The sequence below is a fragment of the Rutidosis leptorrhynchoides genome, chromosome 2, assembly GCF_046630445.1.
Source record: "Rutidosis leptorrhynchoides isolate AG116_Rl617_1_P2 chromosome 2, CSIRO_AGI_Rlap_v1, whole genome shotgun sequence".
NCBI classification, from domain to species: domain Eukaryota; kingdom Viridiplantae; phylum Streptophyta; class Magnoliopsida; order Asterales; family Asteraceae; genus Rutidosis; species Rutidosis leptorrhynchoides.
This window is the reverse complement of record NC_092334.1, coordinates 44,888,214-44,960,302: the sequence shown is the minus strand read 5'-3', so window position 1 is coordinate 44,960,302 and position 72,089 is coordinate 44,888,214. Positions and strand designations below refer to the sequence as shown.

At 34.6% G+C, this 72,089-nt stretch overlaps 3 protein-coding genes across 3 annotated transcripts; all 3 read right to left on the bottom strand.

Moving 5' to 3' along the window:
• Positions 1-9,456: 9,456 nt before the first annotated feature.
• Positions 9,457-10,721, bottom strand: LOC139890803 (nicotianamine synthase-like). Its single transcript, XM_071873718.1, has one exon. It carries the CDS (start codon positions 10,639-10,641, stop codon positions 9,649-9,651), a length of 993 nt encoding a protein of 330 aa, XP_071729819.1. The 5' UTR covers positions 10,642-10,721; the 3' UTR covers positions 9,457-9,648.
• Positions 10,722-36,755: 26,034 nt separating this feature from the next.
• LOC139887836 (uncharacterized) lies at positions 36,756-38,075 on the bottom strand. The gene is made up of 2 exons (XM_071870887.1): positions 37,560-38,075; positions 36,756-36,827 (listed from the first exon to the last, which is right to left on the bottom strand). Exons 1-2 carry the CDS (start codon positions 38,073-38,075, stop codon positions 36,756-36,758), a joined length of 588 nt encoding a protein of 195 aa, XP_071726988.1.
• Positions 38,076-38,138: 63 nt separating this feature from the next.
• LOC139887835 (uncharacterized) lies at positions 38,139-51,782 on the bottom strand. The gene is made up of 8 exons (XM_071870886.1): positions 51,773-51,782; positions 51,546-51,683; positions 51,304-51,453; positions 51,068-51,217; positions 49,564-50,612; positions 49,237-49,462; positions 47,201-48,820; positions 38,139-38,680 (listed from the first exon to the last, which is right to left on the bottom strand). Exons 1-8 carry the CDS (start codon positions 51,780-51,782, stop codon positions 38,139-38,141), a joined length of 3,885 nt encoding a protein of 1,294 aa, XP_071726987.1.
• Between the last annotated feature and the right edge of the window lie 20,307 nt (positions 51,783-72,089).

Sequence of the window (72,089 nt, the reverse complement as noted above, 5' to 3'; positions counted from 1 at the left end):
TTTAACTTATGTTCTGCAATATTGCGCGGAACCCCAGTCATGTCTGACTCACGCCACGCGAAAACATCTGCATTTGCGGACAAAATTCCATGCAATTTGGCCTTTGTTTCGGCTGACAAGCCTGCGCCGATTTTAATTCGCTTATCCGGATGCAAGCGATTTGCTATGACTGCACAATTTGCAAGTTGCTCTCCCACGCTAGGAGTGCTTATAGGCGCAACTGAGCCACACAACTCGGTTGTTTGATGTGACGCAACCATGGCAACGCCTGCTACTGTGAGAAACTTGATCAAACCATGCACTACCGATGGTATAATGTTGAAACGCCGTATGAAGTTTCTTCCTAGCAGTGCGTTATAACGCGAAGTTGAACGAACCACATAAAAATCGACCAATTCATGCCTGATCATCTGCGGGTTCCTATCATCCGCAAGCTCTATCATTAATTCTATCCGGCCTAGCGGCCACGAGCTTTCTCCGGAGAAACCTGATAGCGTAATATCGGGCTGGTGTAACTGCGCTTTGACTTCTGCCAGAAGGAAACGATAACAATGCTCGTACATAATATCGACACCGCTGCCAGTGTCAACATGCATGCGCTTAATCTGGATTCCGCAATTAGGGATGCGACACTTGATGATAATGGGCTCATTAATTGTATCAATTGACATTACAGGAGGGAAAGTGATTGGGAGAAGCTCCCAATCCTGGTGATCATTGTACTTTCTCCGCTGGCTGATTTTCTCTGGGTCAACCATGTTAATGGTTAAGTCGGCATCTTTCGCTTTGTCAACTTTCTGCCATGCGAAAGTTTTAGACTTCGAACCCCCTTCTGCGGCCTTTCCCTTATCCTTTTTAGGTGGTTTTAGATGATCCAATTTGCCCGCGCGAAGCGCCTCCAGAACCCGTTTCATCAAGTTTTTACACCGATTGGTGTCGTGACCATAATCGTCATGAAATTCACAATACTTTGTTTTGTTCTGCTTACCAAATTCCGTAAGTGGAGTTGGGACCGCAAAGGTCGCGCACACCGGTTCGGTTGCCAAAATTTCTTTTGGCGTTTTGGACAAACTTTTAAGCAGCGCATAGTTCTGATTATTGATGCCGCGCTGATTATTGTTTCGATAATTACCACTTGATTTCCCTTTATCATTCCTGATAGGACCACCGCTAGGATACCGCGAGAGTTATTGCCACGATTTTGATCACGCGAACGATCATCATCGTCTTTCCTCTCGTTGCGTGAACTTGCTGTTGGAATATCATTATCTTCGCCACTCCGCATATAGTCATGGCAATCATTAAGCGCTTCAGCATAAGTTGTTGGGACCGTATGGCGCAGACGCCTTACCAGCGTTGGATGACGTTCTGAGTTTATACCATGTATGAGTCCGGAAATCTGTTGCTCTGGCTTGAGATCTGGTATGCGCAGACACTCATTAGTATATCTTGTGAGAAATTCACCCAAAGATTCCTTGGATTTCTGCGTAATATCATGACATTCGATATGAGCGTTTGCGTGGCCTCTGATTCTGATATTGCAGCAAGAATTTTGTCCGCAGATCCATAAACCCGGCTATACTACCTGCCGGTAGTTTATTAAACCATTCACGAGCAATACCCTGCAGTGTCATTGGAAATATCTGACACGCAACCGGATCCACCCAACCTTGAGTGCGCATTGCGCCTTCAAAACGCTGCAAGAAGTCATCTGGATCGGTTAAGCCATTGTAAGTACCCAACGTATGAGGTATCTTTGGCGCAGATGGAAACGGATATGCAGTTATATGCGGAGGAAACTTATCAAAAGTGGTTGGTAGCTCAAAAGGTGGTTTAACAGGGTTACCTTTGAGCCCTGCGAAGAAACACCTCATCATATCCTGAACAAAATCAGGTTGTGAAAATAGGTGGACCATGTCAGGAGGTGCCGCCTGCATAAATTGGCTCGCGAGATTCGCCTGCCCTTGAATATTTTGCCATGGCTGACCCTGCGTCTGCGGATATAACCAAGGCTGCTGTGTTGGAAAAGAGGGATGACTTGAAGACGCAGAGTACACAGGTGGCTGTAAAGGAAGCGAAACCTGTGGCGCAGATATCTGCGAAACCTGAGGATACGCACTTAAAAGCCGAACAGTATGCGCTGTGCTTTGCTGCTGCGCTGTTATTGGCGCCCAATGAGAGTTTGCATATGGGATGACACCAAACCCCCAACTATTAAGTAACGCCTCGCATCCGCAGGAGTTAAAAATTGTGAAACTGGGCGCGGTGGTTGCCAAGGTTGCAACGGTGTAAATGAAGAATTCTGCTGAATGCTCTGCGTATGCAGAGGTATTGAGACAGTGGTACTGTAAATAGGTACCTGGCCGCAGCAAACCACATGCGGCCCCGTTGTTTTACCGCTAGTGCCTGCCAAGATGACCCTTGGATCCCTTGACGAAAAGTCCAGCCGCGTGGTTGTGACTTGTGAGTTTGCTCTTGGCGGTGTAACCCCGTCTGAATATATCGGCTTGTACCTCTGAAAAGGTTCGCCGGATATAGGTGGAGGGTACATCGTGTACCCCGCCTGAATAGCCGCTCCCGTAGTCATAACCGGTGTCTGTTGACTACCAGACGGTGCGTTCTGAATATGTGTTTGGGTATGTTCCGATGATTCCTCGGAAGTCATGATACTGTTAAAGAAAAAATTCAAAAATTTTGTAAATAACGAGTCATACAATTCAAAACTTTAAAAGAAAAAGCAATTAAACAGTCTTGAATTAATTCGACTCTCAATGAAAGCACCACTTGATCATGCATATTTCAACCAAAGGGTTTAACATGCTTGTTCAGTATACGAGGGGGGGTTTAAGGATCTTAGAACGTGGCTCTCCGGTCCGGCTACCGTGAATAACCCTGGCCGACATGATGATGTCAGCGGGGTGGCCAAGTGATTAAGTCCACCTCAGATGACGGTCGTCGATCATGAGGCCCCGAATAAGGTTGTAGGTGCTAGTTGTAGAGAAACTAACCTGTTAACCTTGAGAAAACAGGAGATGATGCAGGTTACGTAAGGTGTGTAGTTGATGATTGTTACGTAACGTGATTGTCTGTTGAACGATGGTTAGGGTTTGTATTTATAGGCAAACCCTAATTCTAGAACCATCCAAGATAATGATAATCTCGTCCACAACTAACTTCCCCGAATCACGGATATAATTATGGAAAAGATATTTACTTGGCAGCTAACCAACCGCCGTATCGGGAACAAGGGCATTCGCATACCGCATACCGCACACAAGCACTCTGTACGCACGATAGCCATTGGCCGCATACATGTGGGGTGCGCATGCGGGTTGCGGTATCATTAATTGTATAACAATTTAGAGCACGTTAACGGTGTAAAATTTACAGGGCAACAATGTAAACAGTTACCAACGGCGATTAACCACCGGATTATAGTAGAAAGAAGTTTCATTAGATTTAAGAAGGTACATAACGTAGCAAAATCCATCCATTAAATTAATTATAGTATAAAGAAGTTTCATTAGGTTTAAGAAGGTAATATAACGTAGCAAAATTTACAGCGTAACAGTGGAAGCAGTTACCACCGGCGATCAACCACCGGATAGCATGGCGGTGACGGATTCAAACGCGGCAGAACTCCCAATACCGGATTTTCAACCACATGAAAGGTATTTTCTTATTAAAGAGATGCATAAATCAACATTATTACTATTTATACAAACCATACAATAGTTATACTGCTGTATTGCTGTATAGAGATTTGAAACATAAAATTATTTAAACATCTCGAATACGAAAACAGGGGAAGAAACACCGAATCAGATGAACACCAACATTAAACACACATCCAACTGCACCACCAGATCTCTCTGTTTTTACAGATGACAAAACCGGAACTCCATATACTGGATTTTCAACCAAATACTGCGGATAAGAACACCTTGTTTCACGTATTTCACCACCACCACCTCCAGATCCAGCTGATTCTATTATATCGACATTCGCCAAATTAAGATCAGATGTAATATTGCTGTTATCATTTTGTTCTTGATTGAATTGAGCTTCATATGAAACAGGTAATCCTGGAGACACGTCATGTACTTCATCAGATGCCAAAAGATGTTGATTGTAAGTATGATGTTCGTAATCTAGCCACGAGGGTAACGGTGGAGCTGACGGCTGAGTCGCAACAGTGTGGATGTTGTCGTATAGGTGGTGGTGATGGTGATAATAGCAGCCTTGTGGCGGATAATTGTTATTGATATTGTAGTTGTTGTTGATCTTTCTTTTCTTCTTCTTTTTGGACCAGAACTTGAGGTTTCTTAAGGTCTTTATTACTTTCATGGCATTGAGTGATTTTGAAGAGATTAATTGGTGTAGATACAAAAGCTGGTTTAATTGTTAGGAATTTTGGGTATACATTATAATGGATCCTTAACTTTTTTTATTGGATTTTTCTTGCCTAAATAGCCGTTGCCAAAGTGGATGTAAATGGGAGCCTTAACTTTTTCAAAATTATTTTGTTGAAAAATGACAAAAAAAAGTCATCTTTCTAACTTTTTCCAACTCTATAGCTAGTATTTTTCACTATGAATTTTTAATCAATTTAAGTATATAATACTTTCACTCATATTGGTCAAAGTTTCTCATTTTAATATTTAATTTATAATTTATACATATATTGATATTAAATACCGTATTAATTTGCATTTAATACTAATTAATTTAATTTAATAGTTATTAAATTTATACGTATATTAAATGAAAATTCTTATATTTAAATGAATTTTTTTTATTAATTGCGACCTAACAATATCACATGAGCATACGTTAACAAAACTCTTTTAAATAATATGATTTGGTTTTTTATTAGTTTGACTCCATTTGTTATTTCTTAATTTTATGGATCACTTTAATATCTTGCAATAATACATTCAAAGTTTATTAGGTTTGTAGTATTTTGACTCAAAATATCTTTACCTTAAATACAATTAAATCAAGAGTAAATTACACTGATGCTTGTGGAGTTATGGTTTATCAAAAATTATACTATTAGTTCTTTTCTTTCAAAAATTATAGCGGTAGTCCTGTGATTTTTAAATTGCAAGGTGGTGTTCCTTATAAGTAATGCCAGTTAATTTGATCTGTCAGGTTAAGTGATAACGTGTGCATATCACATAGGCCAATATGGTATTTTCCTATTTAGCCCATGTTATTTATTTAGCAACTGATTCAGTTTCTTTAACTTCTCCAAAGCATGCTATTTGATCAATAACTCTTTTTCTATTCAATCAAATAAATTGTAGTCATAAACTCTATAACAGAAAAGCTACAAAGATGTTGACAATAAAGAATTCCAAAATACATGAAGCTAAACAGATTCACCTGCTACTTCTAGTTAAACTATATTCGATAATAACCATTTTCATGTAAATAGCTTAAATGTTTTGCTTGTACGCTATAGTTTTCAAACCACTTTCAATGTTGTGCTATAAAAGCCAAGTTATAACGAACGCTTATTATCTTACAATTACCATATTAACTATTAGACAAAAACCATGAATAGTATCAAGGGTATTTTCGTCCTTTCATCATTTTTTTCTACCTTTTTTTTATTATTAGACAAAATCCATGAATAGTACCAAGGGTATTCTCGTCCTTTCATCATTTTTTTCTACCTTTCTTTTATTTTCCAAAAAACTCCCACAAATTTTTCAAAACTTAAAATTGACCCCCCAAATAGGGGGTAAAGTGTCAAATACCTATTTTCATAAAAAAAATGTTAAATAAACTTCACCCAAATATTCAACGGGTCATATATTCTCGCTCGCAACGAGTTAAATTTTTCCGGCACCATCATTAAACTCGAAATAATTTTAGGAACACAACGTCACTAACTATGCGCAAAACGGAAGCTTTTAAAAAAAAGGCTAAATATTTGAGGTACTTTTCATATACGTTGATTTTGCGTTAAATTTTTAAAAGTCGACAATTCCATAGCGAAACGCGGAGATGCACATATATTGTTAATTCAAAATAACATTTAAAACTTTCACGGATTATACCTTTTGGTTCGACTCGAGTTGCACTTCAACGACATCATCGTTAGCCACGAAATAATTTTACAAACTAAATGCAATAAAATACATTGAAAAACGAACCCCCGGCGCGAAGCGAGGGTTCGTAAACTAGTTTATATCAAACAACAAAATACCAATTTATATAACAAACACCAAAATATCAATGGTGCAAATCTTACAATAAAGAACTTTAGTATAGATGTAAATGTAAATATAAATGGTTCATGAAAGCAGATAATTCGAATTATTAAATAGTCAAGGGATCATATTTGTAGATTTGCAAGTCCCATCTGTTTTGGCATAAGACCCGCCCACAAAACCAACGGTCTTCCTTAATCTATGCCTATTTTACAAATTTAACTACTTTCTTTCTGCATCAGATCATCGGTGCTCGGTTGAAGGATTCTTAATTAATTGGTAATTATTTTCTATCTTCAATTACATTTTCAGTATCACTTTCATAATTCATATCTACGATCATAATCATATATGTCTTTGTTTTTGGATTTGCTTTAATTACTCAGGTTACCTAATCTACCATTTGAGTTGATCTGATTGAAATCATCCCAGCTCGTTTTATTTGGTAAGATTTCATAATAGTCATGGCTTTTCTAACTTCTTTCATATTTAATCATTTACCGTAAAGTGTTAATTTTCCATATTATAACGTATTTTTATATTTAAATTCAGGATCAGCTTATTAATGGAAATATGTTGTTTTGTATTGAAAAAATTAACTTTGTAATTAATTTAGGGTTATGGTTATCATTTTCCTAAATTTAATTATTATCCGAATCTATGTTGTCCATCTTATTAGTCAGTAAACAGGTCCCTGGTCCCATAGGATTTTTTTAACCGACGGCAAGAGGATTTTATTTTTAGGATATCACGAATTCCTATAGATAAGTTTATCCGATAATATGAAATCTTTTGTGGGGAAGCTATTTTCCAGCCCAAACCATTTCAAAGTAGCCTACTTGTTCGGGATCCTGATATCTCGGTCTCAAATTCAAGCCTCACTGGTAGCATATTGAGGTGACTAGGAAAAGGATTCGAAAAATAACCCAATTAGACTGTGTACATTTGAGTAAATACATTTACCCTCTCCGGTAACGTGATAGGGGAAAACATTATATGTCTACCAGTTTACTATCTCCCACCCCACTCGCAAATCAATGCATTAAGTACAAAAAACTTGAAAGTAGAAGAACTAGTTATCATACAAAATGAGATCAATGCATTAACCATGTTCATTATAAAATTCTGATATAGTTTAATGCTTGCAAATGTGTACCTGTAGATATTTTGGATTGATATTAAGCAAAGGAAAAATGGCTGGAGCTCCACCAGGGACTGCAAAAATGATAATCAAGGAGATAGGTATTGCAACCGTGTTAGGTTTCATTTGTGCTGGTGCCTGGAAATACACTTACCATAGCGACCTCACTAAAAGGACCAAGTCCTTCTACAACATGCTCGATAAAGATGAGATCACTGTGGTTGTTTCAGACGAATAAATCTTATCTGCTAGTCCCATAACACTCTATTGACTAGTTCTAATAAGTTGTAGTATTATTTAAGTTACTTTGGAATTGGAATTATAAATAAAGCGTGACTAAGTTTTTCTTGTCTTCTGTTATTAAAAGCTACTAGACCCGCTCCTATAGTTTTCAATGGTATGTTCGAATTTTCAACTCATTGTTTCATACTAATTGGGGATATATATATATATATATATATATATATATATATATATATATATATATATATATATATATATGTGCAGTCCTTTCGAATTTTTGTTATGCTAAAGGATATTAATTAATTATTACTCCGTATAATCTTGATTCCCAGATAACCAATGTGGGTACCTGATTTGAATGCGACCGACTAAGTTTTTGTCAATATTATAGCAAGTGTACGTAGTGGAAGTAAGAGTTGATTTCATGCTATAATATTCTTAAAGCTTTTCTAAAATATTATAAGAGAAGATAATGTCCTTTTTGCAAAAGCTAGAATCTCTGTTGGTCTAAAGGACACTACTGATGGACTTGTTTAATTGCCCTTTCGTACCAACGTCGCATAGCTCAGTTGGTAACGTGTGGGTGCATCTTACCACAAAAAAAGCAGAAGGTCAGATGTTCAACCCCCTGACACCCCATAGTTACAGCCGCCGAGTGAGTCATGTATGCCGATTGTGGGCCGGTCTGGTTTGCCCGTTATCAACCTTTTTTGCCACCAAAAAATACAATTTCTCTGATAGCTAGAGTTTATTATGTATGTTCTTCATACGACATAACTTTTAACAAAGATATCGTTGAGTTGCCTTCATCTTACAACGAGTAGATATATGTTATTGGATCATTCAACCCATTTTCAGGCTTCCACATATAAGAATTGTGTAATATTGATAACATTAATATATAGTAATAAGCCTAAATAAAGACTTGAAAAGTCAAACATGAATTATTATATTGAGACAGATGGAGTATAGAAGAACAAAACAGAAATTGCATGTATAAACTTGACACTAAAAAACATACAGTAGCGGAGCCAGGGAGGGGACACAACCTCCCCCAGTGGGCCAAATTGCAATGAAAAATTAATAGGTTATAATTAATTATTTTTCTTAAGCCACCCTCAATTGAAGCCCAAATAATATTTAATCAAAATACATGAACAACTTAATTATCTATTATTTGTATCATTGTATGGGCCAAGTCAGTTTACCCATAATTTTCTAGAATTGTTAAATAGTGTACTAAATGCTATGTGATATACGGAGTATCTAATGCAATTACGATTTACGCAAATTAGCGGTTCAGTAAAATAAGCTATCAACTCTTCCAGTTTCAACTGCAACAAGTGAAAGAGCTTTCTCGGCAATGAAAATTGTGAAAACTAGACTTCATTGTAGCATGGGTGATGACTGTCTGAAAAGTTGTTTGCTACTATATATTGAAAGAGACATTGCTGATATCTTTACTACGGATGAGATAATTGATGCTTTTGCTTCTCAAAAACGTCGGCGTGTCCAACTTATACCACACAAGGTACAATTCCTTTAATATACTATATTTTACCATATGTTTATTAATATTTAACTAATTCTGACTTTTTAACTATTATTATGACAGGTTACTTCTTGAAAAATATGGCTTGGCGTAAGCAAAAAATGTTTAGTTTTTGTATATTGTTTTGACATCACTTATGTATTTGGTTTAACTGCTTGTACGTTTTTTTTACATATAAAATTGTTATCGTTGTTTACTTATCTTAATATAACAATATGACACTTTATTATTGTGGTTATCATCTAATTCTCGAGTAAGCCACCCTTATTGTCAAATCCTGGCTCCGCCCCCTGAAAACATAATACGAGTTCTTTATTCCTCAAACTTTTGAGTTCACAGAAAGCTGACCCAAGTGAGAGAGTTACACTTGCATACATATAAGCTAGTACATATTTTGCTAATTTAGAAAATATGGCAGTACCATTCTGATCAGTAAATATAAATGGATACTTTAAGCTTATCACAAACTAAAAGAGAAAAAGATAGTTGATCTACTCATCCATTGCCAATTCATCAACAATGTTCATCTGGTTGAGTGGATTGTTAAAAGTTTGAAAATCACAGTATTTGCATCTCGAAGATAACATCTGCAACGATCCAATTCCAAGCTGATGATGATGATGAATATGATCAACCTCCACTGTTTCTGGATTCTTACGTGCGATCACAACTGAGTTAATCACCTCATCTTGAGGATGAAAAATGGATAAAACTTTAAACCCTTGAAGATCTTCCGGTTCAACCACCGGGTAAAGAAACGCACGGGCCCCGTGCGCGCTCCTAAGCATCAAAATCGATCCAGGCGCCATGTACTTAGCCAAATGTTGGATCACCTTAACCTTATCACTAATATCCATCCCTACAAGTGCCGCTAAAAAGATGACATCATACTCCTTCAACTCATCCGTCACTTCCATAATATCGATCGAATGAAACAACATTCTTTTGGACAAATCAGGATCAGGCGAAACTAAACGAGAAGCCATGAGATTTGCCGAATGATCAATGTCATAATTGTGAAAAAATGTGTCCTTTAGATGATAAGAAGCCAAAACAATAGAAGTGAGTGGTAACGGGCCGGACCCCACGAAGGCTACACGTTTTGGGACGACATCTGGTTCAGACGAGTAGTGTTGTTTAAGGATGTCGAATTCGAGTTGGCTAAGTTTGAGGTAATTGGAGTAATAAGGGAAGACATCAAGGTGGTTAAGTGGATTAGGAAAAGAAGCTAAAATAGTGGAGTAATGAGCCTCTAAATGACCCTCAGCCTCACCACAAAGTTTAATGAGTTTAGACCTTGTTTCTTGAATGTTTTCAGGGAGATTGGCTATGTTGATGGTACAAGGTGGGATGCATGTGAGTACAAGTTGGGTGAAGAGAGTGTTGACATCTTTTGATGGTTTAAGTGTTTCAAGTTTGGAAATTTTTTCATAAATTTGGCATACTTTTTCTACCAAATTGGTTTCTTCATTGAAAGAACCCATGTCAACACTATGAGGTTATGAACAAAAGATATTAAGATTCTAGTCAAGTTGACACTTGGGCTAAAGAAGTCAGAAGAAGAAAGAATTTTGTTTCTGTGGCATTGTCAAGAGGAGTATGGCCTATTTATGGGCACAAAATGGGGCCCACATAGATTTGGAGAAAGGGGTGAACCTTGCTTTATTTGATTATAAAAAATTAATCCTCATCTATTCCAGATTAATCCATTTTAATTATGGATCTTGAAAATTTTGGTTTCAAGTTTGTCTTCATCAACAAATGGCTGATTTTTTTTCCAGCGAAAAGCATATTTAAAATTAATTTCAATTTAAAGATTTGATTGAGAGTTTGAGATACATATTAATTATTATCACACCCAAACATTAGATGTTACAAACCACTTCCGGCTCACCGCGACTCCGACTGTAGGTTTTGGATTCAATTTTTTGACAATGTTCTCTTGAGCCTAATTAAGGATTTACAGTGAAATGTTTTACCTGATATCAGAATGACGCATGGGTTCTCGATGTCCGAAGTTTACGTATTTATGAGGAGCCAATGTAATCGTTTATAGGAGGGTTTCTCGTTAAAAAAAAGAAAAAAAAAAATAGATGTTAGGATCTAATTGAACTATCATTTTCAAATTAACCCCAAACAATGTTGAATAGAACCAAACACCAAATACAACTGAAATAACAATAACCTTGTCTATGCTTGCCACAAATCAAGGAATTCATCCCTAAAATCTCACGTACGTCATGGCTGATTGTTGTGCTGAGTGCTATATAATTGTCATTTGTCAAAATAGATCAATAAAATTTTTTTAAAGCAAATAAATCTTATATTTATTATTAACTGAAGAATACATACAGTGAATATACAAAAGAAATCAATAAATTTTTATACATTAATTTATTCCTTAACGTTTTAAACTTGAGAAGTCGAAGTTGTGAAGCATAATTTGTCGTGTGTAGAACGCGTGTTCGATTTGTAAATGTCAAATACATATTCAAAAAGTGTGTGTATTCGGAATATGAAAAGGATCGGGGTGGCAAATCTAACATTCGTTTTTGATATAGGTACGAATAATTATTCGACAAATGTATTATTCATTTTTAAAGTCTAAAAATACTTTTTAAAAAAATAATAACCAAATAAAAACAATAGGTATATCTTATTGATACGTGTACGTAGGCAACAAAACACAAATAAATATTTTCAACGTATAGTGGCTCCCCTCATTTTTCTTTATTTACTAACTATATATTTAACATGTTTTTTTAAAATTTTAGTTACAAAATATTTAACATATTTTTTAACTATGTATTTAACATGCTATATGGGCAGAATCAATGGAGAAATAACCAATCGGGGGAAATAGGGGAAGCAAAGAATTTTTTTTTTTCATTTTTTTGGATTTTTTTTTCCAGGCATCAATATCACACGAAAATATGAACATTTAAAAAAGACACTTCGTGATGAATGTTATTATATAGGCGATAAAACGATCGACAAAAATAACATTCAAGATAATATTGATCGTGAAGAATGTTAACGTTTTTTTTCTTCATTTTTGTAAAATACTTTTTGTCAAAATTTAGCCCGATTTAGAGTTTAGGGTTTAGTGTTTTGGGTTTAGTCCCTAAACCCAACGCCCTAAATCCTAAACTCTAAACCGTTCGTGTTAAAAACTCAATCTAAATCCTAAATCTAAACCCTACATCTAAACCCTAAACCCTACATTTCTAAACCCTAAATTTTCTAAACCCTAATATCTAAACCCTAATATCTAAAATCTTAAAATACACTCGAAAAGCACTATAATTGTTATATATGAATTCTTCGAGCGTTTTCCAGCCAAAATAAAAACATTTATCACAAAGTGTCTTTATTAAATGTTCATATTTTCATCCAATCTATAATGTTCGTGAACAAAGTTTTTTCAAAAAAAAAAAAAAAAAAATTGCTTCTCCCCGATTGGTTACTTCCCCCTTGATCCTACCATATATATATATATATATATATATATATATATATATATATATATATATATATATATATATATATATATATATATATATATACGTGTGGGAAGGATCCATCGGTAAGTAACTTTTTTGGGATAAGGGGATAAGTGATATTGTGATTTTTATATCTTTAGTTCTACAGCTCAAAAAAAAAAAAAATGTTGGTATCTATTTTCATTGTGTAGATTCAGATTTTTTTTTTTAAACTGGATCATTAAGATACATCCGATGCATGTTAGTTGTTGTTTGATGCATGTTAACTGCTTTTCATGCATCAGATGTATGTTAACAAAAAAGAAAAAAAAAGTTAGGGCTTATGGTTTAGATTTAGGGTTTAGAAAAACAGTGTTTATGGTTTAGTAATTAGGGTTTAGAAATTATGGTTTAGGGTTTAGATTTAGGGTTTAGAACGAGTTTTTAATACGAACGATTTAGAGTTCCGTAAACCCAAAACCCAAAACTCTAACCCCTAAACTCTAAATCGGGCTAAATTCTAAAAAAACCCTCAAAAAACGTTAACATACATCACATGCATTTTGCTTATCCCCTTATCCCAAAAATGTCACTTATCCCTTGATCTATCTCCTATATATATATATATATATATATATATATATATATATATATATATATATATATATATATATATATATATATATATATATATATATTAGCCGATATAATATTCTTGCATATATTATCCTTATTTAGTTTATCATATGTATAGCAACTAACTTAGTCAAACATATTATGTATAGCATATATTCGTGATCCCTGATTTGCAGGGCTATTAGCTGTTAATGATAGGGTTTATCATGTATATATACGGGACTCTCAGATTTACAAAACTAACATGGTATCAGTCTTTTTGATCCTCTAAACCCTATTAGCCGTACCTTGCTTTCTTTTTTTCCTCCTCTGTTCGAATTATCATCTATCATCTTCAACATGGCTGATAAGTTTCATCCTGCATTATCCATCTCCAACATAAAAAATCTCATTCCCATCACTCTTGATATCAAAGATGCTCAGTATAATTCTTGGGCTCAGTTATTCAAAATTCACTGTAAAGCATATGATGTTCTTGATCACATCATACCTGTTGTTCCACCGATTCATCGTCCACCATCACCACAGATTCCACCAAGGATGCTCTTTGGCATCGGCTAGATGCCATAGTCCTTCAATGGATCTATGGCACCATCTCTACTGCTTTATTGAGTAACATCCTTGAAGATGAATCCACTGCAGCCAGTGCGTGGACTCGATTGGAGAACACTTTTTAAGACAACAAGAATTCTCGAGCACTTTATCTTCAAAGACAGTTCAATACTCTTCGTCTTGATGACTTTCCAAACTGCTCAGCTTACTGCCAGGAGATCAAAGTCATTGCAGATCAATTGAGTAATGTTGGAGATAAAGTATCTGATAGTCGTATGGTATTGCAATTGATTGCAGGCTTAAACGAAAACTTCGATACGGTTGGAACCTATTTCACCCAATTAAGCGATCTCCCAACTTTTTATGAAGCAAGATCCAAGTTATTGTTGGAAGAAACCTTAAAAAGGAATAGGCAAGCTTCAATTCAAACAACAACGAGGCGACACTAATCTCCACTCCTGCTCCAAATCTCTCTGTTACCAACCCGTCACCACCACCTGCTAATCGGTATGATAATAATAATAATAATCGTAATCTGAATAACAATCACGCTTACTGGTATAATAATAATCGAGGACGTGGTCGTGGTAACTCCTATCGAGGAAGAAACAATCGTGGAAGGGGTAGGCACTCTTTCCCCAATTCGCCTGCTCAAAACTGGAACAATTATCCTCACTGGTTCTATTCGTCACCACATTGGGCCTCATCTCCTTAGTGGGCCGCCCCACCTTGCCCTTATCCCACTTCAAATTGGGCTCTCACACACAACATAAACAATTCCAATCAGGCTGGTATTTTGGGCCCAAGGCCCACGCAGGCACATTTTTCAAATAGCTCAGTTTCTTCAGGTTATTGTCCAACAGACATTGACAGCGCCATGCACACAATGACACTTAATCCACCGAACGATACATGGTACATGGACACCGGTGCTACATCTCATATGACCGCCAACTCAGGTAATATTGAGTCTTATTATCCATTAAGGCGACGTAAAAATATTATTGTTGGTACTGGTCATGGCATTCCTATTCAGGGTTTTGGACATTCTAAACTTTTAAATCCCTCTCGTCCCCTTTACTTACAAAACATTCTTCACTCACCTAATCTCATTAAAAATTTGATTTCTGTTCTTCGCTTATCAACTGATAATAATATTTCCTTAGAATTTGATCCTTTTGGTTTTACTGTGAAGGATTTTCCGCAGGGCACACCGGTCCTGAGATGTAACAGTACGGGCGACCTATATCCAATTACCAACTCAATGCTGCAACACCTATCCAAACCATCAACTTTTGCTGCTTTATCTCCAAACATATGGCATCACCGTCTTGGAAATCCAGGCGATGAAGTCATTCGTTCTCTTAGTAATAAAAACTTTATTTCTTGTAATAAACAATCATTGAATTCTATTTGTCAATCTTGTGTGTTTGGTAAGCAAATTAAATTGCCATTTATTTCTTCACTTTCTACTACCTTATCGCCTTTTGATATAATACATAGTGATTTATGGACATCTCCAGTTACAAGTACTGCCGGACATCGTTACTACATACTTTTCTTAGATAATCACACAAATTTTCTTTGGACATATCCCATGGTTAATAAGTCAGATGTTTTCCCTACTTTTCTCAAATTCAGTAAATACATTCAAACACAATTTGAAAAACCTATAAAAACCTTTCAATGCGACAATGGAACTGAATACAATAACAAAAACTTCCACCAATTTTGTGCTACAAATGGGATGCAATTTCGTTTCTCATGTCCTTATTCATCACCACAAAATGGCAAATCCGAACGAAAAAAACGTGCTATAGACAACATTATGCGTACTATTTTATCCCATGCATCTCTACCATTAACCTTTTTGAAATGTCCCGTTCTTATTGATTAAAACCGTTCCATATTAATTGATTTCGTTGCGAGGTTTTGACCTCTATATGAGACGTTTTTCAAAGACTGCATTCATTTTAAAACAAACCATAACCTTTATTTCATCAATAAAGGTTTAAAAAGCTTTACGTAGATTATCAAATAATGATAATCTAAAATATCCTGTTTACACACGACCATTACATAATGGTTTACAATACAAATATGTTACAATAAAATAAGTTTCTTGAATGCAGTTTTTACACAATATCATACAAGCATGGACTCCAAATCTCGTCCTTATTTAAGTATGCGACAGCGGAAGCTCTTAATAATCACCTGAGAATAAACATGCTTAAAAGGTCAACAAAAATGTTGGTGAGTTATAGGTTTAACCTATATATATCAAATCATAATAATAGACCACAAGATTTCATATTTCAATACACATCCCATACATAGAGATAAAAATCATTCATATGGTGAACACCTGGTAACCGACATTAACAAGATGCATATATATAAGAATATCCCCATCATTCCGGGACACCCTTCGGATATGATATAAATTTTGAAGTACTAAAGCATCTGGTACTTTGGATGGGGTTTGTTAGGCCCAATAGATCTATCTTTAGGATTCGCGTCAATTAGGGTGTCTGTTCCCTAATTCTTAGATTACCAGACTTAATAAAAAGGGGCATATTCGATTTCGATAATTCAACCATAGAATGTAGTTTCACGTACTTGTGTCTATTTTGTAAATCATTTATAAAACCTGCATGTATTCTCATCCCAAAAATATTAGATTTTAAAAGTGGGACTATAACTCACTTTCACAGATTTTTACTTCGTCGGAAAGTAAGACTTGGCCACTGGTCGATTCACGAACCTATAACAAATATGTACATATATATCAAAGTATGTTCAAAATATATTTACAACACTTTTAATACATTTTGATGTTTTAAGTTTATTAAGTCAGCTGTCCTCGTTAGTAACCTACAACTAGTTGTCCACAGTTAGATGTACAGAAATAAATCGATAAATATTATCTTGAATCAATCCACGACCCAGTGTATACGTATCTCAGTATTGATCACAACTCAAACTATATATATTTTGGAATCAACCTCAACCCTGTATAGCTAACTCCAACATTCACATATAGAGTGTCTATGGTTGTTCCGAAATATATATAGATGTGTCGACATGATAGGTCGAAACATTGTATACGTGTCTATGGTATCTCAAGATTACATAATATACAATACAAGTTGATTAAGTTATGGTTGGAATAGATTTGTTACCAATTTTCACGTAGCTAAAATGAGAAAAATTATCCAATCTTGTTTTACCCATAACTTCTTCATTTTAAATCCGTTTTGAGTGAATCAAATTGCTATGGTTTCATATTGAACTCTATTTTATGAATCTAAATAGAAAAAGTATAGGTTTATAGTCGGAAAAATAAGTTACAAGTCGTTTTTGTAAAGGTAGTCATTTCAGTCGAAAGAACGACGTCTAGATGACCATTTTAGAAAACATACTTCCACTTTGAGTTTAACCATAATTTTTGGATATAGTTTCATGTTCATAATAAAAATCATTTTCTCAGAATAACAACTTTTAAATCAAAGTTTATCATAGTTTTAAATTAACTAACCCAAAACAGCCCGCGGTGTTACTACGACGGCGTAAATCCGGTTTTACGGTGTTTTTCGTGTTTCCAGGTTTTAAATCATTAAGTTAGCATATCATATAGATATAGAACATGTGTTTAGTTGATTTTAAAATTCAAGTTAGAAGGATTAACTTTTGTTTGCGAACAAGTTTAGAATTAACTAAACTATGTTCTGGTGATTACAAGTTTAAACCTTCGAATAAGATAGCTTTATATGTATGAATCGAATGATGTTATGAACATCATTACTACCTTAAGTTCCTTGAATAAACCTACTGGAAAAGATAAAAATGAATCTAGCTTCAACGGATCCTTGGATGGCTCGAAGTTCTTGAAGCAGAATCATGACACGAAAACAAGTCCAAGTAAGATCATCACTTGAAATATGATTGTTATAGTTATAGAAATTGAACCAAAGTTTGAATATGATTATTACCTTGTATTAGAATGATAACCTACTCTAAGAAACAAAGATTTCTTGAGGTTGGATGATCACCTTACAAGATTGGAAGTGAGCTAGCAAACTTGAAAGTATTCTTGATTTTATGTAACTAGAACTTGTAAAATATATGAAGAACACTTAGAACTTGAAGATAGAACTTGAGAGAGATCAATTAGATGAAGAAAGTTGAAGAATGAAAGTGTTTGTAGGTGTTTTTGGTCGTTGGTGTATGGATTAGATATAAAGGATATGTAATTTTGTTTTCATGTAAATAAGTCATGAATGATTACTCATATTTTTGTAATTTTATGAGATATTTCATGCTAGTTGCCAAATGATGGTTCCCACATGTGTTAGGTGACTCACATGGGCTGCTAAGAGCTGATCATTGGAGTGTATATACCAATAGTACATACATCTAAAAGCTGTGTATTGTACGAGTACGAATACAGGTGCATACGAGTAGAATTGTTGATGAAACTGAACGAGGATGTAATTGTAAGCATTTTTGTTAAGTAGAAGTATTTTGATAAGTGTCTTGAAGTCTTTCAAAAGTGTATGAATACATATTAAAACACTACATGTATATACATTTTAACTGAGTCGTTAAGTCATCGTTAGTCGTTACATGTAAATGTTGTTTTGAAACCTTTAGGTTAACGATCTTGTTGAATGTTGTTAACCCATTGTTTATTATAACGAATGAGATGTTAAATTGTTATATTATCATGATATTATGATATATAATATATCTCAGTATGATGTATATACAGTTAAATGTCGTTACAACGATAATCGTTACATATATGTCTCGTTTCGAAATCATTAAGTTAGTAGTCTTATTTTTACATATGTATTTCATTGTTAATACACTTAATAATATATTTACTTATCATTTAACATAATTAACCAAGTGTATCAATATCTTAATATGATTCATATGTACCTAGTAAGACGTTGTTATAACGATAATCGTTATATATATCGTTTTCGAGTTTCTTAAATTAATAGTCTCATTATTATGTATATAACTCATTGTTAAAATACCTAATGAGATACATACTTATAATAAAAACATGTTAACTATATATATAACCATATATATGTCATCGTATAGTTTTTACAAGTTTTAACGTTCGTGAATCACCGGTCAACTTGGGTGGTCAATTGTCTATATGAAACATATTTCAATTAATCAAGTCTTAACAAGTTTGATTGCTTAACATGTTGGAAACATTTAATCATGTAAATATCAATCTCAATTAATATATATAAACATGGAAAAGTTCGGGTCACTACAGTACCTACCCGTTAAATAAATTTCGTCCCGAAATTTTAAGCTGTTGAAGGTGTTGACGAATCTTCTGGAAATAGATGCGGGTATTTCTTCTTCATCTGATCTTCACGCTCCCAGGTGAACTCGGGTCCTCTACGAGCATTCCATCGAACCTTAACAATTGGTATCTTGTTTTGCTTAAGTCTTTTAACCTCACGATCCATTATTTCGACGGGTTCTTCGATGAATTGAAGTTTTTCGTTGATTTGGATTTCATCTAACGGAATAGTGAGATCTTCTTTAGCAAAACATTTCTTCAAATTCGAGACGTGGAAAGTGTTATGTACAGCCGCGAGTTGTTGAGGTAACTCAAGTCGGTAAGCTACTGGTCCGACACGATCAATAATCTTGAATGGTCCAATATACCTTGGATTTAATTTCCCTCGTTTACCAAATCGAACAACGCCTTTCCAAGGTGCAACTTTAAGCATGACCATCTCTCCAATTTCAAATTCTATATCTTTTCTTTTAATGTCAGCGTAGCTCTTTTGTCGACTTTGGGCGGTTTTCAACCGTTGTTGAATTTGGATGATCTTCTCGGTAGTTTCTTGTATAATCTCCGGACCCGTAATCTGTCTATACCCCACTTCACTCCAACAAATCGGAGACCTGCACTTTCTACCATAAAGTGCTTCAAACGGCGCCATCTCAATGCTTGAATGGTAGCTGTTGTTGTAGGAAAATTCTGCTAACGGTAGATGTCGATCCCAAATGTTTCCGAAATCAATAACACATGCTCGTAGCATGTCTTCAAGCGTTTGTATCGTCCTTTCGCTCTGCCCATCAGTTTGTGGTTGATAGGCAGTACTCATGTCTAGACGAGTTCCTAATGCTTGCTGTAATGTCTGCCAGAATCTTGAAATAAATCTGCCATCCCTATCAGAGATAATAGAGATTGGTATTCCATGTCTGGAGACGACTTCCTTCAAATACAGTCGTGCTAACTTCTCCATCTTGTCATCTTCTCTTATTGGCAGGAAGTGTGCTGATTTGGTGAGACGATCAACTATTACCCAAATAGTATCAAAACCACTTGCAGTCCTTGGCAATTTAGTGATGAAATCCATGGTAATGTTTTCCCATTTCCATTCCGGGATTTCGGGTTGTTGAAGTAGACCTGATGGTTTCTGATGCTCAGCTTTGACCTTAGAACACGTCAAACATTCTCCTACATATTTAGCAACATCGGCTTTCATACCCGGCCACCAAAAATGTTTCTTGAGATCCTTGTACATCTTCCCCGTTCCAGGATGTATTGAGTATCTGGTTTTATGAGCTTCTCTAAGTACCATTTCTCTCATATCTCCAAATTTTGGTACCCAAATCCTTTCAGCCCTATACCGGGTTCCGTCTTCCCGAATATTAAGATGCTTCTCCGATCCTTTGGGTATTTCATCCTTTAAATTTCCCTCTTTTAAAACTCCTTGTTGCGCCTCCTTTATTTGAGTAGTAAGGTTATTATGAATCATTGTATTCATAGATTTTACTCGAATAAGTTCTCTATCCTTCCTGCTCAAGGCATTTGCTACCACATTTGCCTTCCCCGGGTGGTAACGAATCTCAAAGTCGTAATCATTCAATAATTCAATCCACATACGCTGCCTCATATTCAATTGTTTCTGATTAAATATGTGTTGAAGACTTTTGTGGTCGGTATATATAATACTTTTGACCCCATATAAGTAGTGCCTCCAAGTCTTTAATGCAAAAACAACCGCGCCTAATTCCAAATCATGCGTCGTATAATTTTGTTCATGAATCTTCAATTGTCTAGAGGCATAAGCAATCACCTTCGTTCGTTGCATTAATACACAACCGAGACCTTGCTTTGATGTGTCACAATAAATCACAAAATCATCATTCCCTTCAGGCAATGACAATATAGGTGCCGTAGTTAGCTTTTTCTTCAATAACTGAAACGCTTTCTCTTGTTCATCCTTCCATTCAAATTTCTTCCCTTTATGCGTTAATGCAGTCAAGGGTTTTGCTATTCTGGAAAAGTCTTGGATGAACCTTCTGTAGTAACCTGCTAGTCCTAAAAACTGGCGTATGTGTTTCGGAGTTTTCGGGGTTTCCCACTTTTCAACAGTTTCTATCTTTGCCGGATCCACCTTAATACCTTCTTTGTTCACTATGTGACCGAGAAATTGAACTTCTTCCAACCAAAATGCACACTTTGAAAACTTAGCGTACAATTCTTCCTTCCTCAATACTTCTAACACCTTTCTCAAATGTTCACCGTGTTCTTGGTCATTCTTTGAGTAAATAAGTATGTCATCAATGAAAACAATGACAAACTTGTCAAGGTATGGTCCACACACTCGGTTCATAAGGTCCATGAACACAGCTGGTGCATTATTTAAACCAAACGGCATGACCATAAACTCGTAATGACCGTAACGTGTTCTGAAAGCAGTCTTTGGAATATCATCTTCTTTCACCCGCATTTGATGATACCCGGAACGTAAGTCAATCTTTGAATAAACAGACGAGCCTTGTAGTTGATCAAATAAGTCGTCGATTCTCGGTAGTGGGTAGCGGTTCTTGATGGTAAGTTTGTTCAACTCTCGATAGTCGATACACAACCTGAATGTACCATCTTTCTTCTTGACAAACAAAACAGGAGCTCCCCACGGTGATGCGCTTGGTCGAATGAAACCACGCTCTAAAATTTTTTGTAATTGGCTTTGCAGTTCTTTCATCTCGCTGGGTGCGAGTCTGTAAGGAGCACGAGCTATTGGTGCAGCTCCTGGTACAAGATCTATTTGAAATTCAACGGATCGATGTGGGGGTAATCCCGGTAATTCTTTCGGAAATACATCGGGAAATTCTTTTGCAATGGAAACATCATTGATGCTCTTTTCTTCAGTTTGTACTTTCTCGACGTGTGCTAGAATAGCATAGCAACCTTTTCTTATTAGTTTTTGTGCCTTCAAATTACTAATAAGATGTAGCTTCGTGTTGCCCTTTTCTCCGTACACCATTAAGGGTTTTCCTTTTTCTCGTATAATGCGAATTGCATTTTTGTAACAGACGATCTCTGCTTTCACTTCTTTCAACCAGTCCATACCGATTATCACATCAAAACTCCCTAACTCTACTGGTATCAAATCAATCTTAAATGTTTCGCTAACCAGTTTAATTTCTCGATTCCGACATATATTATCTGCTGAAATTAATTTACCATTTGCTAATTCGAGTAAAAATTTACTATTCAAAGGCGTCAATGGACAACTTAATTTAGCACAAAAATCTCTACTCATATAGCTTCTATCCGCACCCGAATCAAATAAAACGTAAGCAGATTTATTGTCAATAAGAAACGTACCCGTAACAAGCTCCGGGTCTTCCTGTGCCTCTGCCGCATTAATATTGAAAATTCTTTCGCGGCCTTGTCCATTCGTGTTCTCCTGGTTCGGGCAATTTCTAATAATGTGGCCCGGTTTTCCACATTTATAATAAACTACATTGGCATAACTTGCTCCGACACTACTTGCTCCGCCATTACTCATTCCGACACCATTTATTCCTTTCGTTCTATTAACCCCTGGTCCGTAGACCTCACACTTCACCGCGCTATGACCATTTCTTTTACACTTGTTGCAAAATTTGGTGCAGAACCCCGAGTGATACTTTTCACACCTTTGGCATAGCTGTTTCTGATTGTTGTTGTTGTTGTTGCGGTTATTATTGTTGTTGGGATGATTGTTATAGTTGCTGTTGTTGTTGTTGTTGTTGTTGTTGTTTTTGTTGTTGTTGTTGTTGTTGTTGTTGTTGTTGTTGTTGGGCCGTTTGTTGTAGTTGCGATTGATGTTGCGATTGTTGGGATAATTGTTGCGATTATTGTTGTAATTGCTATTGTTGTTGTTTTGGTGATTCTTATCACCGTTTTCCTCCCACTTTCTTTTGACTTGCTTCACATTGGCCTCTTCAGCAGTCTGTTCTTTAATTCTTTCTTCAATCTGGTTCACTAGTTTGTGAGCCATTCTACATGCCTGTTGTATGGAGGCGGGCTCGTGTGAACTTATATCTTCTTGGATTCTTTCCGGTAATCCTTTCACAAACGCGTCGATCTTCTCTTCCTCATCTTCGAATGCTCCCGGACACAATAGGGACAATTCTGTGAATCGTCTTTCGTACGTGGTAATATCAAATCCTTGGGTTCGTAACCCTCTAAGTTCTGTCTTGACCTTATTGACCTCGGTTCTGGGACGGTACTTCTCGTTCATCAAGTGCTTGAATGCTGACCACGGTAGTGCGTATGCATCGTCTTGTCCCACTTGCTCTAGATAGGTATTCCACCATGTTAACGCAGAACCTGTGAAGGTATGCGTAGCGTACTTCACTTTGTACTCTTCAGTACACTTACTTATGGCAAACACCGATTCGACCTTCTCGGTCCACCGTTTCAATCCGATCGGTCCTTCGGTTCCATCAAATTCCAAAGGTTTGCAGGCAGTGAATTCTTTGTAGGTGCATCCTACACGATTTCCTGTACTGCTAGATCCAAGGTTATTGTTGGTATGTAGTGCAGCCTGTACTGCGGCTATGTTTGAAGCTAGAAAAGTACGGAATTCCTCTTCATTCATATTCACGTTGTGTCGAGTAGTCGGTGCCATTTCCTTCAAAATAGTCAAATGGAACAAGTTAATCATACAGAATATTAAGAGTAGTTAATAGTATTTCGTAGCATAATATGAACTCATTTATAAAAGCATTTTCTTCATATTAGCGTTTTATAAGTTTAAATTCGGGTAGTACCTACCCGTTAAGTTCATACTTAGTAGCTAATATACAATTCAACTACTACAATTCTATATGAAAAACTGATTATAATAATATTTCGCGTTCAAACTTTTACACAATATTTTACAAACTTACAATACCGCTTATTTTACATATAGCATGAAATATAGCACACAATAAATTTGATACAAGATGGTTGTGAAGATAATTCTAGCTAGTACACAAGTCGTTCAGCAAAGGCAATAAAGACACGTAATTCATACGTCCAGAAACAAGTCATGCATTCTGGTTTTACTAGGATTACTTCCCATCCTTGGTCTTGTGGAACATAACCGTTATGGCCGTTGATAAGACAACGTGTTGTAACATCATCAAAGGGACGAGGGTTACGTAATGACCAACAGTCTCGTAATAACCTAAAAACCTCATTTCTTACCCCAATTACCGACTCCGTCACTTGTGGGAACGTTTTGTTTAATAGTTGTAGCCCGATGTTCTTGTTCTCACTTTGGTGAGAAGCGAACATTACTAACCCGTAAGCATAACATGCTTCTTTATGTTGCATGTTAGCCGCTTTTTCTAAATCACGAAGTCCTATATTCGGATATACTGAGTCAAAATAATTTCTTAACCCGTTGCGTAAAATAGCATTTGGGTTCCCCGCAATATATGCGTCAAAGTAAACACATCGTAACTTAAGGATTTCCCAATGTGATATTCCCCATCTTCCGAACGAAAGTCTTTTATAAACCAAGGCATTCTTGGAACGTTCTTCGAATGTCTTACAAACTGATCTCGCCTTAAATAGTTGTGCCGAGGAATTCTGACCGACTCTAGACAAGATTTCATCAATCATGTCTCCGGGTAGGTCTCTTAAAATATTGGGTTGTCTATCCATTTTGTGTTTTTATACTGTAAAATAGACAAGAGTTAGATTCATAAAAAAAATACTTATTAATACAAGCAATTTTTACATATATCATAAAGCATAAGCACAATATATTACATATATTACACCACACGAATATAACTATATTATTCCGACTCGCTCGTTTCTTCTTGTTCGGTTTTGGTTCGTTTTGCCAAGTTTCTAGGGATATATGATGTTCCCCTAATACGAGCCGTCGTTATCCACATTGATTTAGAAAAACCTGGTGGTTTAGAGGTTCCCGGGTCATTGTTACAACTTAAGGACTTCGGGGGTTGATGATACATATAAAGTTCATCGGGGTTGGAATTAGATTTCTCTATTTTTATGCCCTTTCCCTTATTATTTTCTTTTGCCTTTTTAAATTCAGTTGGGGTAATTTCTATAACATCATCGGAATTCTCGTCGGAATCCGATTCATCGGAGAATTGGTAATCCTCCCAATATTTAGCTTCCTTGGCGGAAACACCATTGACCATAATTAACCTTGGTCGGTTGGTTGAGGATTTTCTTTTACTTAACCGTTTTATTATTTCCCCCACCGGTTCTATTTCTTCATCCGGTTCCGATTCTTCTTTCGGTTCCGATTCTTCTTCCGGTTCCGACTCTTCTTCCGGTTCCTCTTCGGGAACTTGTGAATCAGTCCACGAATCATTCCAATTTACATTTGACTCTTCATTATTATTAGGTGAGTCAATGGGACTTGTTCTAGAGGTAGACATCTATCACATAATATCAAACGCGTTAAGAGATTAATATATCACATAATATTCACATGTTAAAAATATATAGTTTCCAACAAAATTTGTTAAGCAATCATTTTTCAAGTAAACACGGTCGAAGTCCAGACTCACTAATGCATCCTAACAAACTCGATAAGACACACTAATGCAAAATTCTGGTTCTCTAAGACCAACGCTCGGATACCAACTGAAATGTCCCGTTCTTATTGATTAAAAACGTTCCATATTAATTGATTTCGTTGCGAGGTTTTGACCTCTATATGAGACGTTTTTCAAAGACTGCATTCATTTTAAAACAAACCATAACCTTTATTTCATTAATAAAGGTTTAAAAAGCTTTATGTAGATTATCAAATAATGATAATCTAAAATATCCTGTTTACACACGACCATTACATAATGGTTTACAATACAAATATGTTACAATAAAATAAGTTTCTTGAATGCAGTTTTTACACAATATCATACAATCATGGACTCCAAATCTCGTCCTTATTTAAGTATGCGACAGCGGAAGCTCTTAATAATCACCTGAGAATAAACATGCTTAAAACGTCAACAAAAATGTTGGTGAGTTATAGGTTTAACCTATATATATCAAATCATAATAATAGACCACAAGATTTCATATTTCAATACACATCCCATACATAGAGATAAAAATCATTCATATGGTGAACACCTGGTAACCGACATTAACAAGATGCATATATATAAGAATATCCCCATCATTCCGGGACACCCTTCGGATATGATATAAATTTCGAAGTACTAAAGCATCCGGTACTTTGGATGGGGTTTGTTAGGCCCAATAGATCTATCTTTAGGATTCGCGTCAATTAGGGTGTCTGTTCCCTAATTCTTAGATTAACAGACTTAATAAAAAGGGGCATATTCGATTTCGATAGTTCAACCATAGAATGTAGTTTCACGTACTTGTGTCTATTTTGTAAATCATTTATAAAACCTGCATGTATTCTCATCCCAAAAATATTAGATTTTAAAAGTGGGACTATAACTCACTTTCACAGATTTTTACTTCGTCGGGAAGTAAGACTTGGCCACTGGTCGATTCACGAACCTATAACAAATATGTACATATATATCAAAGTATGTTCAAAATATATTTACAACACTTTTAATACATTTTGATATTTTAAGTTTATTAAGTCAGCTGTCCTCGTTAGTAACCTACAACTAGTTGTCCACAGTTAGATGTACAGAAATAAATCGATAAATATTATCTTGAATCAATCCACGACCCAGTGTATACGTATCTCAGTATTGATCACAGCTTAAACTATATATATTTTGGAATCAACCTCAACCCTGTATAGCTAACTCCAACATTCACATATAGAGTGTCTATGGTTGTTCCGAAATATATATAGATGTGTCGACATGATAGGTCGAAACATTGTATACGTGTCTATGGTATCTCAAGATTACATAATATACAATACAAGTTGATTAAGTTATGGTTGGAATAGATTTGTTACCAATTTTCACGTAGCTAAAATGAGAAAAATTATCCAATCTTGTTTTACCCATAACTTCTTCATTTTAAATCCGTTTTGAGTGAATCAAATTGCTATGGTTTCATATTGAACTCTATTTTATGAATCTAAACAGAAAAAGTATAGGTTTATAGTCGGAAAAATAAGTTACAAGTCGTTTTTGTAAAGGTAGTCATTTCAGTCGAAAGAACGACGTCTAGATGACCATTTTAGAAAACATACTTCCACTTTGAGTTTAACCATAATTTTTGGATATAGTTTCATGTTCATAATAAAAATCATTTTCTCAGAATAACAACTTTTAAATCAAAGTTTATCATAGTTTTTAATTAACTAACCCAAAACAGCCCGCGGTGTTTCTACGACGGCGTAAATCCGGTTTTACGGTGTTTTTCGTGTTTCCAGGTTTTAAATCATTAAGTTAGCATATCATATAGATATAGAACGTGTGTTTAGTTGATTTTAAAATTCAAGTTAGAAGGATTAACTTTTGTTTGCGAACAAGTTTAGAATTAACTAAACTATGTTCTAGTGATTACAAGTTTAAACCTTCGAATAAGATAGCTTTATATGTATGAATCGAATGATGTTATGAACATCATTACTACCTTAAGTTCCTTGGATAAACCTACTAGAAAAGATAAAAATGGATCTAGCTTCAACGGATCCTTGGATGGCTCGAAGTTCTTGAAGCAGAATCATGACACGAAAACAAGTCCAAGTAAGATCATCACTTGAAATAAGATTGTTATAGTTATAGAAATTGAACCAAAGTTTGAATATGATTATTACCTTGTATTAGAATGATAACCTACTGTAAGAAACAAAGATTTCTTGAGGTTGGATGATCACCTTACAAGATTGGAAGTGAGCTAGCAAACTTGAAAGTATTCTTGATTTTATGTAACTAGAACTTGTAAAATATATGAAGAACACTTAGAACTTGAAGATAGAACTTGAGAGAGATCAATTAGATGAAGAAAATTGAAGAATGAAAGTGTTTGTAGGTGTTTTTGGTCGTTGGTGTATGGATTAGATATAAAGGATATGTAATTTTGTTTTCATGTAAATAAGTCATGAATGATTACTCATATTTTTATAATTTTATGAGATATTTCATGCTAGTTGCCAAATGATGGTTCCCACATGTGTTAGGTGACTCACATGGGCTGCTAAGAGCTGATCATTGGAGTGTATATACCAATAGTACATACATCTAAAAGCTGTGTATTGTACGAGTACGAATACGGGTGCATACGAGTAGAATTGTTGATGAAACTGAACGAGGATGTAATTGTAAGCATTTTTGTTAAGTAGAAGTATTTTGATAAGTGTCTTGAAGTCTTTCAAAAGTGTATGAATACATATTAAAACACTACATGTATATACATTTTAACTGAGTCGTTAAGTCATCGTTAGTCGTTACATGTAAATGTTGTTTTGAAACCTTTAGGTTAACGATCTTGTTGAATGTTGTTAACCCATTGTTTATTATAACAAATGAGATGTTAAATTATTATATTATCATGATATTATGATATATAATATATCTCAGTATGATGTATATACAGTTAAATGTCGTTACAACGATAATCGTTACATATATGTCTCGTTTCGAAATCATTAAGTTAGTAGTCTTATTTTTACATATGTATTTCATTGTTAATACACTTAATAATATATTTAATTATCATTTAACATAATTAACCAAGTGTATCAATATCTTAATATGATTCATATGTACCTAGTAAGACGTTGTTATAACGATAATCGTTATATATATCGTTTTCGAGTTTCTTAAATTAATAGTCTCATTTTTATGTATATAACTCATTGTTAAAATACCTAATGAGATACATACTTATAATAAAAACATGTTAACTATATATATAACCATATATATGTCATCGTATAGTTTTTACAAGTTTTAACGTTCGTGAATCACCGGTCAACTTGGGTGGTCAATTGTCTATATGAAACATATTTCAATTAATCAAGTCTTAACAAGTTTGATTGCTTAACATGTTGGAAACATTTAATCATGTAAATATCAATCTCAATTAATATATATAAACATGGAAAAGTTCGGGTCACTACACTTTTGGCCACATGCTCTTCAAATGGCCACATACCTCTTAAACATATTGCCAACCAAAACACTAAATCTTCGATCCCCAACCCAATGTCTATACAACCGTATCCCATCTTACTCTCATTTAAAAACGTTTGGGTGCTTATGTTATCCATTACTACCATCACACACCATTAATAAACTACAATCACGCTCCACTCCATGTGTCTTCTTAGGTTACCCGCCTAATCACCGTGGATACAAATGCTATGATTTATCCACCACAAGTTCATTGTCTCTCGCAATGTTATATTCGATGAGACAATTTTCCCCCTCTCTACTATTTCGACTTCTACTCCTTCTAACTATCAGATACTTACTGACACCATTCATCCATGTTTTTACACTCCTCACTATATATCTACTCCATCAACTACACATACCAATACAAACACTCCAAGCCCAACACCATCTCCTATGGCCCACTCGCCTCCTCAGCCTACATCACCTAGTGTTTCTGATCAACCTTTACAGTCCACTGGGCTGCCTTCATCTCCTAGCAGCCCATCACAGTCTTCGGCCCAATCCTCCCCTCCAGATTCGCCACTTTCTGATTAAACAAACACAAATAACTCTTCTACTCATCCCTCACACTCGTTACATCCCACAAATTCATCACCTTCTGATCACATAAACATGCCACCTACTACTCGTACTGTTACTACTCGCAGAGTCGCAGCATGACAGGTATTTATAAACCAAAGATACCATTTAATCTTTCTTCTTTCACCATTTTATCTCCTATTCCTCGTTCACCTAAAGAAGCTCTTTCAGACCCTAATTGGAACATGGCCATGACCGATGAATACAAAGCCTTAATGGATAATAATACTTGGGTACTTGTCCCGCGGACCCCTAACATGCATGTTATTCGTAGTATGTGGATTTTCAGGCACAAAATGAAATCGGATGGCTCTCTTGAATGGTACAAAGCTTGTTTGGTCGGTGATGGACGATCTCAAACGGTTGGCATTGATTGTAATGAGACGTTTAGTGCGGTTGTAAAACCGACTACTATACAACTTGTATTATCCATTGCTTTATCGAAATCTTGGAACATTAATCAATTAGATGTAAAAAAAGCTTTTCTTCATGGTTCTTTGAACGAAACAGTATACATGTATCAACCTTATGGGTTTCGTCACTCTACCAAACCAGATCACGTCTGTTTGTTACAGTGTTCTCTATATGGCTTAAAACAAGCGCCTCGTGCATGGTATTAACGTTTTGCCACCTTTGCCTCGTCTATTGGCTTCACTCATAGTCAGTCGGATCATTCACTTTTTGTATACAATCGTGGCCAAGAAACTGCTTACTTGCTACTATATGTCGATGATATTATTCTAGTCACCTCTTCGGTAGCGCTACGTACTACCTTAATGTCTCTATTTGCACAGGAATTTGCTATGAAAGACCTTGGAACTCTTAGTTATTTTTTGGGTATTTCTGTTACTCGCAATGATCATGGGCTCTTCTTAAGTCAAGAGAAATATGCCGAAGATATTATTAGTAGAGCTGGTATGATAAACTGCAAACCCGTTAAAACTTCAGTTGATACAAATGGAAAAATGAGTTCCACCAGTGGTCCATCCTATTCAGACCCGACCGAGTTTCGTAGTTTAGCCGGGGCACTACAATACTTGACTTTCACCCGACCCGACATCTCATACGACGTTCAGTAAATTTGTTTACACATGCACGATCCGAAAGAGTGCCATATACAAGCATTGCGTCGCATTATCAAGTACATTCGTGGTACTATTTTGCATGGACTCCAACTGACAAAGAGCTCTCTCTCTCGTCTTTATTTTGTTACATGGACGCCGATTGGGGTGGGTGTCCCGATATGCGACGATCAACATCCGGATATTGTGTATTTTTTGGGGATAATCTCGTCTCATGGTCCGCTAAACGCCAACCCACTGTCTCCCATTCTAGTGCAGAAGCCGAATATAGGGGTGTAGCAAATGTTGTATCCGAATCATGTTGGCTTCGCAATATTCTGTTAGAACTTCGTTGTCCTCTCTCCAAAGCCACTATTGTGTTTTGTGAGAATGTTAGTGCAATCTTTCTTACAAGAAATCCCGTGCAACATCAACGAACGAAACACATTGAAATGGACATCCACTTTGTTCGTGAAAAAGTCGCACGTGGACAGATTCGTGTTCTTCATGTTCCAACACGGTTTCAGATAGCAGATATTTTCACCAAGGGTTTACCTCGTGTACTATCCAAAGAATTCAGGACCAGCTTGAACGTCCGCTCGCTCTCCCGCTCAAACTGAGGGGCTGCATTAGCCGATATAATATTCTTGCATATATTATCCTTATTTAGTTTATCATATGTATAGCAACTAACTTAGTCAAACATATTATGTATAGCATATATTCGTGATCCCTGATTTGCAGGGTTATTAGCTGTTAATGATAGGGTTTATCATGTATATATACGGGACTCTGGTGATAATGAAATTCATTCAGATTTACAAAACTAACAATATATAAATATATATATATATATATATATATATATATATAATATATATATATATATATATATATATATATATATATATATATATATATATATATATATATATATATATATATATATATATATATATATATATATATATATATATATATATATATATATATATATATATATATATCTTTTTATTAGCTTTTTTGACTAAAGATTATGCTAACTATTCATTACAATTAATTTAATATATCTTGAAAGAGTATATTAATAATAAAAATATGACAATATTTTTATAAAGTATTAAAATTGTATTTAAAGTATAAAGTAAATCATTTTCCACAATAACACTACTTATGTTAATCAAATGAAACGTACCTGCAACAATGTGCGGATCGTTCCGTAGCTAATTATTATTACATTATAGTACAAACTAATATAATACCACTCCGTAAGGTGGTATTTACGCAATAAAAAGTAATTAATCTTAAGTTGAATTGATATTTATTCATATTTAGACATATTAAGTTGAATTATTATTTATTCATATTTAGACATAGTGAGTACTTAATGATAATATTGATATAGTTGATTTACTTATTTTTAATTTTTAATTTTTTTAATTGTTCAATTTTGAAATGATAACTAGAGATTAAGGTATCGTTTGTTTTTCGGTCTACAGACCTTATTATTGTAAGACCCTAAACCCAAGTGTACGTGTGTACATAAACGTTGTATAATCAAACTGAATCAAACAGAAACTGAAAGCCTGAGTTGGAGCTGGTGCGCGCCGCGCACATGCAGGGGTGCGCTCCGCGCACTGTCCCTGCAACAGAATTATGCTTTTTCTAATTAAGTTAAATGAAGGGAAAATTGGTCTTTTCACTTGGGGGGACGGTTTTAGGCCACAAAAGACAGATTGGTGGACTCAATCAAGTCCACAATCTTATCCCCATTCTTTCATCTTCAACCTCAAACCCTAGAGTGAGAAAAAGAGTTTAGAGAGAGAGAGAGAGAGAGCTTCATTTGGAGAAGAAGAAGCTTGAACCGATTGAAGTCGCAAGTGTTAAAGTTGTTCTTCTCGTTCACGGCTACATTGTGGTAGTATTGGTAAGTTCTAACTCCAAGTTTTCGTAGTATGATTAGTGTTCATAATTGGGGTTTTGATTTGGGTGTTCTTGAGTAAACCCACTAGTTGATAGTTGGGTGATTGAGATAGTAAATGGTGTAAATGACCATTGTTGGTTGGTTTGGGTTGGTTAGTGAAATTGATTGGTTGATAATCATGTTTGATTGTTGAAATCACTAGTTAATTAAGGTTATAAGTGATTAAAGGTATGAGCTTGCAAATGGATGTTTTGACTTGAGATTGGTCAAAATGGGTTTTGTGTTAAATGATGCAAGTAATGTGTTTTGATGATGAAACCTTGAATAAAATGAGTTGTTGGAACATAATCATTAGTTAATTGGGATTATGGTTGTTTTGGGCGAGATTTGACTTAGTCAAAGTGGAAGTAAGTGCAAAAGGGTCGAAATTTGCACTTATGGTGTTTTGGGCATAAGCTAGAGTGTTTAGCTTACTTGTCTGCGAATTATCTAGGTGATTCACATTTGGACGATTAGAAGCTCAAGCGGGAGTTGCATTTCTCGTGATCGAGGTGAGTGAAATATTTATACATGTATGTATGTAGTTTATTTACTCGTACGCGATGTGGGCCTTAGGTGCCACATCGTGAGTGTTGGGCGTTATGTCACAAGATGGTGACTTATTGAGGTTATGGGTGAAGAGAACTACGGGTCGGTAGTGTCTCGTTAGGTGCCTCACATGTCGGTGACACCTCATGGTGGTTCACGAGGCGGTGACCCCTTAGTAGTTGGTTGGTGAGTCACAAGTCGGTGATACCATAAGTCGGGGAAGTGATTCATGAGTCGGTGACACTTCATAGTATTCACAAGTCGGTGACGCTAGATGGTAATTCACAAGTCGGTGATACCATAAGTCGGGAAAGTGATTCACAAGTCGGTGACACTTCATTGTGTTCACAAGTCGGTGACACTAGGCGGTGCTTCACGAGTCGGTGATGCCACTGGCATTCACAAGTCGGTGATCCATAAGTATTAGTGGGTGGTTCGTAAGTCGGTGACACCCTTTGGTGATTCACAAGTCGGTGACACCTTATGATGAGTCACAAGTCGGTGACATCATAAGAGTGAGACTCGACGTTATTGGTCGACTACAAGCCGGTAGTACCAAAGCGAGGGAAGGGTTAGCATGTTTATGCCTTGTTATGATTTAGTATATTATTGTGGCGATTTATATACTAATGTTGTTGTTAGTTGTATTTTGGTGATGCTAGCTCGTTTATACGTATGTTGCTTGGTATTTGTAAGTGGATGCGCGTAGGTAAACTATATATGTATATGTATAAGTATTGCATTCACTAAGCGTTAGCTTATCCTCTCGTTGTTTACATTTTTAGGTGCGGAAGCGGATTTGGCAAGGGCATGCTCGGGATTTAGATGATTTCCCCTTTTGATGCTTGCATGGATTACTTTTGGTTTCGACTTAGGATTGGGTAGTTTATCCCCAAACATCATGCTCGTAGTTGTGTTTGGAACTTAAACTCATGTAGTCGAAAACTTGTATTTTGTACGAAAGTCGTAAAACGGCCGATGTGGGGCCGGTTTCACAAAACTTGTTTTATTATTGAAACGTGTTAGTTTTACATATTATAAAATGTTGTGAAAAGCGTTTAGCCTAAAAATGTCGAGAAGTGTGAGATCTTTTAACGAAAATTGGATATTTTGGACAGCGGGCTGCCAGACCCTGTGCGCGCCGCGCACAGAAGGGGCTGCTCGCCGCGCACCCTACCTGTAAAAATTTTTTTATTTCGCGTATATAGGTTGAATAACGGGTTGGGTTGTTACAATTATGTTTTATGTCTGCGCTCGCATACGTTTTTACTGCAGACTGTTTGTTTTTCAGAAGATATAAGATAAAATAATGTTTTATTCTGTCTGCAATCTCGCAGACTTAAAAATGTACTTCTAAGTGTTGCAGACGTGATTAAGTTATTTTGCAGATATAAAAACAAACAGTCTTTAGTATTCAACATACAGACCTTTAGACCACATCTTCTTTACAGACATGGTCTGCAGAGTTTCAGACAAAAATATCCTAAAAAAACAAACAGCCCCTGCGATTGCCTCAAAAAGCGGGAATATGTTATTTTTGTGGCTAGTTTGTGGGTGCTTTGGAAATATACTGAAACGAGATTGTGTTTTCAAGTGCAAAGTTTAAATAGGAGATTTGTTTGATATCATTCATTCTACATCTTTTTATTGTTTAAATAATAGGGATAAAGATAAATTAAAAAAGGTGTGTTTATCAAGGATATTTGACCTTGTTGTTCTCGGCTTCGTGTCTCTTTGTGTCTTTGTTGTTTTTTAAGTTCGATGTCCTTTCTAGTTTGTTAGTTGGTTTTTAGCGTTGGTTTATTTCCGTTTTATAATTATCTCAATTTGTTTCGGATTTTGGTTAGGAATAGCCAAGAGGCTAGATATATATAGTTCGTAAGCAGGGGCGGAGCTTTATTAGGGCAGGAGGGGGCCCTCGCCCATCCATGTAAAGACCCGTCCTAATCCATAAGAACGAATACAATAACATATGATTACATTGCGAGGTATTTGACCTCTATATGATACATTTTACAAACATTGCATTCGTTTTAAAAGACAAACTTTCATTACATCGAAAGTTGACAGGCATGCATACCATTTCATAATATCCAACTATAAATGATCTAATCTGTCATTTGATTAATCATAATCTTTACTGAACTCAACGACTTGTATGCAACGTCTTTTGAAATATGCCATGAATGACTCCAAGTAATATCTTTAAATTGAGCAAATTCACAACGGAAGATTTCTTTCAATCCTAAGAATAAACATGCTTTAAAGTGTCAACCAAAAGGTTGGTGAGTTCATTAGTTTATCATAATCGATCATTTCCATAATTTTAATAGACCACAAGAATTTCATATTTATAAACAGAACCTATCGTCTGCATAAAGATAAAATCATTCATATGAATTGAACACCTGGTAACCGACATTAACTTTAATGCATAGAATATCCCCAAACAGAACCTCTCGTCTGTATAATATAATCTCGAAGTACTAAAGCCATCCAAAACCTGAATGGGGGTTGTTAGGCCCAATAGATCTATCTTTAGGATTCGCGTCAATTAGGAACAGAACCTCTCGTCTGCGTAATTCTTAGGTTACCAAGCTAAAAGGGGTGATATTCGGTTTAATAATCCAACCATAGAATGTAGTTTCGAATACTTGTGTCTATTTCGCAAAACACTTATAAAAGCAGCGCATGTATTCTCAGTCCAAAAATATATATATAAAGGGAGTAATGAAACTCACAATACGATATTTTGTTGTAAAAATATGCATACGACGGAACTGAACAATGCAGGGTTGGCCTCGAATTCACGAACCTATATCAGTTGTATATATATCAACACACGTAATTGTAATCGAACAAATATATATATTATTATTAGTGATGTAATAAATTAATTAGTTTCATTATATATATTTTCATATTATATATAGAATTATTAATACAGTTAAGTTATGTGTATTAAATATATATTTATATATATAATCTTTATTTTTATACTTACTAGTGATCAATGCCCGTGCGTTGCACGTATACGTTGGCTTCTCTTGTATGGCAATTGGGGTTTGCGGTTGAACATGATACAATGTGTGGTTGTTTGTGATTAATCAATGTAGTAGGCTGCATAAATCGTTTGCACAAAACTGTTGGTATTTGACGAAGGGATCTGTCTAGTTGAATGTATTGTAGACTTTTACTGAATAATTTCAGGGAGGTCAGTGCCAACAATACAGTTGAAAACATCAATGCAAAATAACAAAAATTTAAAAATGTATCTCATCTTTTATCAAATTACACCAAGGTTTAATAGAATTACAAACAGGTTAAACACATCATAAAACAACCGAAAATGTTTACGCCTTTAGTGTCAAGTATGCTAAGCATTTTTCCTTCTCGCCAGACAGCAAAAAGACCTGGTAACCAACCTGAAATAGAATCAAAACAAACTAAGTTGGTTGCATAATTGTGGTTTTCTATATAAATGTTGTTCCACCAGACCTCAAATAGAGTCGAAGCCCCGCTGAAGCAATACCCAGGTTTCACCAGTATAATACGTTTTGAGAGACGTTTATTGACGTTTGCAATAACTTGAGTTTTAGCAGAATAAAAGTCCCCACAGGAGGTTAATTCTATAAATTGGCAAAGTATCATGCAATGAGGCCTAATAACACAAATACGTTGTGGGGCTCAACTTAACAAAATGCAGGTGGGCATAGTAACAAAAAAAAAAGCGGATGGCTCATCCTTAGCAAATCAGTTTACAATGGTAGTGCTACGAAGTAGCTAATTGTCGTGCAAGCAGGCCTAATATCACAAATACAGTCGAGGGGCGAATTTGGTAAAATCACTCTACAATTGGGCCAATACAGGTACAAATAATGAACCATATATTATAATGACGCTAATTTGGTGTAACCAAAAAATAAACAGAAACAATAAATAAATATGGGAGCAGGGTAAGGGATGATAAACCTTTATATAACTTGATGTAGGCTTGAAAAAATTTCCTTGTAAACCACATTTCTTGTGTGGTCCTGCAACCCATCTTTTACATAGTTCACCATGACTATTTTCAGGCCGCTGGGGTTTGTTACCCGCGACAGTGCGACGTACAGCTGTCTATGGCTGAAGACTGGTTTTGGAAAGTATACACTAACCAGATCGAGTGATTGTCCCTGGCTTTTGTTTATTGTCATTGCGTAACATGGCCTCACGGGAAACTGTATGCGTTGCATCACAAAAGGCCACTTTGATTGGGTAGAAGTTAGTACTATTCTGTGAATAATCACCATATTTCCTATATGGGACCCGGTAATGATGCGAGCTTGAATAACGAATTTTTGAAAGTCTGTTATGATAAGTCGAGTGCCATTACACAAGCCTGAGCTGGGAGACAAATTGCGTAATAACATGATCGGTTGGCCTATTTTTAGCTTCAGCTTGTGAGGAGGGACGCCGGGGAAATTCAGCTTATTTAAAAATTCAACCGGATACGATTGTTGCTGCTCGAGTGCGTCTGTTGATCCCTTGCAAATTTCATCCGAGCTTTGAAATATCATACTTTGAGACTGTAGCTTTTTGAACATGTGTTTATTAATGTGGTCTGCGTCATCATTTCTTGGCGTCAAAATTTCCCTCTCTCGCAAATATTCTTCATCGTTATGTTTCTCCATGAAATTCGGGAAGATGGTGTCTGCAATAGCTTCAATTGGGGGTTTTTCAGATTTAACAAGAAACTATGCTGGAATTTTTATCCATGATGGTTCATCTTCCCCGTCTCTACAAACCACAGGAACGTGCCCATCGCCAATATCAAGGACCCATTTATTGAATAACTTGTTTCGAGTATCCACATGACCATCAACAGTGTATTCATTGACCCTTATAATTCGTGTCAGTGTGTGTAGTTGGCAATGGTTCCATAGATCTGAGCTATTAATGCAAGCTTGTACCACTTCTTGTCTCTTGCCTTTCGGGATAACTGGTAATATCTGCCTGAAATCTCCCCCTAGAAGAATAGGCATCCCGCCAAAAAGCTTGCCTCTGTTTCTATTGTCTTTAGTGCCTAAAATATCACGCAAGGTTTTATCTAATGCTTCAAATGCAAATTGCTTAGTCATGGGAGCTTCATCCCAAATTATTAATCTTGCTTCCTGCATCAGAGCTGCAAGGTGTGTGTTTTGTTTTATACCGCATGTGCTGTTCTCCATGAGTTCAAGTGGGATGACAAATCTACTGTGGGCAGTCCGCCCTCGTGGCAAAAGTAACGAAGCTATTCCTGTGAAAAAAGATTGTTAGCAGTGCTCAATTGGTTTAATAGGATGTTGTTTTTTTGTAATGTATGCCTGGTAGCCAACCTAATCTATTACTTTATATGGGGTAAATATAAGTATATAAATAATTGCATCATAAATCTTATATGAGTTTATTATCCTTTGAATATTAATATTAACTATGATGTATCCTAGGAACAATACTGATAAAGTCAATGATGATAAAATCAATATAAAATATTATTGCCCATGATCACAAAAGTATGCATATTGATAATAACTAACCATATACGGATTTTATACTTGTGCTTTGATAATATATATAACATATATGATTGAAATGAGTATAAAATTTTAAACTAATATGAGTTTTACTGATTATAATAATTTCAAAAGGATATTGGATAGTGAAGTCCATTTTTATCACAACTAATAGGAGGAAATATTATTTAGTCATTGAGAATAGGATTTTCCGTATTATTAATAGCTGAAAATATTATTTAATCAAGCATAATAATAGTATTTAATCAATCATAATAAGGTATGTAGTTTCATAATAAGATGGGCATTTAAATTTTTTATCACGTTCTGTGTTACGTTTTGATAGTGCTCCAAATGAACATATATTTAATAGCAATATCCTCCCAATATGTAAATTATTTAGTTGTAATTGTCCTATTTTAAGTTGTAATCGTTTATATTAAATAAGTGCGAAGACAAAAGGCGAAAACGATAATTTGAAGATGCAAATGACCAAAAAGCTCAAATGTACGAGATACAATCCAAGTGGTTCAATTTATTGATAAGAAACGTCTAAAAATGACATAGTACAAGTTACGGAACGCAAAGTACAAGATATTAAATTATACGAAAGGACGTTCAAAAATCCAGAACCGGGACCTGAGCCAACTATCAACACCCGACGCAACGGACCAAAAATTATGAGTCTACTATGCACAAGAATATAATATAATATATATATAATTATATAAAATTATATATATTATATTATATAATTAAATATAACGTCGACAAGCTAGCAAACAAAGCAATTGGGCATGGCCAGACTGGCCATGCGATCGCATGAGATTAACACTGAGAACCCATGCGATTGCATGGGCCTCAGGATCAGACCACATCTATAAAAGGCAACGAGTTTTGGCCATAAAAAAGAATAATAATAATACTCTGTAATAAATAAATAAATATATATATATATATATATATATATATATATATATATATATATATATATATATATATATATATATATATAATATATATAGTATAGGGTAGTTTTATATTAGATTAGTTCGGGTTATGTAAAGGTTATTTTACGGGTTTTAAAGTCGGAGCTCTGTCCGTGTAACACTACGCGATAAATAATCAATGTAAGCTATGTTCTCCTTTTTAAATTAATGTCTCGTACTTAAGTTATTATTATGCTTATTTGAGCCAAAGTAATCATGATGTTGGACTAAATATTAAAGACGGGGTAATTGGGCTTTTTACCTTAATTGGGGTTTGGACAAAAGAACGACACTTGTGGAAATTAGACTATGGGCTATTAATGGGCTTTATATTTGTTTAACTAAATGATAGTTTGTTAATTTTAATATAAAGATTTACAATTGGACGTCCCTATAAATAACCATATACACTCGATCGGACACGATGGGCGGGATATTTATATGTACGAATAATCGTTCATTTAACCGGACACGGGAATGGATTAATAGTCTATGGAATTATTAAAACAGGGGTGAAATTATGTACAAGGACACTTGGCATAACTGATAACAAAGTATTAAAACCTTGGGTTACACGCAGTCGATATCCTGGTGTAATTATTAAACAAAGTATTAAAACCTTGTTACAGTTTAAGTCCCCAATTAGTTGGAATATTTGACTTCGGGTATAAGGATAATTTGACGAGGACACTCGCACTTTAAATTTATGACCGATGGACTGTTATGGACAAAAACCAGATGGACATATTAAATAATCCAGGACAAAGGACAATTAACCCATGGGCATAAAATTAAAATCAACACGTCAACCATCATGGTTACGGAAGTTTAAATAAGCATAATATATTTTATTTCATATTTCATCGTACTTTTATTTACTCGCTATTTTATTTAACGTCATTTATTTATTGTCATTTATTTTTCGCTACTTTAATTATCGTCATTTATATTTTGCATTAGGTTTTAATTGTAACTTAAAATATAAAATCGACAAACCAGTCATTAAACGGTAAACCCCCTTTTATATATTATCAATATAATATATTTTATACAAATATAATTGTTTAAAAATATAGTGTGCAATAAGCCCGCTCCCTGTGGAACGAACCGGACTTACTAAAAACTATACTACTCTACGATTAGGTACACTGCCTATAGTGTTGTAGCAAGGTTTAGGTATATCCATTTTGTAAATAAATAATTAAAACTTGTGTAATATTTCGTCGTATTTCGTATTTAAATTAATACTATTTCGTACACCCCGCTGCACACATCAAGTTTTTGGCGCCGCTGCCGGGGACTCGGCGAAATGCTATATTTTTAATATATATTTGTATACATATATTTATATATCATTTTTAGAAAAACAATAAAAAAAAAAAAAAACCTGGAACCCAGACCCATGCGATCGCATGAGCCGGGTGTTGTAAAGCCATGCGATCGCATGGCCTGATCTGACATGCCAGAAACCCTATTTCAGCATTTATTACGGGGTATTATTTATTATTATTATTATTTAGGGTTATTTATAATAATATTTAGTTTTAGTTTTAGTTTAATTTGTAATTTAAGTTTTAATTAGTTTTATAATTATAAAAAAATTAATACTTTTATAAAATATATAATATAAAAATAATATTTTTATAAAATTTATATTTTTATCATTTTAATTACAATTTGTATTTCTATCGTTTATTCGTAATATTTGTATTTTTATCGTTCGTAATTATTTTTAAGACTAGTATTTTGCCGTAGCTTATTTTATATTTCTAGATTTTTAGGTTTTGTCGTAAAATCACTTAAGTGCCTTTTCTTTAGACTAAGATTTAGATGCTTTAGAATTTTGCGACGCCGTTTTTAGATCTTAGTGCCTAATTAAGTTATTGCCGTTTTGGATATAGAATTCCTTTAAGCTTTAATACCTTTAGGCGTAACTTTTTAGATTTAATTTTTAGACTTTAAAGTTACGACGCGCTATTTTCTTATTTTTATTTGTCAACATTTTTTGACGCGCTCTTTTTCTTTCTTATTTCTCGCCATTCTAGTTTTTAGGACTTAGAATTTTCTCTATTTCTTCTCTAATAATTCAAAACGAAAAATTATTTTAAGGTTAAATTGATAGACATCCAAATTTTCTGCTTCGTAGTAATAGTTGGATTTGTTAGTGGCTGAGTTGTGAGCTTCCGATTTAAAGGGTTCTGGCTCCCTGCTGCATCTATTGGCTATTCGAAACGTGGGCAAAAGCAGAAAAGTCTATTAATTTGATAACTTATATAATTTTTATATTTATAACTAATAGGATAATTAAAATTTGGTAATAAGCCCATTATGAAAAGTCTCGAAGATATTTTGGAAACTCTTTACGACATACGAAATCAATACTCTCAACCGAGTGTTGATGACAATTCGTTCGGTCAATCTTGGATCACGAATGACGAAACAATAACTGGTTGTGAAATCTGTGGAGATTATCACTCAACATGGGAATGTTATTATTACGTTCCTATGGAAAATTATGCACCCATGGAACCTGAATGGAATGATTATGAAGAATATAATTCAAATTGGGATTATTCCCAAGAATATATCCAAACTCAACAACCAGAAGACAAGGAAAATTATGTGCCTGAAAATTCTTTAGATTATATGAAAATCAAACTCGAAGAACTCGATGCTCAAAATGAACAAATGAGAGAGTTTGTAAATCGGCAAGCTGAAACTCTATCAGATTACACACCTGTTGATCTGAGGAGTATTGTGCAAGAAAATCTCATATCATCGAATTTTGATGAATTCGAGAGCTCCGAAATCACCAATTATCCCGATGATACTTTTTATTCAGCTTTACCAATTTCACAACATATCGACACATTAGCCTCTACCAACGAAATCATCAATCAGTCAATAAATGAAGAAGAAGTAAGGGTGACAAATTGGTACTCTTGGGAAAACGATAACGTTGAAAATTTTACTCCCGAGACCAAAGTGGTGGGACCGATAAGTACCATAATGAAGAAGAATTTGCTTCGATCCCGAAATTCACCATTCCACAACCTTCCAATCTAATATTCTCAATAGACGAGTCATCTACTGAAGATGAACTACGAGCTGTAATAGATAATGACACCTCGGATTTCACCCAATTGGGTAATACAGGTGAAACCTTTGATCCCGAGAATGAACGGAAAGAAATTTTAGGAATTGTCCACCCTATAGAAATAAGTATGTCGGTGTATATCGATCCATTTAACCAAGAACCAGAAAAGAGACATTTCCATTTACTAAAAGCTACACTAAAAAAAGAATTAAGTAGTGACGATCGGGTGGTTCTAAACTTTAAACCCATTGATATATTATACACCACCCGAGATGTAAATAACTGGCTCACTATTCTAATTCGTGAAACTTATTCTACCGACTTCACATATCGTCAGCTAAGTGTGGGGAAGTCTAACCCCACTTAACGTTAAATTAGGGGTTCGGGTTAGTACATAACTCGTTAATAAAAATGCACGATTAGGGTAAAAGACGCATTTTCAAAAATTAGCAAACAGTTCAGAAAAGCAACCGTTTTTGAAGAAAAACATGTGTGATAAAACAAGAAGGAATGAACGATGAGGCGCGCCATCTATCATTCGACGAGTTTTGTAATTACAAACTGGGTATTTTCAATCACTTTTCTACACTAATCACCCTCATGAATTTATAATTAGAGTCTGATTTCATGCAAATGAGGGCATTGTATGATCTAAAGTGTGGGGAAGGGTTATAAATTCTCTCGGATTTATACTTGGCTTATTTTCTAAATATTGTGAAGATTTTAAAATTTTTTCAACTAAATGAATTCAAAATCATGTTTATACATATTTATGAACGATAAAACTAGGTGTTAATACCGAAATTATTGTTACCTCGGAAAGGACATAAATTGAGAAACAACTAAAACGCTTGAATTTATTTATTAAGATATAAAAAGACGAATGAAAAAAGCATAGTATGGGGAGAATGTACCAAGTTATTCAATTAAAAAAAAATCTATCACATGTTTCTGTAAAGTTATTGCAGGTGCTTTTGTTTTGGACTAAATTAACTGTTTTACCCGGTTTATTGTAATACATTTGAAAGAAAAGATGGATCTACACGATGAATCAATTCCATCATTAAGAGAAAGTAAAGTCTTCCGAAAAAGACACGCGCTTCTTGATTTAGGTCAGGAAGTTGTCGTCCAGACCAGCTGTAGGTTGACGAAAAATCTAGAAAAGTCATCTCTAAAATCAGCAGGAAATCCACCGACCTCAGCATCAAACAGGGTCGCCAAGTGGTCAGACTTATCCTAATCATGAGAGGATCTGTCTCGTAAAATGGGGAGGACACCGTGCAAATTAGTTTGATAAGACTAATGAATCAGACCCAAGAAAGGATAATCTCCTTAAAAGATTAAAAATCAGCTTTTAAGCCTGATATTACTCAATCCTTGAGATTGACCTTAAAGATTGAGAATTCAAACTCATGGAATTCAATGATATCTAAACTCGAGCTTGAACGAGAAAATATTTTGATCAAATTATAAACCGATTTGTTTTCTAAAAACCCATTTTCAATGCGTTCATTACCATTGAACATAAAATCCTAGGAATTCACCTGGAATTCATTAGGTCACCTGAACCAAATCGGGTGTCAACCATAAGAACGGTGGTTGCATAGCATGGTCAAAGACAGGACCTTGTGCCAGACCGAAAAACTACAGGGTGAGCTTTACTATTGCTCCTACAAAGGATAGTAATTGCATCCGACACGTTTTAGACCATGAACAAATGCATGTCATTAGACATTGCCTTAACAGTTTCTTGTTCATCGCTTTCCTTTACAACCGGACGGTAGTTTGCCGAAAGGTAATATACGGGACAAGTAAACTGGACGTGTTGCTTTCCTAATACAAGGTTAGCAAGTGGGTGACACAAAACCGCAAATGTTGAGCTAAAATTTTCAAATATGAAACCCACAAAACCCACAAAAATATTTTGCAACACTGGTGAAGGGTTATTCCGGAAAACTTGTCTAGGGTAAAATCTAGCTTGAATTTTCAAAAGATCAAATGTTTTCATAAAGATCCAATTTCCTTAAAGGATCTAAATTTTCATAGTCATGTGGGACTGTAAACCACATCGTTACTATCATTGTTTATACCGACGTATCAAAATCACTGATGTATAAAGTGTGAGAAAAAAAAAGTGATTCGAGTGAAGTGTGATTTAATTTCAAGTTCTGTATTGCTTGAGGACAAGCAAAGTTCAAGTGTGGGGATATTTGATAGTGCTCCAAATGAACATATATTTAATAGCAATATCCTCCCAATATGTAAATTATTTAGTTGTAATTGTCCTATTTTAAGTTGTAATCGTTTATATTAAATAAGTGCGAAGACAAAAGGCGAAAACGACAATTTGAAGATGCAAATGACCAAAAAGCTCAAATGTACGAGATACAATCCAAGTGGTTCAATTTATTGACAAGAAACGTCTAAAAATGACAAAAGTACAAGTTACGGAACGCAAAGTACAAGATATTAAATTATACGAAAGGACGTTCAAAAATCCGGAACCGGGACCTGAGCCAACTATCAACGCCCGACGCAACGGACCAAAAATTATGAGTCTACTATGCACAAGAATATAATATAATATATATATAATTATATAAAATTATATATATTATATTATATAATTAAATATAACGTCGACAAGCTAGCAAACAAAGCAATTGGGCATGGCCAGACTGGCCATGCGATCGCATGAGATTAACACTGAGAACCCATGCGATTGCATGGGCCTCAGGATCAGACCACATCTATAAAAGGCAACGAGTTTTGGCCATAAAAAAGAATAATAATAATACTCTGTAATAAATATATATATATATATATATATATATATATATATATATATATATATATATATATATAATATATATATAGTATAGGGTAGTTTTATATTAGATTAGTTCGGGTTATGTAAAGGTTATTTTACGGGTTTTAAAGTCGGAGCTCTGTCCGTGTAACACTACGCGATAAATAATCAATGTAAGCTATGTTCTCCTTTTTAAATTAATGTCTCGTACTTAAGTTATTATTATGCTTATTTGAGCCAAAGTAATCATGATGTTGGACTAAATATTAAAGACGGGGTAATTGGGCTTTGTACCTTAATTGGGGTTTGGACAAAAGAACGACACTTGTGGAAATTAGACTATGGGCTATTAATGGGCTTTATATTTGTTTAACTAAATGATAGTTTGTTAATTTTAATATAAAGATTTACAATTGGACGTCCCTATAAATAACCATATACACTCGATCGGACACGATGGGCGGGATATTTATATGTACGAATAATCGTTCATTTAACCGGACACGGGAATGGATTAATAGTCTATGGAATTATTAAAACAGGGGTGAAATTATGTACAAGGACACTTGGCATAACTGATAACAAAGTATTAAAACCTTGGGTTACACGCAGTCGATATCCTGGTGTAATTATTAAACAAAGTATTAAAACCTTGTTACAGTTTAAGTCCCCAATTAGTTGGAATATTTGACTTCGGGTATAAGGATAATTTGACGAGGACACTCGCACTTTAAATTTATGACCGATGGACTGTTATGGACAAAAACCAGATGGACATATTAAATAATCCAGGACAAAGGACAATTAACCCATGGGCATAAAATTAAAATCAACACGTCAACCATCATGGTTACGGAAGTTTAAATAAGCATAATATATTTTATTTCATATTTCATCGTACTTTTATTTACTCGCTATTTTATTTAACGTCATTTATTTATTGTCATTTATTTTTCGCTACTTTAATTATCGTCATTTATATTTTGCATTAGGTTTTAATTGTAACTTAAAATATAAAATCGACAAACCAGTCATTAAACGGTAAACCCCCTTTTATATATTATCAATATAATATATTTTGTACAAATATAATTGTTTAAAAATATAGTGTGCAATAAGCCCGCTCCCTGTGGAACGAACCAGACTTACTAAAAACTATACTACTCTACGATTAGGTACACTGCCTATTGTGTTGTAGCAAGGATTAGGTATATCCATTTTGTAAATAAATAATTAAAACTTGTGTAATATTTCGTCGTATTTCGTATTTAAATTAATACTATTTCGTACACCCCGCTGCACACATCACGTTTTTACTGTGAACATGGGGCGTAAATTATTAGGTACTATTTTTATAGACGGAGTGTACCTGAGGATGCCACTGCAAGCACGATCATCTTCTCGGATCTGAGTTTGGTGAGTATGGTGTTGTAAACAAATGTTTTCCCTGTACTGCCCGGCCCATAAAGGAAAAATAGACCTCCTGTTTTTTTTGTCACAACCATAATAACCTGCTGATAAATGCTGAGTTGTTCCGGGTTTAGAGAGTTATAAAAGCTGTTATGCAGAGCTTGCATCTCTTTAATATTGTAGTTTAATTCTTCTCGTATTAGACGGTTGTCCATTTGGGTGAGGAACGATTGGTCGGGCTGTGGCAGATCCGGGTAATCTGCTAAAGATTTACCATTTTTATTTAAAATTGCTTGTATTTCGACCAAGCAATAATTTTGAAGCTGAGCCTCATTAAGGATTAAATCCGGGTAGTTGTAAAGCTTTCGTTTTTTACGAAGGATGTCATCTGCTAAAGCCTCCCAGTGTGTTTCCCACAGCTTGAGTGGTTTGCTAACATTGTAAAAAAGCAAGATGGTGACAAATAAATCGCGAAGCTGCGAGCCGGATGCCCATAATGTTGCCTCTGATATTGCTTCCGTCCATTCTTTATCATCATTTATCAAGCCGCGTGCAAAGCAAGCATCTTTAAATGTGGGATGTAATGTTCCGTCCACTCTACGAATATCTTCAAATGAGAGGGGGCCTTTGACTATATTCAACAACATCCTGAGATAATAACGCTCCCCTGATGCAGGGTTTGAATACACAATACATCCGATGCACCTTCTCTGTTTTCGAGGGGTCCATTCCTTTGTGTCTTGATTCCATACATAATGTATGGGGATTTTTGCATATGTCAGGTTTCTTGCATGCTGATCTCGCTTGTTAAGTTCAAACCACTCTGTGAACATGGTTTCCTTTATACTTTCTCTATGTAACAGTGCAGGTAAGTTTTGTGAATCGTGTACAGTGATGGCCTGCTGATTTGGTAAATGGTAGGACAGCTTGATCACCGATGGTTGAGAGAAGTGGATGTCGAAGGAAAACATTCTCCAAACAGCTTCACATGGAGATAGATAGCGACAATCCAAGTAATTTTTGATTTCATCCACTTCGGTTACTTTTTCTAGAGAGGAGTTGTCTATGGGAGTTAGGTTTTCTTGTATGACAATCGTAGCTCGGTCTGGACCTTTGTTTAAGTATTTAAATAAGTACTTTATAGCCCGAGATCTATTACACCATTCCACATTAATATGTGCATTGTACTTGAGTAGGAGGAATCTGTTATATGGCACAACAAAGCTGTTGTCAAGTGTACCTTTGCCTGTTCTTACTTTTTCTCCATTGTTTCTACGCCTGTAGTTTGCATATCCATCCTCATCTATTGTCGTTTCTGCATAATAGGGTTTGGGGAAGTGTTTTGAGCATTTTCTATCAATCATGCAAGGTGCGTCCATGTTTTGTGGACCGCAAGGACCATGTAACATGTATTCAGTAACACATTTGTAGCCCTCTGGATCATTTATTTGAGACGGAATTTTAGCTGATATGATATCATCAATATCCGATGGGCTCTTGCATTTGCAATCACGGGTTAACCAAATTAACATATGCACATGGGGTAAACCCCTCTTTTGAAATTCAATTATATGTATGCCTGCAACACAATATTACATGGGAAATTATGACACCCATAATCTGAAGCCGAAACCGAGTTCAAAAAGGTCTACAGTTTAGGAGCGTAAACATAGTATTTGGTATTTAATTTGTTTGCACCATTATTATTTAAAAAATAATGGCTAAATCCAAAGACTAAATAGTGCAATTCTTACAATATTTAGCTGGAGGTTTAAATGGTTATTATGTAAATGCTTGCACCGTTTTTTATCGGGGCAAACAATTGCCAAAATGAGTTAAACAGTATAATACTCGAAAAATTTATAACCTGATTTAAAACAAAAAGAGGTTTATGTGAGTTGGGCTGTTCGTGGTTTGTAAAGAAAATGTGGTTATATCAGGTTGCGTACAGGGCAAAAGACCTTAATTATGTATTAAAGGATATAACGATTGTACCTGCTTTAGTGGTGCCAAAGATATGAGTTTTCATTATATCGGTCATGAGGGAATCGAGTTTTAGTTTGAACAATCTCGCAACAATGTCAGGCCGATCGGGTGCTCTCTGACCTTCTATGTAAGACAACATTCCTTCAATTTCTGGCCATTTAGGGTTAGAGGTGAAGGTGATGAATAAATCTGGATTATCAAACTCGCGATATAGAGCAATTGCGTCTTGGTAGTTCTGAACCATATATCGTGGGCTCCCGTGTGCGAAGATGGCAGAATTATTCTTTTTCCTATTGAGGTGGCTTTTGTGTCGCCACGCGTTACATCATCGCATACATTATTATATAGGTCTAGACGCAGCTCATTTTGGTGATTCCGTAGCCATTTAAGACGTTGTTCTTCGACAGCTGTGTACGCGTCTACTAAATATTGTTGAAATAGCCTCCCACCTCTAAGTAACGTAGTGCCTTCATTTTCACGCTGCTGAATCATATAACAATAGTACTCTCGCATGGTTACAAACCCTCTATTTGTTTTCCGCCTTCCATTATTATTATGATATGGGATTTCTTCGTGATACCCTGTTTCACCATACGGAAATAATAAAGGATATTGTAAGGCCATATATAGTTGGTGTAGCTCTGATATCCTTTTTGGTGGGCAGTTTTTTTTTTGCACAATGATATCGCGTGTAGTCGTACATTGGCCAAAGTCGCTTGTTATCAACGCCGCTACCTCAGCGACAGTTGGTGTGTTATATTGCCGTGAGTTGGTCACTTTAGCAAGCAGTCGGAGCTGAAATTCCGATGATGTATTATTAGTAGACCAATCACGGGCTATCCGAAACGCCTTTGCAACAGCACTATATTCATTCAACATGGTGATCAGGTCGTTGGTTATCTCTTCGTCCAGTGGTTTTCGTGTTTCAGAACCTATAAAAGCGGACATCCGGTTCCTCGTCTCATTTTCTGTATCAAAAAAATATAATTGTGCGTATCTTGGATGGCCTCCATCTTCAGGCAGAAGTGAGCCAATTTTGTGATATGCTTGACCACTTATCCGAAATGTGTAAGGTCCTCGGCCGTGGTTAACTGAGTGATCAATTTTTGCCCCGAATGATGTAAATGAAAAAATGCTGTTGTAAATCCGTATTTGTTCTCTGAATTTTGCTGTTGAAGAGGTCGTGTAGTCCAGTAACGTTTTCAACAACATAGGAGGATCTTGAAGCTTCGGTAGAAGTAGTTTACCATTTTGACAACAAAGTGAGAAAGTCAGGCTCGTAGTTTTTTTGGGTTTGTTACTTCTCTCTTCGTACCACATTGTAGCATTACAATACATGCACTTAAAGGAAGGTGGCCCTTGGTTATGGTAAGATACCTGTGTACCTGCCAAATAAAGTGACAAAATCATAACATGCCCTAATAACTATTGTAAGGTGAGTAGCCTGGTTTCTGAGCACAAATACCTAACTCATTATTTTTCATGAATGTAATTTTATTCTCTACCAAACAGTGGTGGTTTAGGTGTTTAAAGATAAACAAATTACCCGAAGACATAGACGCGATTTTTGTACTGCGTTTTTGAGAAACATGGGTATCGTCTTGTGTGATTCCTGAATGAGGTAAACTATATTTTAGAGAGCGATATATAGTGTAGTAAGAAAGAGGGGTACTTTAAACATCTAATGGACCTATTACTGTGGCGGGAATTTTTCCAAGGCTTGACGGGTTCACGCTACCTGTTGAAGTAAGTTTCTTATGAGAGATGGTGATAAATCATATGTAGACGATATGTGTAAACATTTTTACCGCTAAAGTTGGAACGTAAAGTAGGCGCTTACCAGGTGGGGTTGGGGCACGCGGTTCTATAATTTTGAGCCCAACAACACTCCGGAGCTGACCATGCATCTTTGTCTTCATTGATTTTATAATGAGTGTATGGTCAAGGATATTGGAGAACGATAGGTGGCGGTTTTCGGCTTTTGGTTGTCCTACACCATAAATACATACACTTTAAAGAATGTGTCAACATGATTCACAAACAACCCGAAGATGGATCCCATTAATTTAGCCTTACCAGAATGTGTAGGACCAGCTGGATAATTATATCGAAGCCCAATGAAACTCTGTACGTGACCATTCATCAGCGTGGTGGTGGATTCTATACTGAGTGAATGGTGTAGAATGGTGGAAAATGAAATGAGGTCCTTGGTGGCTGTGGGGTTCCCTGTAGGTGAAATGGTTATATTGAAAACAATGATCGCTATGCAGACATAAATTATCTGTAATAGAAGGATTTAAACATGGTTTAGACATAACCTGATTGTAGGGGGCGCGGTTCACATATCTTCAGAACGCAAAACGGTATTGTTTTTCCAAACTCTGTTTTGGTTTTCGATGAGTAGATTGAAAGTGAGCAATTAGCAAATCCTGAGTGTGCTAGGTGGGTGGTGGAATCTGATAAACACAATGAAACATCTAAACAGGTATTCATATGAATCCATTGTAGTTAAAGTGGTTAAACCTCTTACAAATGTGCTACATACCTGAAGTCATGTTTGTAGAGCAGGATCTATGTGAGTTCATGCCATTTTAGATATTGGACAATGATGATATACACCTAGGGTTATATAAAGTAGCAAATAAATATGGGTACAGGCTTCTCCTCTCCAGATGCTCTTTCAACTTCTTATTTATTTTTAATGTGTCATGGATTATTTATTGAAAGGGTGAAGAGGATATCAAGGGTTGCAAAAGGGGAAGATGAAGGGATTGAATTTATTTCCCAAATGTAGGTGTGTGAAGTAAGTCTAACTATGCAACATACAATTAGGGTGATGTGTTGAGGTTTAAATTGCCATTAGTTTAACCACTTTTACAATCATACAGACGGATACAAAATTTAGCTATAAATACTTAGATTTTCAAAATAGGCTACAGTAAACTAAATATATAGGCTGGATGTCATATCTGAAAACTACAGGAAAATATAAATCTCTTTTTCCTGGAGCAGGCCAAATTAGGAGTGTAATGTTACGGTTCGCGCCGCCAATCATGTAGGTGTTCCAAGTATGTGTTAGACAAATCCCTCACGCTGCAGGCAATCATTCACTACTCTTTGAGGCTGGCTTTAAATTATCGTTCACTTAACCACTTTTATAATCACACATACGTACCAAATTTAGATATATGTACATACATTTTGAAAATAGGATTGAGTAAATTAAATATATAGACTGGAGGGCATACCTGCGTACCACGGGTCAATACAAATCCTTTTTTCCTGCAGCATGCCGAATTAGTAGTTCCATTTTATGGGTCATGTCATCTATCATGTATGGGTTCCAAGTATGCATTACACATACCCATAAAGCTTCAGGGCATCATTAACTGATCCCTCAGATTGTCATGGGATCGGGTAATGTGCGGCGCAAACTTCGAATGGGCATTTATAAAGATAAATGATTTATCCAGGAACAAAATAACCATGGTCGAAGCCGATATAAAATACCCAGGTCTATGAAACATGCATACATGGCTAAACAACAACTGGTTTCGAATTATATTTAATATGTAATTTTGCCTTTACTGATTAACATAATGAACACGATGTAGTTACCCGAACTTTTCCATGTTTTTATATATTAATTGAGATTGATATTTACATGACTAAATGTTTCCAACGTGTTAAGCAATCAAACTTGTTAAGACTTGATTAAATGAAATAAGTTTCATATAGACAATTGATCACCCATGTTGACCGGCGATTCACGAACGTTACAAAATTGCAAAAACTACATGTTGTGGTATATATATAGACATATATATATGGTTGACATAAGATTATGATGAGTAAGTATCTCACTAAGTATATTAACAATGTGTGATATACATAAGAAATGAGATTACTAAGTTAAGAAACTCGAAATGATATATATAACGATTATCGTTATGATAACGTCTACTAAATACATATGTATCATATTAAGATATTGATACACTATATTTAACATGATCAAATGATATTTAAATATATCATTAAGTGTGTTAACAATGAACTACATATGTAAAAACAAGACTACTAACCCAAGAATTACGAAACGAGACTTATATGTAACGATTATCGTTGTAACGATATTTCACATTAAGAGATATTCATACATCATAATATCATGATAATATAATAATTTAACATCTCATTTTATATAATAAACATTGGGTTAACAACATTAATTGAGATCGTTAACTTAAAGGTTTCAAAACAACACTTACATGTAACGACTAACGAAGACTTAACGACTCCATTAGAATGTATATACATGTTGTGTTTTGATATGTATTCTTACACTTTTGAAAGACTTCAAGACACATATCAAAATACTTCTACTTAACAAAAATGCTTACAATTACATCCTCGTTCAGTTTCATCAACAATTCTACTCGTATGCACCCGTATTCGTACTCGTACAATACACAGCTTTTAGATGTATGTACTATTGGTATATACACTCCAATGATCAGCTCTTAGCAGCCCATGTGAGTCACCTAACATATGTGGGAACCATCATTTGGCAACTAGCATGAAATATCTCATAAAATTACAAAAATATGAGTAATCATTCATGACTTATTTACATGAAAACAAAATTACACATCCTTTATATCTAATCCATATACCAACGACCAAAAACACCTACAAAAACTTTCATTCTTCAATTTTCTTCATCTAAGTGATCTCTCTCAAGTTCTATCTTCAAGTTTTAAGTGTTCTTCATAAATTCCATAAGTATAGTTTCATAAAAATCAAGAATACTTCCAAGTTTGCAAGTCTACTTCCAAGCTTTCTAATCCATTCCAAGTAATCATCTAAGATCAAGGAACCTTTGTTATTTACAGTAGGTTATCTTTCTAATTCAAGGTAATATTCATATTCAAACTTTGATTCAATTTCTACAACTATAACAATCTTATTTCGAGTGAAAATCTTACTTGAACTGTTTTCGTGTCATGATTATGTTTCATGAACTTTCAAGCCATCCAAGGATCCTTTGAAGCTAGATCCATTTTTCTCATTTCCAGTGGTTTTATCCAGAAAACTTGAGGTAGTAATGATGTTCATAACATCATTCGATTCATACATATAAAGCTATCTTATTCGAAGGTTTAAACTTGTAATCACTAGAACATAGTTTAGTTAATTCTAAACTTGTTCGCAAAAAAAAGTTAATCCTTCTAACTTGACTTTTAAAATCAACTAAACACATGTTCTATATCTATATGATATGCTAACTTAATGATTTAATGTGATGACCCAGAAATTTCTGACCAAATTTAAACTTAATCTTTAACGTTTCCGACACGATAAGCAAAGTCTATGAAGTTGAATCTCAAAATTTTAAACTATTCAAATACCCTTCGATTGTTCTCAACGATTCACGAACAATTATATGTAAATAGATACATATATATACTATAACTTGAAAACGTAACAAAGTGTTATGAAAATGATATTGTGCATTAACCTTATTGGTTTGATTATCTTATTGATATTTAGATAAGTTAACTAAAATGTTTAAGATGAACCAGTAAAACACTAATTTGCTACAGTATTTTCGAATTGCTACAGTACCCGAAAAGCTACAGTGTTTTTGAAAATCACTATTTGCTACATTAAAAAAAACTTTGTTACAGTAGCTTTGCTACAGTAAAACACTATTTTAAAATGAAAATGTATATACGTATATGTATATACTACGAGACGATGATTTATAGAAGCAAATAACCAAAACACTTAATTGATTAAAGCTACACTTCTAGTGACATAGTTTATCAATGATTAAGTTTAATTTTTGATAAAGATACACGTCGCGTAACGAAAAGTACTAGTTTTCTAAGCGTACGAAAATGTATTCGAGAAACCAGAACCGGGACATAAGTCGAGTAACAATGTACGAGTCAACGGACCAAAAATTTCAAGTCAACTATGCACGTGAATTTAATATAATATATAATTAATTATATAAATTAAATATATTATATATATTATATAAAAATATGTCGACGAGCTAAAAGTTAAACAAATGTGAGCTGGACACTGAGCCCATGCGATCGCATGGGATTATGCCTTCCCAGCCATGCGATCGCATGGCTATGGGGGACAGGCCAAATGCTATAAAGTTCGACGTTTTTTCTGATTTCTGATTCATTTCTTATTCTATCTTTCTATCTCTCGTATTATATTTATATATATATATATATATTATTATTATTATTATTATTATTATTATTATTATTATTATTATTATTATTATTATTATTATTATTATAATTATTAAGATTAATATTATTATTAATCTTATTATTATTATTATTATTATTATTATTAGTATTATTTTTAGTAATATTATTACATAAAATATTACGACGAGGTTATGAGCGTGTCACTTTCAAAATGGGTTTTCAAGCGGGATAGAGCTAAGAAAATTATGAGTTATTACTAAGGAGGTTATGGGTATTGTTCGAGAGTTTTGCCCGTGAGTCAAACTAGTGTTTATCATCTTCGTTGCGTCTACGTACTTTCCTGCAATATTGAATAACAATATTGATACGTGAGCATTCATATCTTATCTTTTATATATTAATAGTGTATACATGTCTAGTGCTCGAGTATATATGTTTATGCATGCTTGTATACTAAATTTTGTCGTTAAACAGTTTATGATGAATCACGGATTAAATACATATATTACTGATAAAAGGTATATGATATGCATGTTTTTGGAAAGCTTGCGAAAAATCAATAACTTTTCATTTAGATATTGAATAGTTTCGATGAACGGATTAAAAGATATGATCAACTGAATTATGATTGACGTTAATTGAAATTGCTTTTGAATCTGTAATTAAGATTTAAAAAACTTGTTTACGAGATTGATAAATTGGATTTTTGAATATTACCAACCGAGTAAATGAATCCTTATATAAGGTACATCTCGTTTTGTTGAACTTTTGTCAAAATTGACTTTTTGAAATGACTTTTGATAACTTTTGTATGTCAATCTCGAGCATTAGGATTATGATACACTATGACCTGACCTAGCTTGATAGACATTTATTGACCAACATATGTTCTCTAGGTTGAGATCTACAGTTATTTGGTAATCGGAGTTTCAGTCACATTTTGGTGAACGACTTTATATGCTGCTAAGGTGAGTTTCATTTGCTCCCTTTTTAATTGCTTTTGCAATATATATTTTTGGGCTGAGAATACATGCAATTTATTTTAAACGCAATGGATACAAGTACATACTAAATTCTACACTGAGTTTGAACCGAAAATCCCTTAGCTTTGGTAACTAGTAACTGTCGGTTATAAGAACTGGTAGGCGCGAGTAGTTATATATGGATCCATAGGGCTTGACATCCCCATCTGTTCCTGGTATAAAAACCCTAGCCTGAACTATAAAACAGATGTATGCTATTTGAGTTTAGTACACGTTGGTTTGCGTGTATTGTACATGTTGGTTGTATGTATGTTAAAACAGGGGTACTTATTATAACGTTAAAGTTTAGTTACCTGGGTGCTCAATTTCGTAGAATATTTTGATAAACGTTTCTGAATGAAACAACTGAAATCTTGTGATCCACCTTTATATACAAATTATACGAAACAATAAAACTATGAACTCACCAACCTTTGTGTTGACACTTGTTAGCATGTTTATTCTCAGGTTTCCTAGAAGTCTTCCGCTGTTTGCTTATATGTTAGACAAGCTATGTGCATGGAGTCATACATGGCATATTTTTCAAGGAAACGTTGCATTCACCAAATCATCACCATGTATCTTATTTTGACTGCATTGTCAACAGAAGTACTATTATAAACTATTATATTACGGTGATTGTCTATATGTAGAAATCATCAGATGTCGAAAACCTTTGATTTAAATATTCATTTATGGTGTGCCTTTTCAAAAGAATGCAATGTTTACAAAACATATCATATAGAGGTCAAATAACTCGCAATGAAATCGATGAATGACGTGTTCGTCCATATGGATTTGGAACGATCGTCACAGTTGGTATCAGAGCGTTGGTCCTAGCGAACCAAGTCTTGCATGAGTGTGTCTAACTGATAGTTGTTAAGATCCATTAGTGATATTATGCGAGGTGTATATAAAATAGCTTTTAAATTTTAGCAGGAAATACTATTAAATACGATACAATTTTATACAAGATATTTATTTATTTATAGAATGGATATACTTAAACCTTGCTACAACACTTATAGGCAGTGTACCTAATCGTACAGTAGTGTAGTTTTTAGTAAGTCCGGTTCGTTCCACAGGGAATCTTTTTCACAAAGCTTAACGCTATATTAGTTTAAATTTATAAAAATACAAATATATATATAAGTAATATTATTATTATAAAGGGGGGTTTTTACCGTTTAATGACTTGTTTGTCGATTTTAAAACTTTAGTCGCAGTTAAAACCAAATGTAAAATAATAAATAAATACAAGACTTAATTTAAAGCGTAAAGTAAATAACGATAATGAAATTGCGAATAATAAAAGTGCGATAAAATAAACTTGCGATAATTAAAAAGTACGATAATTAAAAGTGCAATTAAATATAATAACAATAAATAAAAGTGCTATAATTAGAAGTGCAATTAAATATAAAATAAAGGAAATTAAATATGAAATAAAAGAATTATGCTTATTTAAACTTCCGTAATCATGATGTTTGACGTGTTGATTTTAGTTTTATGCCCATGGGTTAATTGTCCTTTGTCCTGGATTATTTAATATGTAAATACGGATTTTGTCCATAATAGTCCATCAGTCATAAATATAAAGAGCGAAAGCCTTCGTCAAATTATTCTTATTCCCGAAGTCAAATATTCCAACTAATTGGGGATTCAAATTGTAACAAGGTTTTAATACTTTGTTTAATGAATACACCAGGTTATCGACTGCGTGTAAACCAAGGTTTTACTACTTTGTTAACAATTACACCAATTACCCTTGAATGTAATTCACCCCTGTTTCAACAAGTCTATTAACTATTAATCCAGTTCCGTATCCGGTAAAATGAATAATTATTGGTATTTATAGATATCCCGCCCTCCGTACCCAGTCAAGCGTATGTGGTTATATATAAATACGTCAAATTATAAGTTTGTATATTAAATTAACAAGGTATTGTTTAGTTAATATAAAACCCATTAATAGCCCATAGTCTAATTTCCATAAGTGTCGTTCTTTTATCCAAACCCCAATTATGGTACAAAGCCCAATTACTCAATTTTAGTAATTAGCCCAACATCATGATTACTTCGGTATTAAATAAGCATAATAATAACTTAGCTACGAGACATTAAATTAAAAAGGTTAAACATAACTTACAATGATTAAAAATAGCGTAGCGTTACACGGACAGAATTTCGACTTACACCCTTACAACATTCGCTAACATACCCTTATTATTAGGATTAAAACTAAAATTAAAATTAAAATATAAATTATAAATATAAATATTACGTATATAGATAGAGAGATTGATGGATATTGGATGAAAAATTGATCAGAATTCGTTGGGCTTTATAGGGAGTTTCAGTTTTTGGGGCTCCGCGACTCGCGGCCCATTCCTTCTTCAAACTCCGCGAGTCGCGGAGTTTGTAATTACAGCTCACTCCATTTTGGCTCTTTGTTTACCGACGGTTTATTATATAAATATAATATATATATATATAATTTATATAATTAATTATATATTATATTATATTTATATACATAGTTAACTTATAATTTTTAGTCCGTTGCGTCGAGCGTTGAGAGTTGACTCTGGTCCCGGTTCCGGATTTTCGAACGTCCTTGCGTACAATTTAATATCTTATACTTTGCGTTTTGAATCTTGTACTCTTGTAATTTCGAGACGTTTCTTATCAATAATTGGAACCTCTTTGATTGTCTTTTGTACTTTTGAGCTTTTTGGTCGTTTGCGTCTTCAATTCGTCAAATCTGTCTTTTGTCTTCACCTTTTATTATTTAAACGAATATCACTTGTAAATAGAACAATTGCAACTAAAAGCTTGTCTTTCTTGAGGAATAATGCTATGAAATATATGTTCGTTTTTAGCATTATCAAATATTCCCACACTTGAGCGTTGCTTGTCCTCAAGAAATATCGTCTTGAAATACTAGAATCACTTCTTTATTCTTCACACTTTGTACAACAGTGATTTCTATACGGCGGTATAAACAATGGTAGTAACGATATGGTTTACAGTCCCACATGACTATAAAAATTTAGATCCATTAAGGAAATTGGATCTTTATGAAAACATTTGATCTTTTGAAAATTAAATCTAGTTTTTACCCTAGATAAGTTTTCCGGAATAACCCTTCACCGGTGTTTGCAAAATATTTTTGTGGGTTTGGTGGGTTTCAGATTTGAAAATTTTAGCTCAAAACTTATGGTTTTGTGTCACCCACTTGCTAACCTTGTATTTGGAAAGCAACACGTCCAGTTTACTTGTCCCGTATATTACCTTTCGGTAAACTACCGTCCGGTTGTAAAGAAAAGCGTTGAACAAGCAACTGTGAAGGCAATGTCCCCTGACATGCTTTTAATTATGGTCTATAACGTGTCAGACGCAATTACTATCCTTGGTAGGAGCAATAGTAAAGCTCACCCTTATAATTTGTAGGTTTGGCACAAGGTCCTGTCTTTGACCACTATGCAACCACCGTTCTTACGGTTGACACCCGATTTGGTTCAGGTGACCTAATGAATTCCAGGTGAATTCTTAGGATTTTACGTTCAATGGTAATGAATGCATTGAAAATGGGTTTTTAGAAAACAAATCGGTTTGTAATTTTGATCAAAATATTTTCTCGTTCAGGCTCGAGTTTAGATATCGTTGAATTCCATGAGTTTGTAATTCTCAATCTTTAAGGTCAATCTCAAGGATTGAGTAATATCAGGCTTAAAAGCTGATTTTTGATCTTTTAAGGAGATTATCCTTTCTGGGGATCTGATTCATTAGTCTTATCCAGCTAATTTGCATGGTGCCCCCCATTGTACGAGATAAATCCTTCTCATGGTTAGGATAAATCTGTCCACTTGGCGACCCTGTTTAATGCTGAGGTCCGTGGATTTCCTGCTGATTTTAGTGATGACTTTTCTAGGTTTTTCGTCAACCTACAGTTGGTCTGGACGACAACTTCCTGACCTAAATCAAGAAGCGCGTTTCTTTTTCGGAAGACTTTACTTCCTTTTAATGATGGAATTGATTCATCGTGTAGATCCATCTCTTCTTTTCTTTCATCGGGTAAAACAGTTTAGTTTAGTCCAAAGCAAAAGTATTTTCAGTTATTTGTACAAAAATATGTGACATATGTTTTGAATAACTTGGAGAATTTTCCCACACTTGGCTTTTATTTTCCTTTTTATTGTCCTCTATTCCATTTTAAATGAATTTTAACATTTTGGTTTGTTTATCAATTTATGTCCTTTCCGAGGTAACAATAATTTCGGTGTTAAAACCTAGTTTTATCATTCATAAATATGTATAAACATGATTTTGAGTTCATTTAATTAAAAATTTTGAAAATTTTTACTAGAATTGGGTAGTCAGTATATAAGACTAGGGCTGTTCTTTATTATCAGAGAGCACTAGATTCTAATACAACTACTACTTTACTTGTATTTCTAATGGTAACCAAGTGTATAAAGTAAAAATTTTAAAATCCGAAAGAATTTAACCCCTTCCCACACTTAAGATCTTGCAATGCCCTCATTTGCAAGAAATCAGTAACAATTTAAATTATTGAGGGTGATTTGTGTGAAAATGATTAAATTTTACCAAAGTTTCCAAACATATTTGTGTTTGTTTGCTGAATGATAAATGGTGCACATCATTTGTTCATTCCGTCTTGTTGTTATTTCACATATATTTTGCATCTTGTCATCAAAATTAGTTGCTTTTGCTGAACTTAATGTCAGTCTTTGAAAATGCGTTGTTTTACCCTGTTGTGTACATAAGATAAACTGCATACATATATACATATTTTTGAAGTTTGGTATATTACCCCACATTCAAAAATTATTAAAATCTAAGAATAAAAGTTAGAAAATTATAAAAACTATTACAATATTAAATAAGTATTAAACGTATCAACATTACAAATTACAAAATAAATAAAACTAAGTAGACTAGGGATGATACTGATACCAGTAGGGGTTCCATGCATAACCATCGGTGCTATAAAATGCTTCGGCTGGGTTATACTTAGGATACGGTGGTTGAATCTCTATAGACCAGGGAGGGAATATGGGCGATGGAGTAGGAATATAGTTTCTACCTATATGTTGGCAATAAGCTATGATTTGGTTTTGATGAACTTGCCAATCTTCAAATGCTCTATGTCTAGCATTTTCGTACTCCTGTGAAGCTATAAACCTTTGCATTTCTTGCATTTCATTTCCCCCTCCTACATTACCTTGCTGTTGGTTTCTCTCAACCTGTGGATGTCTATCATGGTATTGTACTGCGGCATTATTTCGCCTCTTCAAAACTTTCGCACCATGGTATACATTTAAACCTATTGTATCGCGGGGTTCTGGTTCTTCGACTAATAATCCCCCCCGACTTATATCCACACCGAGATATTCAGCAATCAAAGTAATAAATATACCACCTCCTATTATGCTATGCAGTCTCATCCCCTAACCATAGCTGATAAATAATAACCCACACAATAAGGTATACTTACAGCGCTTTGTGGGTCTCGAATACACATATGGTAAAACAAATCCTGTTCATTTACCTTTTCCTTATTCTTACCTCTTTGTGTAATCGAATTAGCTAAAAACCTATGAATTACTCTTAATTCAGCTCTATCTATATCCAAATAAGAGTAATTTCCCCCTTTGAATCGGTGATGGCTTGTCATTTGACTCCATTCACCATGTGTATCAAAATTTTCATCTATCTTTCTACCATTTAGTATCAACCCTCTACAATCGGCAGATGCTAAATCCTCAGGCGTATATATACGTAAAGCCTGAGCCATGTCTAGTAAAGACATGTGGCGCATCGAACCTCCTAACAAAAATCTAATAAAAGATCGATCGGTTAAACTAGCTACCCGATCATTTAATTCTATACTACACAACAATTCTTCACACCATACTTTATATACAGGTCTACGCATGGTGAATAAACGTACCCAGTCGTTAAAAGTAGAATTACCATACCTCTGTGCAAGTAATTCCCTAATTGGCCCGGCCAATTCTACAGCTTCTAATGGTCCCCATTCTATGACCCTAGGTACCTCAACAACTTTAGAATGAAGAGTATGCAAACCCCTTTGGTATTTTGGATAATCTATCCAAAGTCTGTCAAATCTCAGGTTCGGGTGCAAATCTTCCAAGTGCATATCAGAAAATGTCATGACTGGATGAGGTATATCTTGTTTGTAGTAGTTATCCACATCCTGTTGTTCCGCATTCTCAGCAGGAGCATTGCGAGCTTGGGATGAAGATTCACCCCTTTCAGTCTGCAAAACACATCAAACACAATTTTTGTGCATCCAAATATGCATTAGTGTCAGCAAAATCATCAATCAAAATAATTACAATGACATGATCAATTTATATCAAACTTAAGCTCATTTTCATATTTTCATCAAATCTACACTTTTTCAAATAAGCATATACGAAAATGTTCGCCAAGTTCATAAGCATTCAACTCAAATAACATGTCAAAATAATCATTACTAGCAATTAAACAAGTTTCAAATGGCATTATCTCTCAAAAATCAAGTTCATGAATTTTAGATTTGAAAAAGTCCACTTTAATTCTCAAAATCATGTTTAGGCTCAAAGTTTGGATCATTTAACTACCTCAACATGTTACACTACTTAATTTAGCAACAATTCATGACAAAAATCGGCCATAACCTGTTTATATCAAAAAGCCCCAAATTGCTCAAGAACACAAACCCTAGATTACTCAAAATTTGAAGTTTAAGGCTTCTAATCATGTTAAATAGCATCAATCTAGGTTATACAAGCATAATACATAAACAATTTAAGCATAATTACACTAAAAAGCATCAAAATCAAATTGGGGAAAAAATTGCTCAAGAACACTAATTTTCGGATTAAATGGTGTTTAGGTGTAGAAATTTACCGTTTTTCTTGAGTAATTCCTTGAAAGCATCCTTCTCAACATGATTTTAGTAAAAGATTTGATGATTAACGGTCAAAAATTGTGAATTTGGGGGTGTTTTTTTCGGGTTTTTGCGGGTTTTATCGCAGTGTTTTCGTGGGTGTGGGTTGTGGACTGATCAGTTCTGCCCCTTTTATTTTTTTCGGTATTTTTGGAACTCCGCGAGTCGCGGTGTTTTTCCCTTTCAAACTCCGCGAGTCGCGGAGTTTGTATTTTTTTTTTTTACACAAACCTTAACTTGTAAAACAAATATAAAATAAATTTAAAATTTTGTTTTCCTTAGTTTTAGGACGAGGTCGTTTCGGATCGATGTCCTAGTCCGTCCTTCGACAAAATTTTAAAATTTGTCTTTTTCAAGCGATTGTTTTAAAAGCTTAGATTGTTTTTTTTAGTTTTTTAATGTTTTTGGCATACTTTAATTCAATAAGATTAAAAATAATGATAATAAAAGTTCTCGTCCCTCCCTCGGGTAAAGCAATTTCGGTTCAACGACCTAGTCTTCAACTTACGACGAATTTTAAAAATCATATTTTTAACTTAATGAGATAAAGTAAATTTTTGTTTTTAAATTCACACAACTTAAATATAAAATTCAAAATTAATATTAAAAATTCACACCAAACTTAAAATTTGAAATGCATAAAATTAAAAATTCATATTTTAAAAATTAAAAATTCACACCAAACTTAATTTAAAAATTTATATTATAAATTCACACCAAACTTATATTAATTTTTCAAATATTTACAATTTTAAAAATATTGATTTTACAAAGTTACAATATTAATTTAAGATTTATATATTAATTTTAAAAACATGGTAAAAATAAAATTAAAAATCTTTTTGGCTTTTTATCCCACTTTAATCAATCAAATATTATCAAAAATATGTGCCCCTCTTTTCGGTAAAGTAATTTCGGTTCCATGACCTAATTTAACTCATGACGAATTTTTGAAATATTTTGGGTTGATTGATTAAAGATATTTATACCTTAAGAATAAACGTTAAATTTCGCAGTGATGTAATAAATTTTTGAATGATATCAATAATTTCGGTCGCCAAACCTAATTTTATTCAATACCAATTTAATACTTTATAGCGAACAAATTAGCGTTTATTATCAAAAGGTTAAAAATAAAAATAAAAAAATAAAAACTGTACAAACATACCTATGAAATAGATTTCTTAGTTATATGATCTATCCCATTCATAAGATAGTCGGTTTAATTGGTTTTCCATGGCTACATAGGCGTAACCTCGAGCATTCAGTGTTTTTTCTTCTAAACATATGAACGGTCCGTCTCTGCATAAAGTAACAAATTCGGTGTTTGAATAGGTTTGATTATTTGAACATTTACCTCCATGTGACCATTTTCCACATTTGTGACATCTTTCTAGGTGTCGTGCTCTTCTTTACGCTGCGGATTTTGATTTTCCTTTACCAAATTGTAACTTATTATCTTCGCATCTGGATTCTTTTCTAACTCCGTCCAATCTTTCTCTGATTACTGATACTATTTCACTCGGAAGTGTGTCATTATTACGTCTAGTGATCAAAGCGTGTAGCATTAGACCATGGTTTAGTTCACAGGCAGTCTTCATTTCCTAAAAAAATAAAAATTCAGAATGGTGGGAGAAGACTAGTTCTTTAGGGTCTGCTATGGAAAGACCGTTCGGGTTCCATTTTCGAGAACTACATGAAAACAGACAATCTAACTCTAACAGAAATACATAAACCCCCTATACTTAGTTAGCTGTGGTATCAAAATTGTGATTAACTTCATTGTCTTCTTCCATCGGACCATGTATGTAATGTTTAACTCTGTGACCATTAACTTTAAATTCAATCCCATTTGAATTTATTAATTCTATCGTTCCGTATGGGAAAACTCTTTTGACTATGAATGGTCCAAACCATCTTGATTTCAATTTTTCAGGAAATAGCTTGAATCGTGAATTGAAAAGAAGAACTCTGTCTCCTTCTTTAAATTCTTTTGAACTTCTGATTCTTTTATCATGCCATTTCTTCGTTCTTTCTTTATAGATTAACTAATTTTCGTATGCTTCATGTCTTAATTCTTCTAATTCATTTAGTTGACTTAATCGTAGACGTCCGGCTTTATGTAAATCAAGATTACATGTCTTCAAAGCCCAAAATGCTTTGTGTTCAATTTCTACTGGAAGATGACATGCTTTTCCATAAACAAGTCTAAAAGGTGTGGTTCCAATTGGAGTTTTGTAGGCTGTTCTAAAAGCCTAGAGTGCATCCTCCAATTTAATGGACCATTCCTTCAGATTTGATCCTACGGTTTTCTCTAGAATACGTTTTAAAGCTCGGTTGGTATTTTCAACTTGTCCACTTGTTTGTGGATGATATGCGGTGGAGATTTTATGAGTTACTCCATATATTTTAAGAACTTTCTCAAGTTGATTATTACAGAAATGAGTACCCGATCACTTATTAAAGCTTTCGGTGTTCCAAACCTTGCAAAAAGACGTTTTAAAAAGTTGACTACAACTCGTGCATCGTTAGTTGGGAGAGCTTGTGCTTCCGCCCATTTAGATACATAATCAATGGCTACGAGTATATATAGATTATTATGAGATTTTGGAAATGGACCCATAAAGTCAATACCCCAAATGTCAAATACTTCACATACTTGGATGACATTTTGTGGCATTTCATCACGTTGACTTATTTTTCCGGCCCTTTGACAAGCATCACAGGATTTGCAAAGAAGGTGTGCGTCTTTGTAAATTGTAGGCCAATAGAATCCAGCATCATAAACTTTTCTTGCTGTTAGTTGAGGCCCATAATGCCCTCCTGTTGGTCCTGTGTGACAATGGTTTAAATTTTACTAGCTTCATCTCCAAATACACATCGGCGTATTATTCCATCGGGACAACTTTTAAACAGATGTGGATCTTCCCAAAAATAGTGTTTTATATCACTGAAGAATTTCTTTCGTTTTTAGTACGATAATCCTTTTTCAAGGAATCCACAAACTAAGTAGTTTGCATAGTCTGCAAACCATGGAATTTCTTTATAATCTATCTTCAATAGATATTCATCAGGAAAGTTGTCTTGTATGGCCGATTCATTTAGAACTTCTAATTCGGAGTTTTCAAGACGAGAAAGATGATCAGCGGTGAGATTTTCTGCTCCTCTTTTATCTCGGATTTCAATATCAAACTCTTGTAAGAGTAAGATCCAACGGATTAATCTTGGTTTAGCATCTTGTTTTGAAAATAGGTATCTAAGAGCAGAATGGTCGGTATAGACCACCGTTTTTGCTAGAACGAGATATGATTGACATTTGTCAAAAGCAAAGACAATAGCAAGGAGTTCTTTTTCAGTAGTTGTATAGTTCGTTTGTGCTCCTTGTAACGTCTTACTAGCATAATATATAGGTTGAAATCGTTTTTCAATCCTTTGTCCTAAACCGGCTCCCATTGCAAAATCACTTGCATCGCACATTAGTTCAAATGGTAGATTCCAATTTGGTGTTATCATGATCGGCGCATTAGTGATTTTCTCTTTAAGAATATTAAAAGATTTGATACACTCATCTGAAAAGAAGAATGGAGCATCCTTTTCTAGGAGTTTATTCATAGGAGTGGCAATTTTAGAAAAATCTTTTATGAAACGTCGGTAAAAACCGGCATGCCCTAGAAAACTCCTAACTCCTCTAACATTGGTGGGATGTGGAAGTTTAGCAATTACATCTACTTTAGCTCTATCCACTTCAATTCCTTCTTTTGAAATTTTATGTCCAAGAACGATGCCCTCTTTAACCATGAAATGGCATTTCTCCCAATTAAGTACTAGATTTGATTGTTCGCATCTAATAAGCATTCGTTCAAGATTAGCTAGACATGTTTCAAATGTATCACCGAAGACTGAAAAGTCATCCATGAAAACTTCCATGCATTCTTCTATCATGTCATGAAAAATCGCCATCATACACCTTTGAAAGGTTGCAGGGGCGTTGCAAAGTCCAAATGGCATGCGTTTGTAAGAAAAAGTACCATAAGGGCACGTGAATGTGGTTTTCTCTTGGTCCTCGGGTGCTATTGGAATTTGAAAATATCCGGAAAATCCATCTAGAAAACAATAGTAACTATTTCCGGCTAATCTTTCCAACATTTGATCAATGAAAGGTAAGGAAAAGTGATCTTTTCTGGTGGCGTCATTTAATTTTCTATAATCAATACATACACGCCATCCTGTTACAGTCCTAGTAGGAATAAGCTCATTTTTCTCATTTGTAATGACAGTCATGCCACCCTTCTTAGGCACGCATTGAACTGGGCTTACACATGGACTATCAGAAATTGGATAAATTAGACCTGCGTCTAGCAGTTTAATAATTTCTTTTTTAACTACATCTTGCATATTAGGATTTAGTCTTCGTTGGCGTTGCACATACGTTTTATGACCTTCTTCCATAAGGATTTTATGTGTGCAATACGAAGGACTTATTCCTTTAATATCATGAATCTTCCATGCAATGGCTGGTTTATGAGCTTTCAACACATAAATGAGTTGTGATTTCTCATTTTCAGTAAGAGAAGACGATATTATTACAGGTAATTCAGATTCACCATGTAAATAAGCGTATTCCAAATGGTTTGGAAGTGGCTTTAACTCTAATTTTGGTGGTTCTTCTATCGATGATTTATATCGATATCTGTCTTCTTCTTTTAGCATTTGAATTTCTTCTGTTGTTGGTTCATATCCATTAGCTATAAGTGTAGCTAACATTTCAGCTTCATCAATTTGTTCTGTTCCTTCTCCTAAAGAACATTCTCCTGTTCCTTGTAATTCTGGAAATTCTTCTAATAATTCTGCATGTGCATCTATAGTTTGAATATAATAACATGTATCATCTGCAGATTGTGGTTGTTGCATTGCTCTATCAACTGAAAAGGTAACACTCTCATCCTCTATACTTAGGGTCAATTTCTTACCGAACACGTCTATCATTGCTTTAGCCGTGTTTAAGAATGGTCTTCCTAATATGAGAGGAACTTGAGAATCTTCTTCCATGTCCAGAACAACAAAATCTACTGGAAATACTAAAGTACCAACTTTAACTAGCATGTTCTCCATTATCCCTCTAGGATATTTTATTGATCTATCGGCTAGTTGTATGCTTATTCTGGTTGGTTTCAATTCTCCAAGGTCTAGTTTAGCGTATAGTGAATATGGCATTAGATTTATACTAGCACCTAAGTCTGCCAATGCTTCTATTGAACTAAGACTACCCAGAAAACATGGAATTGTGAAACTTCCTGGATCAGATAGTTTTTCTGGTATCTTATTCAACAGCACCGCTGAACAATTAGCATTCATGGTAACAGCCGAGAGTTCTTCCATTTTCTTTCTATTTGAGATTAGATCTTTCAAGAATTTAGCATATCTAGGCATTCCTGAAATCACATCAATGAAAGGAAGATTTACATTTATCTGTTTAAACATATCCAAGAATTTGGATTGCTCGGCTTCAAGTTTCTCTTTCTTCATTTTACTCAGGTAAGGAAGTGGTGGTTGGTATGGTTTAACATAAGGTTTAGCCTTAACTGTGTTATCTTCATTAACCTTTTCAACTACCGGTTCTTTTTCCTTATCTTGATTAGGTTGTGGTTCTTGTGGAGTAGGAATAGATTCATCAGAAGTTACAGGTATTTCAGGTGGTTTAAGTGTTGTACCACTTCTTGTGGTAATGGCTTTAGCTGTTTCATTCCGGGGGTTAGCATTTGGATCACTAGGTAGACTTCCCGGTTTTCTTTCACCTATTAACCTTGCTAGGTTACTTACTTCTTGTTTCAGATTTTGAATAGAAGCTTGTTGATTTCTAAATGCTTGAGCATTTTGTTCATTAGTTTGTTTCTGAGATGTGAAAAACTGCGTTTGAGTTTCAACTAGCTTCGTCATCATATCTTCTAAATTCGGCTTTTTATTATCGGTTTGTTGTGGTGGTTTGTTTTGAAAATTAGGTCTTTGCTGATTGTAATTATTATTGGATACTTGTTGATTGCTAGGACCTTGTTGGTTGTTGTATGGAATATTTCTGTTATAGTTCTGGTTTTGATTGTAAATAGGTCTTGGCAGTTGATAATTATTCTGATAATTATTTCCAGGCCTTTGGTTTATGTATGAAATGTTCTCTCTTTGTTCCATTGTTAGTTCAATACTGAGACAATCTTTTGTCAAATGTGGTCCTCCACACTGCTCACAACTAATTCGTATTGAGTGAATATCTTTAGTCATCTTTTCCATTCGTCTCTCAACAGCATCTATCTTTGCGGAAATGGAATCTAAGTCATGGCTAGAATCGGCTCTAGCTGCTTTAGATGATCTAACGATATCTTTTTCTTGGTGCCACTCATGTGAGTGGGAAGCAGTGTTATCAATAATTTTGTAAGCATCAGTTTCGGTTTTCTTCATAATAGAACCACCAGCTGCTATATCTATGTCTTTCCTTGTAGTGATGTCGCATCCTTGGTAGAATATTTGTACTATTTGACAGGTGTCTAAACCATGTTGCGGACATCCTCTTAATAACTTTCCAAATCTTGTCCACGCCTCATATAGAGTTTCATTTGGCTTCTGTGTAAACGTAACAATTTCTGCTTGAAGTCTTACGGCTTTAGATGCCGGAAAGAATTGTTTAAGAAATTTTTCAACTAAAACATCCAATGTATCAATCGCCCCTACAGGTAACGATTCCAACCAATCTTTGGCTTCTCCCTTTAAAGTCCAGGGAAATAACATGAGATATATCTGTTCATCCTCCACTTCTCGGATTTTAAATAGTGTGCAGATCCTATTAAAGGTACGAAGATGTTCATTTGGATCTTCCTTCGGCGCACCACTAAATTGGCATTGATTAGTCACCATGTGTAGAATTTGTCCTTTGATTTCATAATCTGGCGCATTAATGTCTGGATGAGTAATTGCGTGACCTTGGCCAGTGCGTTTAGCTCTCATTCGGTCTTCCATACTTAAAGGTTCCAGATTCTCCATAATTGAATTTGTTGAATCGGAATCACTAGAGGATTCTGATTTAATGGTTCGTTCCTCAACAATCTCTGTTTGAATGATTGGTGGTTCCGGAGGAAAATTTAATGGTTCAGGATCTACGAATCGTCCCTGAATATTCTCCAGATTCTCAATTGTGAGGTCGGGTTCAAAAAATGGATTATCGGAAATTTGAACTGGAGTACTTGGTCGATTGGATGACGATTCTAAAGAAAAATCAACGGCGGTAATATTTGCTAAATGTCTTGATCTAGTTACAGGTGGTGAACGTACAAAAGGTGGTGAACGTCTTGCTCGGTGCATTCACTGAATATCCTATTAGTTTTTTTAAAAAGGAAAGAAAAATTATATAAGTTATCCAATTAATAGACTTTTCTGATTTTGCCCACGTTTCGAATAGCCAAAAGATGCAGCAGAGGGGCAGGATTCGTTTGGTCTCAATATAATTGAGGACTGTTTGGCTCCAATAACCCGGTCCACGTACAAATCCAACTATTACTACGAACCAGAAAATTTTGATGTCTATCAATTTAACCACTTAAAATAAATTTTCGTAATTTTAAGAAATTTAGATAAGAAGTAGAATAAAAATCTATGTCCTAAAAACTAGAATAGCGAGAAATAAGAAAGAAAAAGAGCGCGTCAAAAAAGATCGAAAAAGAGAAGGGGTGAAAAATAAAAGGCGTCGAAAAATAAGAAAAAGAAAAAAAAATGACTTATAAAACTTAAAAACACTCGACTAACCTAACCTTATTACCTACAAATAACTTAAAATTATAATCGCAAATTGAGATTATTAATTGGAATGATAATTGATACATAGGTAAAAGTCGTCTAAAAATATTAAAGGTTACAGGAAAAACTAAATCCCAAATGTCAATAACTTAAAAAGAAACTAAAACTTAAAAAGGCGTCGCAAAATTCTAAAGTACCTAAATCTTAGTCTAAAGAAAAAGCACTTAAGAGATTTTACGGCAAAGCCTAAAAATCTAGAAGTAAAAATAACTATGGCAAAAACTAAGTTTAAAACTAAATACTAGCGAAGAATACAAATATTACGCTAAAACAATTAAAAAGGGACAAAATATAAAAATATACTAAAAGTTGTAAAAAGTACAATTTTTATAAAAATATTATTTTTATATTATTTATTTTATAAAACTATTAATTTTATATATAATAAAACTAATTAAAATTTAAAATACAATTTAATTTAAAAACTTAAACTAATTATAATAATAATTAAGTAATTAGGGTTTATTAATAATAATAATAATAATAAAATCCGTAATTAATGCGAAATTAGGGTTCTGTCACGTGTGTCAGGGAGGCTCCGCGAGTCGCGGTATTCGAGGCTGCAAACTCCGCGAGTCGCGGGGTTCCAATTTTCAACTCAGCTACAGTTTAAAATTCGACGCGTTTTTTTTTCTGTTTTATATTTTTTGTTTAAATCAAAATATTTATATAATAAAAACTTATATTTAAAAACTAAAATAAAAATAGAACTACTTTATAATTTTAAAAATATCTTAAAAATAGATTTATATATATATTAAATTTTTTTTTTCGGTTTTT

Bases quoted from the DNA above. Each gene is read 5' to 3' on its own strand.
- LOC139887835 (XM_071870886.1), bottom strand. The intron at 51,454-51,545 runs GTTATGTCTAAA...TTTCACCTACAG, and splicing joins ACCGCGCCCCCTACAATCAG to GGAACCCCACAGCCACCAAG. The intron at 38,681-47,200 runs GTACACTCCGTC...CTTTTTTCACAG, and splicing joins GCTTGCAGTGGCATCCTCAG to GAATAGCTTCGTTACTTTTG.
- LOC139887836 (XM_071870887.1), bottom strand. From the start codon at position 38,075: ATGGAGAAACATAACGATGAAGAATATTTGCGAGAGAGGGAAATTTTG. The intron at 36,828-37,559 runs GTTAGTGTATAC...ATTCTATTTCAG, and splicing joins AGGGACAATCACTCGATCTG to GTTGGTTACCAGGTCTTTTT.
- LOC139890803 (XM_071873718.1), bottom strand. From the start codon at position 10,641: ATGGGTTCTTTCAATGAAGAAACCAATTTGGTAGAAAAAGTATGCCAA.